The sequence below is a fragment of the Setaria italica genome, chromosome VII (assembly GCF_000263155.2).
Source record: "Setaria italica strain Yugu1 chromosome VII, Setaria_italica_v2.0, whole genome shotgun sequence".
In the NCBI taxonomy this organism is placed as follows: domain Eukaryota; kingdom Viridiplantae; phylum Streptophyta; class Magnoliopsida; order Poales; family Poaceae; genus Setaria; species Setaria italica.
Window position 1 is genome coordinate 32543616 of NC_028456.1, and position 69434 is coordinate 32613049.

The 69434-nt window shown below is 45.2% G+C and overlaps 7 protein-coding genes and 1 non-coding gene across 11 annotated transcripts; 5 read left to right on the plus strand and 3 right to left on the minus strand.

Annotated features, from left to right (window-relative positions):
• The first annotated feature begins 9064 nt into the window (after positions 1-9064).
• LOC101771826 lies at positions 9065-16480 on the plus strand. Of its 2 annotated transcripts, XR_002678676.1 has the most exons (4): positions 9065-9332; positions 14489-14546; positions 15718-16079; positions 16200-16480. It is a non-coding gene; the product is annotated as an uncharacterized LOC101771826 (transcript). The 2 variants fall into 2 exon arrangements; XR_002678675.1 differs by having other exon boundaries at positions 15718-16480.
• A 906-nt stretch (positions 16481-17386) lies between these two features.
• On the plus strand, positions 17387-24906 carry LOC101772235 (alpha-humulene synthase). The gene is given in 8 exon segments (XM_022828110.1): positions 17387-17510; positions 20407-20641; positions 20644-20664; positions 20915-21284; positions 22164-22382; positions 23810-23945; positions 24111-24359; positions 24472-24906. Coding segments are annotated over 8 exon segments (1560 nt in total). The 5' UTR covers positions 17387-17471; the 3' UTR covers positions 24763-24906.
• A 7373-nt stretch (positions 24907-32279) lies between these two features.
• LOC101781158 (probable protein phosphatase 2C 77) lies at positions 32280-36010 on the plus strand. Its single transcript, XM_004977088.3, has 4 exons — positions 32280-32956; positions 34064-34279; positions 35104-35277; positions 35391-36010. Exons 1-4 carry the CDS (start codon positions 32420-32422, stop codon positions 35736-35738), a joined length of 1275 nt encoding a protein of 424 aa, XP_004977145.1. The 5' UTR covers positions 32280-32419; the 3' UTR covers positions 35739-36010.
• Positions 36011-41787: 5777 nt separating this feature from the next.
• Positions 41788-43462, minus strand: LOC101781552 (5-epiaristolochene 1,3-dihydroxylase). Its single transcript, XM_004977089.2, has 2 exons — positions 42552-43462; positions 41788-42436 (listed from the first exon to the last, which is right to left on the minus strand). Exons 1-2 carry the CDS (start codon positions 43440-43442, stop codon positions 41816-41818), a joined length of 1512 nt encoding a protein of 503 aa, XP_004977146.1. The 5' UTR covers positions 43443-43462; the 3' UTR covers positions 41788-41815.
• Positions 43463-44033: 571 nt separating this feature from the next.
• Positions 44034-49192, minus strand: LOC101781960 (exosome complex component RRP42). 2 transcript variants are annotated; one of them, XM_004977090.2, is made up of 8 exons: positions 48930-49192; positions 48644-48780; positions 48478-48534; positions 47983-48075; positions 47362-47440; positions 46618-46742; positions 44993-45136; positions 44034-44538 (listed from the first exon to the last, which is right to left on the minus strand). In XM_004977090.2, the coding sequence occupies exons 2-8, from the start codon at positions 48767-48769 to the stop codon at positions 44308-44310; spliced, it is 855 nt and encodes a 284-aa protein (XP_004977147.1). In that variant the 5' UTR covers positions 48770-48780; positions 48930-49192; the 3' UTR covers positions 44034-44307. The 2 variants fall into 2 exon arrangements, with proteins under 2 accessions (XP_004977147.1, XP_004977148.1); XM_004977091.3 differs by having other exon boundaries at positions 48913-49192.
• A 1912-nt stretch (positions 49193-51104) lies between these two features.
• LOC101782632 lies at positions 51105-52116 on the plus strand. Its single transcript, XM_004977092.2, has one exon. The coding sequence runs from the start codon at positions 51408-51410 to the stop codon at positions 51894-51896; it is 489 nt and encodes a 162-aa protein (XP_004977149.1). The 5' UTR covers positions 51105-51407; the 3' UTR covers positions 51897-52116.
• A 1505-nt stretch (positions 52117-53621) lies between these two features.
• On the minus strand, positions 53622-60045 carry LOC101783044 (CCR4-NOT transcription complex subunit 11). Of its 2 annotated transcripts, none has more exons than XM_004977095.2 (13): positions 59719-60045; positions 58169-58273; positions 57426-57512; positions 57034-57087; positions 56789-56934; positions 56531-56684; positions 56315-56452; positions 55990-56061; positions 55835-55908; positions 55604-55745; positions 55047-55125; positions 54254-54359; positions 53622-54031 (listed from the first exon to the last, which is right to left on the minus strand). In XM_004977095.2, the coding sequence occupies exons 1-12, from the start codon at positions 59902-59904 to the stop codon at positions 54262-54264; spliced, it is 1335 nt and encodes a 444-aa protein (XP_004977152.1). In that variant the 5' UTR covers positions 59905-60045; the 3' UTR covers positions 53622-54031; positions 54254-54261. The 2 variants fall into 2 exon arrangements, with proteins under 2 accessions (XP_004977152.1, XP_004977151.1); XM_004977094.2 differs by having other exon boundaries at positions 53622-54035.
• A 5800-nt stretch (positions 60046-65845) lies between these two features.
• On the plus strand, positions 65846-69129 carry LOC101784389 (protein SUPPRESSOR OF GENE SILENCING 3 homolog). The gene is made up of 5 exons (XM_022828747.1): positions 65846-65951; positions 66611-66905; positions 67710-67954; positions 68186-68343; positions 68578-69129. Exons 1-5 carry the CDS (start codon positions 65904-65906, stop codon positions 68795-68797), a joined length of 966 nt encoding a protein of 321 aa, XP_022684482.1. The 5' UTR covers positions 65846-65903; the 3' UTR covers positions 68798-69129.
• The last annotated feature ends 305 nt before the right edge of the window (positions 69130-69434 follow it).

The following is a 69434-nucleotide window of genomic DNA, read 5'->3' on the forward strand; positions in this document are numbered from 1 at the left end:
TTAGGACCTTAGAGGGAAAATATCATTTTAACTTCTCAATTACTCCTCTAAACTACCCCTGTTCACATCATGCAAGGGCAATAGGGGTAAAGGGGGATTTGGGGACTATTTTTAGGAGAAATAGGATCCATTAGGACCCCTTGATCCTCCTAATGAAAATGATCCTCCTAAAATTTAGGAGTGCACTTTTAGGATTCATATTTGGATGCACAAGTTCTAAAACTATCTTAAAAAGTGGACACCTACAGATGTATCAAACAGGGCCGCATCAACAAGTTTCGGAGTCGCACGCGCGGGGCACAAAATTCGGAGTCGGCGCCGAGTCCGAGCCCCAAAGGTTGTCCGTGTCGTGGATCTTGTCATGTATGCGCAGATATAGGAATACGTACGGTTTGTCCACGAGAAATCCATCGATCCACCCAATTGCAACATGGCCGCATCATCAACTGACGCCGCCGCCGCCGCACCCCAGTGGCCGGACCTCCCGCCGGAGCTGCTCCGTGAAATCTCCGGCCGTCTCGACGCCGGGGCCGACCTGGTTCGTTTCCTCACCGTCTGCAGATCGTGGCGCGACGCGCACGCCGATCGCCCGCCCCGCTTCCCGCCGTGGCAGGACCTCCCGCCGGGGGTGCTCCGCAACATCTCCGGCCGCCTCCACGCCGCGGCCGACTTCGCCCGCTTTCACGCCGTCTGCTGGCCGTGGCACGCCGCGCTCGGCCGCCCGCCCCGCTTCCTGCCGTGGCTCGTGGCGCCGTCCGACCCCGACGCCGCCGGCGACCAGCGGTGCCGCTGCGTCTTCTCCGGGACGAGCTCCCGCGCGCTGGGCATCTGCGTCCGGGACAGGCGGGTCGCGTGCGCCGACGGCACGGCGGCGTGGGTGGTCAGCATCGGCCACGAGACCAGCCTCGTTGACCCTCTCACCTCCGTCCGCCGGCCCTTCTCCCGCGAGGACGCCAACGGCGAGTGGCCGGATCGCACCCACCGCACCGTCTCCGTCGACGGCTCCATCTTCTTGTACGACTTCAAAACATGGCAGCCCGGCTCTTGGCTGCCACCGGGCGTCGTAGACCATCCGTACTCGAGTCTCCGCGGAGCCTTACTTTGCCCCGGCGATCAAGAGTGGACGTTTGTATACGGTGGTCTGAGTACTGACCGCTGCTGCGCCGCCGTCAACTTCTACGGCTACATCGTGTGCGTGGACTTGGCGAACTGCTACGTCATCGACGACGCGCAGTTGGAGCTACCGGACGTGCCCGCAGGCAAGGTACGCCGGTGCAGCTACCTCTTGGAGTCGACCGACGACGAACTTCTGCTGGCCAGCGTCCTTCAAGACGCCGCCGGCACGCCCGATGACCTGACGGTGACGCTGCACGTGCTGTACCCGTTGGCAGAGGAGGACAACGGCGACGAGGGGCCTCTGGTGTTGGAATCACTTAGGAGGGACGATGACTTGAGCCTGCTCGGTGAGGATGTCATGTTCCTGGGTTTCCCGGGCAGCTTCGCCGTAGAAGCCGACACGTTCGGCGGGGAGTTGAGCGGCGGCACAGCCTACTTCGTCATCGACAACAACTCGGCCGGCGGGCAGGGGGCTTTGGGGTCGCCGGCGGCGGCGCCATCATGCAGCGTGTACAGGTACAGCTTCCACGACGGCGTGGCGACGCTGGTGGAGACGCTGCCGGCCGGATGGAACGACGCGAGGTGCATGTGGTTCCTGCCCCAGCCCAACATATCTCGAATCCCTGCGCGGAGGAGTCGGAAGTGTCCGGGAGCTCCGGTGAGGATTTACGTCGGCGATCTGTCCCCGAAGGTGGATAGCTACCGGCTGCGAGAGATGTTCAGCGTGTACGGTAAGGTGGCCAGCGCAAGAGTCGCGTACGACAATCGTGGCAGGTCACGAGGGTTCGGGTTCGTGACCATGGCCACGCACAAGGGATTCCACAAGGCCATGGCTGCTCTCAACGCCGTGGAGAAGCCAGTCCACCGCTTCACGATCTTGCATGGGTTTATCGCGCTCCTAATTCTTTTGTTGATTTTCGCATTATTTTATTTAGCGTTTAGGGGCCTTAGAGCAACTCCAAGAGGCTGCTAAAAATTTCTTCCCCAAAACGAGGTATTGGGAGTTCTCCTAAAAAATTTTCCTTCAAAAACATATCAACCCACAGCAGAACGCTAAAAACTACCCCCAATAATTCAAAACAGGCCACGTCATCATATTAGGCTCCTAATCCGTTTCTTTTTTTTTACACCACCGTGATCAGAACCTGTCGCCAGCCCATTTTTGTTCAGCTTCCTGCCCGCAAGCATCAGCCACCAGCCACTCGAGGCCCTTGGAACCGGTCAGAGTCGGTCTCGCCATGAGGTTATGTACAGATAAAGCTGTTGGAAAAATGGCCAAAGCACAAATGTCAAGCATTTTCACCGCATTGCTACAAGCCAGCCTACAACCATCAATGGTCGCCAGAATAAGCCTGAATACCTGATGCCTTCCTAGCTACTAGCTTGACTCACTGCAATATACATGGACAATCCATCTAAAAAAACTTCAACAATCAGCTTAAAAGTCTCACTGCAAGCTTCCACTGCAACTACAAAATTATAAGCTCAAGACAAACAAAATTTTGGATGGTGCAATGGATTCTGACATGGAATCAAGGGATAAGCTAACAGATAATATATTGAGATCAGATTCACAAAAGCTGTGACTCCACCATGAAAGAACAAAATCTTATTGTCTCTTTGAACTCTGTCCAACTGCCTAATTCAGAGAGCTAACCATACCAGCAGTGCACAACGCTTAAGCAGACTAGTTTCGATCATCTACCTCTAGTGATCAATAACCAAAGGTGCAAATATACACATGTGCAACAGGCACATTCAGATTTCAAGCTTCGGAAACTTGTGGTCATACTCATGATATTCCTTCATGTATAAGACCCCCTTCAAGCATTCAGGATTTGAAGCATAGCATTTTTCTTCCACAGAAAATGTCCCTGCAATTGTAATACAAGAAATATGGTGTTAAAAAGTTGCAAACCATATCAGAAAGAAATCTAGCATGTTTCGTTCACATCTGTACATTTAAGAGTAAGCAAACTTAGATAAAAACTATGTTTCTTAAAAGCAACATCAAACATAGCAAGATTACAGAGGTACCAAGCCATAAAACACCAAGGTACATGCTTTTGCATATTCAGTGGACAAATTCACCACCAAGGGTATACTGTTTCCTTGCAGAAAGGGAATAGTAACAAATGACATGTTTACTTACAGCATTGAACATCCTTTGTGCGATTTCTTTTTCTTCTTTTCTCTTAGTGTAGTTGGAGGCTGGATTATTACCTTGATGGCAGCATCAAACACAGCTTTGACATTCTACATGTTAGTGAAATATTCCAAAGTAAGCAAGATGCAACTGCGAGTTACAAGATTTCATAATACAAAGCATGGTCCATCAAGTAGTGCCGCCGCCGGAGAGGAGCCTGGCCGCCGGATAGGAGCCTGGCCGCCGGGACAGGAGGGGAGCGCCGACGGGAGAGGAGGGGCGCGCGCCGCCGTGGGGAGGCCCGCCGCCGGGAGAGGAGAGGAGGGCCGCGCCGCCGTGGGGAGGCCTGCCGCTGGGAGAGGAGCTGGCCGCCGGGAGAGGGGAGCGCCGCCGGGAGAGGAGGGGCGCGCCGCCGTGGGGAGGCCCGCCGCCGAAGAGGAGCCTGGCCGCCGGGACAGGAGGGGAGCGCCGCCGGGAGAGGAGGGGCGCGCGCCGCCGTGGGGAGGCCCGCCGCCGGGAGAGGAGAGGAGGGCCGCGCCGCCGTGGGGAGGCCTTCCGCTGGGAGAGGAGCTGGCCGCCGGGATAGGAGGGGAGCACCACCGGGAGTGGAGTCTGGACGCCGCCGCCTGGAAATCGCGCCGGGAGAGGAGCGCGCAAAAAAAAAGAGTGCAGGAAGGGGACGCGGGAACGCAACTCGGGCGGATTGGGGGAACACTGCGGTCGCGAAAATATGCGGGGAGATGGAGCGTTTTTTCGCGTCCCCAATTTTTTGGGGGAGTTTTAGTGGACTGTTGGAGTTCATTTTTTCTCTTTTTTTCCCTAAAATAGATATTAGGAGTAAGATTAGCAGTCTCTTGGAGTTGCTCTTAGGGCTGCATGGTTTTCTTTCTTTTGAAACCATCGTTGTGAGGTTTTTGATGTGTTTGTGGCACAAAAGTTAGCCTCATTTACTTTTGTTCTCCATAGATATTCTGTTCGACCTTAGGTTGTATTGGTTCATTGGTGGTGATGACAACGACTTTCCCATCCTCTAAGAGAAAGGGAAAGTTGTATAGATACGTCAGTGGATTCGTGAGTCGTGGCTACGTAACCCGGCTTCATTTTGACATCATATACCGTGCCGGTAAAGATGAATATTAGCTTATTTTTGTAAAAGTACAGGCTAAAAGGGTATAAGTGTTTATGCACGCGCGACATATATGCAATCACTTTTTATAATTGCCTGAAATCTTTAGTGTTTTTAGGCATGATGAGTGTGAAATGTTGCACAACACGAGTTACTCTCTAGTGCAGAGATTAGGGTTGCTGGGGGCAAAGATGGAGTCAATTGGACTTAGAGAGGATAGTTCTTTGGCGAGGAAGATGACCATGATGCATGATCACCGGACTGGATCCGGATACATGGCTCAGATTCGTTTGCATATAAAAGCAAAGAAGTACTAGTAGAGAAGAGATAGACATGTTCACCGTTTAGTTACCTGGTGAATATTCACTAAGCAAGCGAAATTTCCGGTGACTTCGGGATTACTTTTAAAGATCTCGATGAGATACATGACATCATTAGGCTTAAGCACGTCCAGCCTATAGATTACTCGGCGCGAACTATTGGGATATATACTTGCACGAGAAGTCAATCTATCCATCCACCCGATCCCATCATGCCCCCAACGACGGATGACGCCGGCGAATCCCAGTGGTCGGAGCTCCCGCCGGACCTGCTCCGCGACATCTCCGGCCGTCTCCACGCCGCAGCCGACTTCGTCCGCTTCCGCGCCGTCTGCAGGCCGTGGGGCGAGTCGCTCGCCGATCGCCCGCCGAACTTCCTGCCGTGGCTCCTCGCGCCGTCCGACGCCGGCGTCGACCTAGAAGACCAGCGGTGCCGCTGCGTCTTCTCCAGGACGAGCTGCCGCGCGCCGGGCATCTGCATCCGGGACCGGAGGGTCGTGCGCCGACGGTACTGGGGCGTGGTTGGTCGGCGGCAACTACGAGCCCGGCCTCGTCAACCCTTTCACCGCCGCCGGCCTGCCTTATTCCCCACTCAGGTACACGGGACGCCGGATGCCAGATCACACCCACAGCGTCGTCTCCGGCGACGACACCATCCTCGTGTACGAATTTACACCGCACCCGCCTGGCAAAGTTGAGCGTTTTCTCTCAGATTTCGAGGGAGCCATCCTGTGCCCCGACGACGAATGCCCCGATCACGAGCCATGGATGAATGTAAGAAGTAATCTTTTTACTGACCGCTGCTGCGCCGCCGTCTACAACCGCGGCGACGTCGTCTGCTCAGACCTGGCGAACTGTTACGTCCTCTGGAAGACCGTGCACTCGTACGTTAATAATTGCCACTGTCGTACGACTGTGACAACTCGAGCGGCGCTACCGGATGAGCCCGGCAAGGTACGCCGGTGCAGCTACCTCCTGGAGTCTCGCGGTGGTGACGAGCATGAGCTCCTGCTGGCCAGCGTTCTTAAGGAGGCCGCCGGCGGCGGCGATCTGTCCGTGTCGGTGCACGCTCTGGAACGGAGAACGGGCGGCGAGGAGCCGGTGGTGGGGTGGTCGAGGAGGGACAATGACATGGGCATGCTCGGTGACGATGTCCTGTTCTTGGGTTTCCCGGGCAGCTTCGCCGTCGACGCCGCGCGGTTCGGCGGGGAGGTGAGCGGCGGCACCGCCTACTTCGTCATCGGAGACAACTCAGGCGGGCAGACGGAGCCATGCAGCGTGTACAGGTACAGCTTCCATGACGGCGCAGCCACGCTGGTGGAGACGCTGCCGCCCGGATGGCACGACGCGAGGTGCATGTGGTTCCTACCCTATCCCGAGATATCTCCGGTTCGTGCAAGGACTCCGAACGGTCGGCAGGGAACTCCGGCGACCAGCAGCGGCAGCTCCGGGGCACAAGAGTTGAAGATCTACGCCGGCGATCTGGCCCCGAAGGTGGATAACTCCCGGCTGCGAGAGATGTTCAGCAAGCACGGGAAGGTGGCCTGTGCCAGAGTCGCGTACGACAAGAAGGGGCGATCACGAGGGTTCGGGTTCGTGACCATGGCGACGGAGGAGGGATTCGACAACGCCATGGCTGCTCTCAACGCCCTGAAGGAGGCACACCTTGGAAGCACCTAGGCATCATGTAGGCCCTTCGCACCTTTGGTAAGGGTGTGTTTCGATGATAAATAACAACCGTTCACTTGTGACTGATCCATATGTTTTGAAGTGAATCTATATTGGTTATCATATCATAAGTTTATTGGAATATGGTCCCTCAATTTGAATTGGAAAGCGGCTTCTAATACTAAGAAATGCTGTTTGTTCTCTAAAATGTAACGTAATTTCATTACAGATGGTAAGTCTTATCGTTACATCCGTTTGTTTGCAACGGTCTGTAATCCGTTAACGCGTAATCAGATCTCGAGCCAGTACGTGCCCGATACCGCTCCTCAACCACCGTAATAAAAAAAAACGATACAGCATCGGCGCTATCACAGATCGTGACTCCAGCGCGGCGGCACCCTCCAAACGCTGCCGTGTGCTTGTGCCTGCGCCTCCGGTCCTCTGCCTCCTGACGACCGTGCGTGATGAGGAAGGAGACAACAGCGAGTAGCTTCACCAGGAACAGCACGCCACCCAGCCACCACTGAGGCCCAAGCTATTCACCTGCTGCTGCTGCTAGCTGACTGGTTCAGGAAGGCTCCTCAAGCAGCTGTTTTTGCTGGGAGAGAGCAAGGCTCTTGTTTCGATTAGAGAATCAGGATTCTGCTGCCTCTACAGCTGTCCGAGATTACAAGCCAGAGCATGGCGAGCGAGCGTTGGTGAAGAGGCGGCCGGCATGGCTGTCGTGTTGCTAATCGGTTTCAACGAAGATGTGTCTCGCTGCTGCGTAGCTGGCTTACGGTTGTGCTGGAGATGCGATAGCGTTACATTAGTAAACCAAACAAAGACAGTAATCATGCATCCCACCTCTGATTGCAGTGCAATTTGATTCCATTTTCATTTACGTTACCACTTGCCGAACCAAACACTACCTAAGTGTCATAAGCAGATGAAGGACACTTAGTGTAGTATAGGTTTTTTTCTAGTTTGTAGCTCATGAACCGTACTATTAAGAAGGGTTTCAATGATAGTAGCTTGACCATATAAGGGTAGCCATGAAGGTGATGCATACTCAGTATTCTCTAGCACTTGGTAGCTCAAACAACACATGGAAGAACTCTATGGAAAAAAAACATGATCGGAGACCGCTATGAAAAAAACATGATGTACCAAGCTAAGTACCATTACTATAAGGTCTGAATTTTATTGATCAATTTGACATCCTATCAAATGGTCCGTACGTAGGAATTCAGAAGGTCAAACTTCATGCGTTTCGTGTTGTTTTCCACCATTCTCTTGGCCTCTTGTTTTGTTTGCTGCTTTCTTCCCCTATCCCTATCTGTACTTTTGGTTTGAGAAATTCCTGATCGCGCGTTTCTAGAGTAGGTAATAACCCCACTGTGTGAGCATGTGGCCTTAGAACGATTGCAAGACTGCTTTGCTTTAAGAACATGAATACACAACGACTCGATCTAGGCATGTGATAAGCCTCCACCCTTTGACTACTTAACATGGACATATTGCAAAGATGTAGGTCCCTCTCCTCCTTTGACTCTGTAAGACAACAATCCAGTGCAATTCATGCTCATCTTCCTGTTGGCCGGCTACAATAATACCGCCCGATGATCCAATCATCAAACTACTCACACAAACTTTCCAAATCACCTAATCTCTTGATGTGCTTAACAAATTCCAGTACAACTTGGGGATGCTTATAAAGATAGTTTGGAGATCCAAGAGCCAAGTTTCACAATGATGCCATGCATCCATCCATCTACGCCTTGATTTCAGTGCAAAATCTTGTTGCATACTTTTCAAAGTGTGTCTCAATGCCACAATGGTCCCGATTGGCTGTCGCATCGGCCAGCCGTGCAGCACACAACACTTCACACCAAATACAGTAGCAACGAAGGACTGAGCAAGAGTGTATAAAAGGCGCGGTTCGGCCACAGGTCTCTCTACTCTCACGCACCGTCTGATCACCTTCTTCCTTCCCGGCTATGGCGGCTGCGTTCCTCCTGCTGCTCGTCGTCCCCGCAACGCTGTCCGTCTCGACGGAGCCGAAGTCGCATTACCAGGAGGTGCCGTCCGCCGCCGTGGTAAATTTGTCTTTGATCTTGAGCAGTTGAGCACAGCAAATTAACCATACAGGCATGGAGTTGAGGTTGACAGACAACGTCACGGTCAGCAGACGAGCTTTGTGGCTGTGTCGAGCATCTTCTCTGCTCCATGGGATGTGTGAACAAGGTGAGCTGACGCAGGTCGCAGATGCGACCTGTACTGTGCTAGAGCAGATCTGAAGCAGAGCACCGCCCGGCGGCCGAAATCTGAAGCTGACGACGCTGAATTCCTGAACACGAACGAACACATCTGCCAGGCTACCGGCTCTTTCTGGTGCCACAATCAGATGTTGCATTAACAAATAAAGAATTCGGCAGAAGACAAGTGATGTGCCGGACACTGCACGAACAGAGTCTGCGGTCAAACCGCCGGAGGCGAAGCACGTACTGGCCGCATGGCCGGTGGCCCCGATCCGGAGCAGAGCGTGAGAAACCCTCACCTCAGGTCGCGCCGCCTGGTTAAGAATCATCGGCTGTAGTTACCTTGCATCTGCTTCCCGCGCGAGGTAATTATCTGGTTGTCCACACACTCTCCATGCGAATCGAAAAACTCGAAATTGATCTCCCCTCTTTACCTAAAAACGATGATGTCCGGTTCAAAAAAAATAACGATCATGTAAATTGTATTGTCAGTTCTTTCGTTCCCCATCCCTTTGTTTGCGGCTCACGCGCATTTACCCACCCCCACTCGTGCCGTCGGTTCGGGCGCCGCGCGCCCTCCGGCGGAGGAATCCAATGCAGGTGCGCGATGCTAGGCGGCTGCGGCTGCGGTGCGCCCCACCTTATTCCGGCGGTCCGGAGACGAAGGGGCGAGCTGGTACGTCAGGCCGTCGGCATCTTGCATCTCGCACCGTATAGTAAGTACCTGCAGTATTTGTCCCAAAAGTTGCAGTAAGATTGCATCTCATTTGCTCTTCATTTTGTCTTATCGATGGAGAATTTTGTGTGCTTAGCGCGTATAGAAAACCGAGTCACGTCAGGTCGAAATGAAGTAACCTATGATTTCAAGGGTAAACCGGAACCCAACAATCTGATGGTTTGTCAACGGCTCTGGCGTCCTGGGTAGCATGTGCTGATGCTGTTTGCTTTCACACAATCGGACGGGAATGGCACTTTAGAAGTCTACCCGAGATGCCTTTTCATGCTTGTTTTGACTGAACAGTTCCTCCACCCCAGCTTGCAGTTCCTCTATCTTGCTCGATCTCTCGCTGTGCAGCTGCGCTTTGATGTCCCGGACTTAATCCATCCATTCCACTTCCAGCAGTGTTTATCTTTCACTATTCCTCCTCTCCACCTAGCGGTTCGCCTGTTCCTGCTGCTTTTGCTCTCGCCCCGCCACACATAAGGGAAGGCGAAGCTCTGCCCCGGAGGTTCATGGCGGCCTCAGCCACTCTTGTTTTCGCCGGGAAGTCGGTGGCAACTCCGGCCATCTCCTTCTTGATCAACAAGGCCTTCACCTACCTGAACAAGTACCGGAACGCAGAAGGCGTGGCTGAGATGAAGGACAGAATATTGGGCCGACTGGATCAGATACAAGCTGTGTTTGATGTTTTCAACCCTGAACGCATCAAGGGTGAGAGCAGAGCACTTGACGCGTGGCTGTGGAAACTCAGGGATGCCGTCGAGAAGGCTGAGGATGCACTCGATGATGTCGAGTACTACGAGCTCGAGAAGAAGGCCAAAGATCGAAAGGTTAGTAACTGGGGCTCCACTTTTGATAAGATCAAGCATAATGCTATGAAGTATGTTACGGAGACTACCATTGTGGACAAGGCTACCAAAGGTTTGACTCACGGTGGCTCTCTCAAGAGGCTTCGCAAATCTTTAGAAGGGTTAGACAAGGCTGCTGCAGGTGTTGCTGATTTCGTCACACTGGCTGAATGCCTTAGAGGGTCTATTAGTCAGCTGGAAGAGGATTTTCTGAAGGATAGGGAAACAGGTTCCAACCTAACTGCTCCTGAAGTGTTTGGTCAGAACAAGGAGAAGGAGTTACTAATTGGATGGCTGACAAAGCCATCATGTGAAGATGCTGAAATTAAGGTGTGCAGTAATCATGTGTCTATTGTCTCAATAGTTGGTCACGGTGGGATGGGGAAAACTACCCTTGCCCAATTCGTATGCCAAGATGATGCTGTCAGAAAGCATTTTGAAATGGTGATCTGGGCATGTATATCCACAGGCTTTGATGCAATGTCTGCCACAAGTAAGATACTCGAATCTGCTACATGGGCAACACCTAATGCCAAAACTTTAGAAGCGTTGCAGAAAATTCTCGAAGAGAATCTGAAGTCTGTAAAATTCTTGCTTATCTTGGACGATGTATGGGATGACAAGAAAACTGATCAATGGGAAAAGTTGTTTGCTCCACTGAGGGCAGGAAAGAGTGGAAGCAGGATCTTGCTAACAACTCGTATGCAATCAGTGGCAGATTTGGCTGCGTATGCACTGGCAAGTAAAAATGAGTGTCTAGCATTGCAAGGTCTGGAGGAAGATGAAAATATTAAGCTTTTCCATTGCCATGCGTTTCCCAAAGAGAGTTTGCAACATTATGCAGCCTTGCAACCAATTTCTGGCCAAATTGCAAAGAATCTCCGAGGATGTCCTTTGGTGACAAAAGTTGCTGCTTCACATTTGCGAGATAACTTGAGTTTTCAGTACTGGAACAATTTCCTGCATCAAAGGTTGGAACATTTTGGTGGAACTGCTGAGGATATTATGAATGTTCTCAAGTTAAGCTACTGGCACCTTCCAATAGAGATGCAAACTTGCTTCCGATATTGCAGCATATTCCCACAAGATTTTGTATTTGACAAGGAGCAATTGGTGAAGATGTGGGTGAGCTCAGGATTGATATCACAGGTTGCATTTGGTTCAGAAAGTCTAATGAACACTGGGAAACAATACCTAGATCAACTAACCCAGCCCGAAAATCATTCTTTTTTTTTTGAAAGGAACGGCAAAGCTTTGCCGTAAATTTTATTAGAAGAGAAAAAAAGGAAAAAAGAACAAGTCTGTACAACAGGCAGTATCTCATCTACTGCCGTCCAAACACAACAAAACAAAAACTCCCAAGCAAACTAGACAACTAAATTCCCTGAAAACTGAAGAACGAAAGCGAGAAACAGTGCTACAATTCCGGTGCTTCTTTCACCAGCTTTATATCTAGTTTGACGAGGGTGATCGAACCAGCGAGATGCTCGACTACTGATTTGTTGGTCCTTGTGTAGCGAAGCTGAATTGCTGGGCGTCTTCTTTGATTAAGTACGCTACCTCTTCAGTTGATTTGGATTCATGATTAAAGACTCTCCTGTTTCTTTCCTTCCATATGTTCCACCAGAAATAGATGATGAGGCTATCAAAGGTCGGTCTCGATTGCTTATCCAATTTTGCTCTGCATTTCTTCCACCATCCACTTACCGAGGGGGTTGAATCACTTGCTGGTAGGCCTTGCAGGCTATACCAGGTTGTAAGCTTGGACCATACTGTCTTAGTGTATGGGTAATCTTTGCAAATGTGCGTTGGTGTTTCGGCTTCACAGATGACAACTTTGGAAATGAAAAATATATTATGCATGACTTGATGCATGATTTGGCAAAGTATGTTTCTTTGGGTGAATGTGCCCGAGCAGTTGATGTTGCCAGTCTTGAGAATGTGGCAAGCACAGTACGACATATATGTATTGAGCATATTAATAATTTGTCAGCTGAAAAGATCATAAAAATCACCCATTTGGAAAATCTGCGTACAATTATTATCAAAGGTATGAAACCGATTAACGAGGTTACTTTAAATATAGTGGAAGAACTGGTACAGAGCTCAAAATCCCTGCGTCTATTACAAACAAATTTGTGGCAAACATCCCATTTTGTAGGCAAACTTGCAATATTAAAGCACCTACGTTTTGTTGGACTGCAGTGGATTCCACCAGAGAGTATATGTGGGGTTATCAAACTATATCATTTGACAACACTTGAGTGCAGATATATGCGGATAGAACAAGAACAACTTAGAGATGTTGCGAACATTGAGGCTCAAGTAAATCTTATGAAACTAAGTATTTCAAACTTCAGTGGCATTATAGTTTCACTTTGGGCTGAAAAACTGGTGGTCCAAAACCTTGTGAAGCTTGAGCTCCAAGGATTGGGAAGTTGTGAACAACTGTTAGCCATTGAGAAGTTACTAACGCTCGAAGATTTAATGTTAGTAAATATTCCTAGACTGGAAAAAATTGGTCAGGGATTTGATGTATCGGGATATGAGTGTACTGAGTTGTTCTTGCCACCAAATCTTCATAACCTTGTCATAAGAAATTGTCCAAAACTTAAGGAATTGCCTCTTCTACCTCCTAGCTTGAAGTCACTGTATATAAAAGAGGTCGGGTTGACCAAGCTTCCAGGGGTGGGAAAGGTAAATAACAGGAGTTCAGAAACTGCATCATTCCGATGGCTGTCCATCGTTGTCCAATCTTGTCAAAGTTTAACTTCGCTGGAGGGGAGTCTTTTTGAGCAGAAACAACACATGGAAGCTGTGACTTATTTACGCATTACTGACTGTGTACAACTGGAGTCTGCACCATTACCATTTGAAGAAATGAAACAGCTTTCAAGACTCGACATTTCATGTTGTCCAAAGTTAAGGACACTAAGAGGTAGTGAAGATAAACTCCTTACATCATCACTTAGAAGACTAACAATCGGGCATTTTGGTGAGCTGGAAGGGTCGCTGCAAGGAATCCCTCTTCCAGACACGTTGAAGTCATGGGTAAATGTGAGTATTGTTGAATGCGAGAGCCTGTCTTCCCTGGGTGGGCTCGAATCCCTTCCATTGGTCCGCTCGTTAGAAATCACCGGATGCTGTAAACTCACAGAGGCAGGGCTGTCCCTGAATCTGGATGTATCTGGTGGCGGAGAAGAACATCTGGTGGTGCCCAGAAGCTCCCTACGCATCCAAAAACTTCGAATCGATCACCCATCCCTGCTACTTGTTGAGCCCCTCAACAGCCTGTGCCAAACCAACAAAGTTATTCTTGATGGGTCGGAGATGGAGAGTGTGCCTGAGGGATGGCTACTACAGAACCGGTCATCCCTCAAGTCTCTATCGTTATTACAGGCCAAGTCCTTGGAATCGCTCCCATCAAGCATGCAAGACCTCTCCTCTCTCGAGAAATTGTGCCTAACATCAACTGGCAAACTCCGATCACTTCCATATTTACCCTCCTCTCTGAAGAAAATATATCTTTCGAGATGCAACTTGGATCTGGAAAAGAATCTTAGAGAATTTGGAAGCCTTGAACAGACCAAGATTTGCCATGTCCTGCGAGTGGAAATAGGTATCTCCACCCTACCATTCTCATCCTTGCATGTTTTGTATGTTTGCGTCCTACGTCCCATCTGTGAGTTGTTTTTATTCATAACTTCCACCCTTTTAGTCTCATCCTTTCATCTTCTGTAGTTTGCATCTTCTGTCGAATTTGTGTTGTTCTTGTTCACATATTCATTTAGTGTTCTTCTTTGGGGTCTGTTTTTAGGTTCGCATGTCTGTCATTCCGAATTAATACTATCTTTTCCCTGCTCTCTCTCCGGTTTTCCAGCAACCAATTCTTGTTTCCTGCATCACCTATATTCTCAAGTGTCCTGTTACAGTCTCATCCTTGTTGAATGCATAGATTAACTAATCTTGCTCTGTTAAAGTTGCCATGTTCTGTATTTAACAATTCTAATTGTTTGGTAACGTGCCTGATAAAAAATTTTATCTTATTATTAGTTATGTTGTAGTATTCGTAAAGACAGACATTCTCTTTCAAATCTAAGACACCTTTGGCAGTTTTTACATCTTAAACCAGCCCTGGGTAAGGATCATATGGCATGTCGCATTCATGTTTTCTTCCAGCCTCGCCGGCCATTACCTATATGTTGTTTTTTTCCCCTTAAGTTGATATACTTCGTATTCTACTTACATTACTTGAAGAAATTATTTACGGCCTCCATTGGTGATTGACTACTAACCTATGTAGGAGATTCATACTTCATCATGGGCAAGCAGTGCAACAAGGAGACTTTTGAAAAACTACGGTAATCAACACTCTTTGAAGAGCAATAAGCAAATTTTCCCTCTTTTTACTCTGAATAATGCAAATAAACAGACAATGAAAATACAGCTTACTTGATATATTTTCTCTACTTCTTGCTACCACTACCAGTCTGCATAAGGTAGCACCGAGGGATCTATTTTATTAGAGTCCACAAACCGTAGTGTGCACAAAACAAGTGAACTATTGATTTTTCTATTCCCAAAGATTTACTTTCAATAAAAAAATACTAACCATCTGTTAAAAATCTATGAAAATTATGCTCACCTTTAGCTTCCTCATCGAAATACTTTATGAATAACAGCAGAAGAATGCTCATGATGATCATATGCTGTGTGGTCTTGTAATGTATATAGTACTCTCTGTTCCAAGTTATACTTTACTAAAGCTCTTAAGTCAAACTTGTCTAATTTTGACCAAGCTTATAGAAAAATATAATAACATATTAACATCTACAATACCAAATAAATGCACTACGAAGGCATATTTTATGGTGGATTCAATGAAACTAATTTGATCTTGTAAATGCTGATGCTTTTTTTATAAGATAGAGAAGTTTGACTTAGGACAAAGCTAAAGTGAACTATAATTTGGAACAGATGGATTATCACCAAAATATAATGTAAGGTGCTACCTACAATTCTTATTATTGCCCTTGTGAAGGATAATTTATATCCCGCACGTATGTCTTAATGTTAATGCGAGATAAATGATATTACCATCTTTCACATGGCAACATGCAAATGATGGTTAAATGATCATCATACCTTTTAGAAGCATTAGCCTAGTAATGTGCTCATTTTGAGCTGGTGGAAAGACATCTCTTTTTTGCTTCATTACAAACTTGAAGAGTTTGTCTGATGTCAATATATGATACACTCAGTTTCTTTCCCTTTTCTTTCATTCTTTAGATTATGTGATTTGTTTGAACTTTCTGTATATTGTCTATACTTCGGTAGTTCTTCGTAGTTATTAGCTAGTGCCTACTGCACTGATGATGTACGGTCATCTTTAGGGCTTAGTTTCATACTTCATGTAGTATTGTTGAGTATTACCGACTTCATATTTTATTAAAAAAATGATAATTGTTTTTTTTTGTATATTTGATTAGAAACAACTTGTTCTCTGTCAAGATAATATTCTTCTATTATCAGGTATAAGGACAATAACACACTTTCTTCATGGGCAAACCAACAAGAAGATAGTGGCAAGTGTGTTGAGTGAGCATCGAATATGGCTGTCTCCTTCCTTGTCGGCAAGGCCATCAACTACCTTGATCAGTAGGGGAGTGCTGGAGGCACGAAGGACCTCAGGACCAGGCTCCTGCCTGCCGAGCCCTTGATCCAGGAGGTGTTCGTGCCCATCAACCTGGTCACCTGGAGAACATACGAGGTACACAAGGCGCACTCCGGAGTCCACGAAGCTGTGGAGGCTCAGGGATGCCATTGGCGAAGTCGGGGATGCGGTCTGCGAGCTTGAGCACTCCAAGCTCGAGGAGAAGGTCAAGGATCGCAAGGTTAGTGAATGGGGCTCCTCCTTTGCTAAGATGAAGCATCAAGTTGTCAGATCAGTTAGGTATGTTAGCGTTTTGGAGGAGGCTGTGAAAAGATTTTACTCACAATGGCACACTCAACAGGCTGAAGAAAGCTCTGGAGGGTTTAGACAGGGCTGCTATGGATTTCACGGAGAAGCTGAAATTTGTTCATTAGCATGCCATTAGTCATGAGATGTGCGCCTATTGCAGAGGTTTCTCGCGAAGAAAATGAACTCTCCGAAATTTTTTATTGTGGTGACTGATGTCTAAGAGGACAAGAACATCAACCAATGGGAGGAATTGTTTGCCTCTCTGAGGACAGGGAAGAGTGGAAGCAGGATCTTACTGAGTATTGACAAGTGACAACTCGTTTGCAATCAGTGTCAGGCTTCCCCTTTTTCATAACTTTGACACTATGCAAAAAGAAGATTCCCCATCACATCAAACCTGTGGTACATGCATGAAATACTAAATGTAGACGAAATCAAAAACTAATTGCACAGTTTTATTGTACTTTGCGAGACGAATCTTTTAAGCCTAATTAGTCAACGTTTGGACAATAATTCACAAATACAAACGAAATGCTACAGTTGCGCATTTATGGTAAAATGCAAACTTTGCCACTCCCAATTTGGAAACTAAACAAGACCTCAAACTTGGCTGCCAAAGCTTTGGGTGGCCGGAAAGAATGCCTGGCTTTGCAAAGTCTGGAGGAAGATGAAAATTTCACAAGCTTTTCAATCACCATGCCTTTCTAAGTGCTAGTCATCAAGATTACCCAGCATCGCAACCAATTGGAGAAAAAATCGCTAAGACTTTCAGAAGCTGTCCCCTCATTACAAAGGCGGTTGGTGCACATCAGAACAACTAAACTACAATATGAATTTTATTGGATCTTCACTCTGCGTTGAATAAGCTTCTTCGTACTTTTTTATTATTATTGGTGGGTGGGAGTATTGAGCCTCACTAGGGACTTGTTTAGTTACCCCAAAATCCCAACTTTAGCACTATGCAAAAAGAAGATTCCCCATCACATCAAACTTACAATACATGCATGGAGTACTAAATGTAGACGAAATCAAAAACTAATTGTACAATTTTGTTGTACTTTGCAAGATGAATCTTTTGAGCCTAATTAGTCAATATTTGGACAATAATTCATAAATACAAACGAAACACTACAGTATGCTACAGTGCTGGTACAGTATGCTACAGTGCTGGTATAGTGATTTTGGTTGTCCAACCGAACAGGACCTAGAAACTTCGTACCCTACTCCGAGGAACCTAATGGCCTCCATAAATATGCAGCATACCTTTGAGTAGTTGGTCATAGTTCAAAGGCGAGGGTGCTGGAGGAGATCGATTCTAGAAGCAATGGAGGGGCCTCCGATGACAGCAAGTGTAACAACACCGGTGAGCCTTCTTTGCCGGCAACCATTTAGCATGTAGAGAGAACCTGAAATTTCTTTACATTCCTTTAGCAAATTAGCAATCTCGTGCATCCATAACTAAGCTGTTTGTTATCTAATTTTAATAATATCTTTGTTTAGAAATATTATTATCTGCTCTGCATGTCTAGAGGCATAAAAGATAAGTAAATAGCAAATTGAACATATCTTTGTTGTATTGGATAGAAGAACCATTAATCTATCCAAAAGCACTATTTCGATTCATTTCTATCAAACATTATGCATGAATCTAATCGAGTTGATCTCATATCAATACGAATTTCACAAAACCTTGAATGGATAAGTACGTACTCTTAGCTTTTACATGTTTTTCATCTCGGCATGAGTTCAAGCGACGCACCGAGGTTGCTGGAATCGACGTCGAAGCCTCGAAGGGCCTAACATCAAGCTTTAGGGCAGCCGCAGTGTAGCAAAAAGCCGATGCCCCATCAAGAAATAAAAAATTGATTGCTCAGCTGCATATGAGAGGGCAGCTGTACTATGTTTACTCACAACTGCACCATGAGTGGGCCCAGTGGGTCCCATGTTGATGCTTGCACGCTGCGGTCTTCAGAGCTCGATGCTCACTTCTCTGATGCAGGGCTCAAAAATTTCAAGCATCGGCCTCCGATCCACACTGCACTGCGGGTGCTTAGCCTAGTGGCCATCAGGCCATGTAGGCACTGACGTGGCAGACATATTGTCGTTGGAGTCACGCCGACATGATGGTTCATTTTCAAAACTGCTTTTCTAGGAGGCCTATTATAAAAATTATATGCCAAGAGGAACGATTAGAAAAAAGTATGAAATTTGTTCAACCCAGTATAATTATATACTCCCTAATTAGTTCTTATTTATAAGGTGTGATATAACATGGCATGGTCTCCTAAATTAGACTTTGACCATTCACTCATCTTATATTATATTATTTATGGTTATAAACTTATAATTATTGGAGACATTTGATTACAAATCCAACTATATGAAGTTTACAATAAAAAATTAAAAAAATGTTGACTAAATTATTGGTCAAATGCTGTAAAGTTTGAATCTTGATATGCGTGTGCATCTTATAAACAGAAACGGAGGAAGTAATTACTAGTAAGACCCTACGGGCTAATTGTTCAGCGCCATACACATAAATAATGAGATAGAGAGATGTGCAATCACTTTTACTAAGAATGCGTGTATGTTGGCACACTGTACCTCGACATGAACGTCTTTAAGAGACTCACTTTTACGAGAACTAATTTTTATAGTACATGTTATATTGGATGTTTGGATATCAATTAGAACGACTAAACATGAGTTAATTATAAAACTAATTGCATAAGTCGTGGCTAATTTGCGAGACGAATCTATTAAGCCTAATTAATTCATGATTAGCATATATTTACTGTAGCATCACATGGGCCAATCATGGATTAATTAGGCTTAATAGATTCATCTCGCGAATTAGCCTTCATTTATGCAATTGGTTTTGTAATTAACATATATTTAATACTTCTAATTACTATCAAACATTAGATGTGACAGGGACTAATTTTTAATCCTGCATCCAAACGAGGCCTTATGGATTGACGAAATTATCATAAACTCATTTCAATAGTGATCGATGAAACACCTGCCATGCCGAAAGAATAATTAGTCAAAAATAAGAATATCCATGCTGAGGGAGAGACTTGAGCTCTAGGAGAAACATAACAAATTCAACATTGCTCAGTTAAAAAAATGTGTTTACTGTGGCTAGGAGATTACCTGAGGGGGTACTCTTTTTGTTATTTTCCTCCTTTTTTCTGGCTTTTGACATAGCGGTATTATTTCTACCCTTCTCTATTAATATATGAACGGCAAGCTCTTGCCAGTTCACTTTCAAAAAAATATGTTTACTTAATCCTTAACTACCATTTAATTACTTTCCTTAACTGCTATCATTGGATGCAGGGGCGGATTCAGAACGGGGCTGCGCTGTTGAATCACACCCAAAACAGTCTAATCTTGTCTCCTAAGCCTCATTTTGTTAGGTTAAACACCACATATGTTAAAGGGACTCCATGGTCTCGCTCCGGGCTGCAGCTCGGGCCCTAGATCCGCCCCTGATTGGATGAATTGGACAACAACAAAATAAGCTCACCTCGCCCTGGTGCGACCCGACTCCCATTAAGGGCCAGCCTTAGAGCTAGTTTTGTTAGCTTGAAAAAAATTGGGCTGGCCCGAGCCTTGCCCGAAACATTAAAATTAATTACTTCTACATTAAAAAAATCGTGTGAGCCCAACTTGGACCCTTATTTGCAGGTACCATAGAGTTATTTGCCGAATTTTGGCCTTGGTTTTAAGCCCAAAAAAATCGGACTTTCTGTCAGGGCTTTGCAAAATGCTTAGGTCTAGGACGGACAAACATATTTGAGGATTTTCTAGCTCATAGGCTTGGGTCACAAGTGTGCCGAGTCTGTATTCTTTGTAATCTTGTAACAACTCGTGTTCAAAATCTCATGACACTTTCTTCCTTGTTTCGTGTAAAAGGTTTAACCCAGAGACACTATGTTTGGAACACAAAGACTTATAAGCTGCCTACTTAGATTATCAAGATGGGGACTATATATGCCATCACATAGTGTTGAGAGTTCTGGGTCTCACTCAAACTTTAGAAAAAACACAGTAGCAATGGCAGGACTATATTGTGTTTAAGGATATAACTCCATGCTAAATTTGTGAGCCTTAATTATGTTCCTGAACAGAAAAATGTGTTTACCAAAACAATATATAGCTAGGATTGGTTGTTTATTTCATATCATATTATTTCTTGGGAAAATTACATAAATTATAGTCATGGAGTATAAAGTATAGTTGCATAACTGTAGGTGCAAAAAAAATGGCTGGAAAATCGAGTCAGCGCACTAAAGGAGAAGGTAAGGTTGTTGTTTGAGGATTCCAAAGATATAATCGAGCAAATGAACCTAGTCGACACTATCCAACATCTTGGAATCGGGCATCATTTTGAGAAAGAAATTGCCAACACACTATGCAACATCCAACATATGGAATTCAATACCTCTAGCCTACATGAGGTTTCTCTCCGATTTCGCCTGCTTAGAGAGCTGGTCTTTGGGTATCTCCAGGTATGTATATAATGAATACACAATTTCCTAATATATCGCACAATTTTAATTGTTGGAGTATCCAAACCCAACAACGTAAAAGGTAATTTGTAATCACATTTTTGATTGGTTGACTTCAAGTAACCCAAAGATGCTACTTTGACTATAGAAAGGATATCATTGCAGCATAATAAACATATTTTTCCAAATCATTATACATGCGACTCAAAACGTCGAGTGAGTCACTTGATTCATATGTATCTTTTTGCAGATGAATTCAACAGGTTTAAGGATACAAATGGAAGCTTTAATATGGAAATGACTAATGATCCAAGGGGACTTCTTAGTCTATACAATGCAGCATATATGTTTATTCACGACGAAGCTCTCGAAGAGGCAATCTCTTTTGCAAGGCTGCATCTTGAATCAATGAGATATAATCTGAAGTATCCACTATCTGAGCAAGTTAACCGTGCCCTTCACATCCCGCTTCCAAGGACCGTAAGGAGGGTAGAGACACTGCATTATATGTCAGAGTATAAACATGAACGAGAATACAACCCCAACATTCTGGAGCTTGCGAAGATTGACTTTAACAATCTGCAACAACTTCACATAAAAGAAATCGAGGCTATATCTAAGTATGCCACTTCAACCTATGCTTCTAATAAAACAAAGTTACAATTTTGGAAAATGGCTAAACATGATCAACCGTAAAATCATGATTTCCCTTGTTTTTTAGGCCAAGAGCAACTCCTCTTTATTTAGTGATTAGGACTACTACAATCCTCCTCCAAAGCATACATGAAGAAGGAACAAAAGGGGGCTTCACTAGCCCTATAGTTTTCAGTCCTAAGTGCTAACTGTTGCGGCCTCCTTAGTGCAAAGATGAGATGCCATGTTAGTCGAACGCTTTACATGAACTAAACAGAAATAGTATAAATATAAAGTTAGCCTTTTGATATCTGCTAGAATCAACATGATTTCTAACAAAATTGCAAATCATGTTTTTGCTGATCTGGGCTTCTGGAGTACCTAATCATGTTTTTGCTTCACAAAACTACAAAATAATGACATATAGTTATTATTAGACACATGCCCACTAGAATAACATTTAACCTTAGGAGAGCAGTGCATTTGAAGGATTAATTTAACATTCATTCGAAGTTGTAAGGTTATTGCAGTTTTATAGCCACAGCCATAGTAACATGAGCACACAAAGTGACAGTTAGATAATGTTCTACCTTATTCTTTTGTATAACTTATAATTAGATTGAGGTAATTACATTCCCAGCACTTTCCATCTCCTGCTTGACGAAGATTAGGTGTAACATGTGTGACGACAATAAATGATTAAGCACCCTTTATTTATTAGTGTATTCCAGCGAAACCATAGTTTTAGAGTGTTCTGTGGGAACACATGCAAACCTTGTACATTAATTGTTGTTTACAAGGCACCAGCTAGTGCTATCATTTTTGTATATATAGAACCATAACAGAAGAAAAACATTGATTTTCAGATGGTGGAAAAATCTTTATGCGGAAGTAGCACTAAGCTTCGCTCGAAACCGTATAGTTCAATTGTATCTGTGGACATATGCAGTGTACTATGAGCACGAATACAGTTGTGCAAGGATAATCCTTACCAAGTTGTTCGCCGTGATAACTATGATGGATGACATTTATGATACCCGTGCTACTTTGGAAGAGTCTCAAAAGTTGAATGAAGCTATAAAAAGGTGAGATTATTCAGGTTAAATATTACATTCATTAATTAATTTTTATATCTGAAAAACAAATATCTTCTACTCAGATTGCCATGTTAAGAATCTGGTGCGTGAAATAATTTAGTTATTGAATTGGATGAGTATAAACCATTGAGAACCTGCATGGGTTCGTATGTGGTGCCATAAAATGTCACGGTTCCCCAGTGTAGAGCTGTTTAGCTAAAATATTCAATACACATGAAAGCTATTCAAAATGCACATGAAAGGTATACCCTTGCATTATTGCTGCCGTGACCTGATTCTGTTATAACAAATTTATATGTGGAAAATCATACTTTCGCAAAAAAAAAAAGGATGTGATATATCCTACAAATCAACTTCATTAGTATTTTTAAAAAGCATTTCATCTGTGAAATTTCTAGGGGTAGTTGGGTAGAATTGTAAACCTTTGTTAAACAATTAATTCATAAAAACTATTTTTTTTCATTTGATTATGCCGGTAACGAACTATGAGTACACACATGTCGTTGTTAAGTACTATATATCTATAATACTGAAACTATATTTAATGTCAAAATGTATTTACAATGTCATGAGTTGGCATTTATATCGTGGATTACATGTTCATAAAGTACAAAGTTTAGGTGGCATTTCCTCTTCATCAGAACGCAAGCTAAGTTGACTTGTCACTGTGTTTGGGCCATCACCCTAACCTGACCAATTTTGGCAACAATATGCTATGGATCATAATGTAAGAATCCAAAGGAAAACATAGTTTACATATTGATTATACTTTCTCTGGTTTACCTCTAAACATTCCTTCCCTAGAACTCAACGACATGACAACACAGTGAAATATGCATCTATAGTCCTTAATTTTAACCACAAGGAAAATAAAAATATAGAAGTCAAAATGGGACCACGATGAATCAGCCAACTGATAAAACAGGACTGTTGTGAGATGGGTTATCATTCGACAACCAATAAGATGTGTCAGTTAGTGTGGCTGTTACCAGAATTTTATCTTTATAACACACTAATTAACTAGAATAGAGATGATCCAAACATATGGTAGATTACTTATCACCATAATCCGCAACAGCCAGTTATTTCTTACTGATGTAGCTGAACCATGGGGCTTCTAGTCCAAACTCTAAAATACAGGGGTAGATAGACTTACTGGTAATTATTTGGCCATCCCCTATGCCAGCTATGCCAATTATTAGGACGCTTGAGATGCAGCTTATACAGTATTTTCCTTTTTTCGGGAAGATATTAGGAATCATATAGAGCAACAAGTTAAACATGTTCTACATCTGAAAAAATATACATGGGTGTTTTTTTAGTACAATCTAGACTCTAAGGACAAGTGATGAGAGGGAAGCAGTTTCTATTCAGTGGTATCGTCGTCGAAAATAATAATAATGATGTATCTGCAGATGGGATGAGAGTGCTGTTTCTATTCTACCAGAGTATCTCAAGAAGTTCTACCTCAGGATATTAAGAACCTTCAAAGAGATTCAGGATATGCTGGCACCAAATGAGCAGTACAAGGTTTCCTACGCCCAGAAATCGGTACACATGACTATTCTACACGTGAATTGCATTTTATAAATTATGGGACAACCGCTTATATATCAATGACCTCATTTTTAGGGGGGTAAATGAGGCAAAACCCTGCAACCCTCTGTTAATTTTGGGGGAACCTAACTGAAACCACAACCAATTCCTGCTGTGCAGTTTCAGACACTATCCAATTACTACCTTCAAGGAGCGGAGTGGTTCCATTGCAAGAAAACGCCGACATTCAAAGAGAGAGTAGAAGCATCTTTGATGGATTCAGGTGGTTCATTCTCATGTGTTGCACTACTAGTTGGCATGGGTGACATAGCATCGAAGGAGGCTCTTGACTGGGCGCTTGGCTGTACCGGTGCCGTGAGAGCATGTGGATTGATAACGCGTTACATGAATGACATCACTGCACTAAAGGTATTAGTTTAATCTTAAATTTTCCTATAGTTCATTTTTATCCAAGGAGGATATACTCTATATAAGAACATAACACTCATAATGAAGTCATAAGCATATATGTTATCCACAGCATGGTAACAGGGAACAGGATGCTGCAAACTCTGTCGAGTGCTACATTGCTGAGTATAATGTTGCGAGTGAGGTAGCCATTGCGAATATATACCGGATGGTGGAAGATGCATGGAAAACTGCAAACAAAGACCTGCTAGAACTTGGTTCGTTGCGTCCGGCGGTAAGACGAGTTATCGACGCAACAGCCAGCTTGACGCTGATGTATGGTGACAAGAAAGATACCTTCACATTTGGCGACGACCTTGAAAGCCTTATTACACGGCTGTTTTTCAGTCCTATCACAATTTAGAGCCTCGATCATTAAATGTTTGCAAGTGTTATTGTGAGATAGATTTTCAAAAATCCAACTCTTTGTTGACGAATATGTAAGAAGGAATTGTGTTGTAATGTATGCTCATCTGCAATATTATAACCTTAACTTCTTTGCCCTCTACGATGATTATGCATTTATGCTTGTGGTCTGGACTCTGGATCGTCTTGTCGTTTAATCCTCCCATTTCTGTATGTTCAGATTTGTTCCTAATTACGTAGCAATCTGGGACAGAGCAGAACTTTCAGACTTCCGACACGCAGTTGTGCATTGGACCTATCATTCAATTCGCTTTTTGCCGGATCACTGCTTTCAGACGAGCTTTGTGGTTGTGCTGAGCATCTCTGTTCCATGGGATGTTTGTGAACAAGGTGAGCTGATGCAGGTCGTAGATGCGACCTGTACTTGAGCAGCTCTGAAGCGGAGCGCCGCCCGGCGGCCGCGCGGCCAAAATCTGAACCTGACGATGACGAATTCCTGAACCCGAACGAACACACTGAAACACCGTCCACCCCGGACGGTATCTGAAACACCGTCCACCCCCCGGGGCCGCAAAAGAACGCACAGCCTCCGCCTCACGCTGCAGCTCGCCGGAGCGCCGCCGATTTCCGGCCGTCTCTCCCTTCCCTCCTCCTCCTCCTCCTCCCAGCATGCACCACGATCGGCTCCCAGTAGCTCCATTATTGATCGGCTGCAAGTTTGCAACATGCATCTGCAGCCGCGTGCCCGTGCCAGCCGGCGGCGGCTTGAAGCTAGCTAGTACCACCATCTCGTACGACACGAGGCTCTGCTTGCAAGAAGGTCAACCAATGGGAGGAATTGTTTGCTTCTACGAGGACAGGGAAGATTGGAAGCAGGAGCTTACTCACAACTCGTATGCAATCAGTTCCAGTGACAAACTTGGCTGCCAAAGCTTTGGGTGGCTGGAAGGAATGATTGGTTTGGCAAGGTCTGGAAAATGAAGATTTGAAGCTTTTCAATCACCGAAGCACCGGCACTGCGCGGCGTCGAGCTGGCTCCGCAGCACGCTGATCGTCTCGGCTTCCCGGCGGATCGGAGCTTGTCAGCTAGGTGAAAGATTTCAGAGATCGCTCGTGCAGAGCTCCCGGCGGGGGCGACGAACCAGGCCCGGCCGAGACTGAGCGGCGGCGATATCTCTACAAACTAACACGTTTCGGGCCGCTGCCACCGCCTTCAATCTTCGGCAAGCGAGCAGGCGATCTGCTTCCCCTGCGCTCAATCGAGCCCAAGACCTTGCTGGTTGGGATCGGCTGTCGGCGATGCCCAGTGGCGGGGCGCTCGCGACGGCCCAGACCGTCCTCGCTCGCCGCAGACGAACGCGTTCGTCGGCGCGCAGGCTGCCGGCGACCTCGAGCAGCGGTCGTAGGGGCGCCAGCGCCACGCCGCCACCCAACCTCCCGGCCAGATCGGAGACGACCAAGTCAGACTGCGACTAAGCCGCATCCGGGCCGCACATGTCTGATCGAACGGCGCCCCAGGACTCGAGGGGTGGACGGTAAATGAAATACCGTCCACCCCCGATCTGGGTACAAGCGCTTCCTCCGCTTGGTGCCCCAGCTCGCCGGAGTGCCGCCGCGTTCCAGCCGCTACCCGCCTCCGTATCCTTGCCCCCATCGCCCTCTGTTAGCGTCGGGGATCGCGAGGACTCATCTCCTTGCCCGCAGCTACGACCGGAGGCGCACGCCGCTCTCCATGCCCGGGCCACGCCGCCGCGCTTGTGCTCGCGCCGGCTGGGCATGGCAAACATGGCACGCGCTCACCTCGCATTGCTGCGCCTCGGGTACGAAGGTGACTGGTGACCATTGTTGGCTGCTGGCAATCGTCTGCAGCTGCAGGATGCTGATGGAAATGGCTCGTGCCACCAGTTTCTGACAGAAGAAAACTTCCTGCTTTTGTTCCCCAAGCGCACGGCCTCTGGCGGCAAAGCTTGGCGAGGAAGACGCCTGCTGAGCTGCGCTGAATCTGGGCCGCACAATGCCGTCGCATGGAACGCGCGCTCTGGCCGTCCTTTTGCGACCCTCCCCGGCATTGCGGCCGCGCCCACCATGGCCTCCTCCGCCCATGCCGTGGCTGGCCGCAGTGCCGCCGCGTTCCGGCCGGCCGTACCCTGCGCCCGTCTCCGACCAAGCTTCTTCCTTTGGTTCGTGCTCATGCAGCTGCTGGCGAGCGACCAATCTCTGTCGAGTGGGTTCCGAATCTCCAACCAATTCCTCGGCATTTCGCAGCCATGCTGGCTCGGAGTCGGAGACCCTCAACTTGGGGAAGCTCAACATCCAGGGGCGGAGAGAGAAGGTGCTGGCGCGGATCTCCGGCAAATCCATTCCGCCGCTGGCCACGAAAGCCATCGCCAATTTGTCATGATAGATCCAACTAGGAGCAGCCACGCAAACGAGGAATGAATTTGGAAAAATGTCGTCCGAGTTGGGGGGTTATGTAAATATTTGGATCACGACTATTAATCGGCGATCCAAATAAGGAGTTTTATTGTAAATATTTGGATCGTGATTATATTAATCACGATCCAGTTCAGGGATCTTTATGTAAAATAGTGATGGGTAATTTGCAAAACCTTCCGCCTTCTGCGACCGGCAGCTGACGGCCGGCGTTGATGCCTAACCAGACCTCCCGCTTCCCCTTGCTCCCGATGGAGAACACCTTTATCTCAAGGTCTTCACAGCTTCCCTAGTTTCGGTGGAGGGCACCAGCGATGGGAGGCAACGGCACCTAGACGATGCTGCTAAGGCCGCCACCACGTAGCGCCGAAGACGAGCATCGCAACCGATGTACTCATCATTCTGAAACTTGGACATCTCACGGTCACTGCAAAGTCTTGACCTAATCATGAGCCATCCGACCCAACCCATCTGAAAAAACCCGACCCGACCTGGTCAATATGTTGGGTTAACGTGGGCCGATATTTATGACCCGATCTAAACCACGGGTCGATATTTATGACCCGATCTAAACCATGGGTCGGTCACAGGCTAATTTTTTTTACCCAAAACTCGAAAAAAAACAACCTAACTCGAAAATTGCATATAAAAATCTGAACCCGACCCGATCATGTGACGGGTCAGGCGTGGGCCGAAAAATCCGACCGGATGGTTGGCACAGGTCGGGTGTGAGCCAACTTTTTTGACCTGAAACCTGAAAGAACCCGACCTTACCTGACAAATAATCAGGCTTGCTGCAAACTGAGATCTTCTCAGGAGAAGCTCGATGGGGTTATCCCGCAGTATTGCTGTGTTGCTGAAGCTTCATCGTTCTAGTTTGTTTCTAGGTACTGCCGGCTCTACATCCCCAGCTTTGTTTCAGTTAGGTTCAGCAGTGGTGTAATTGGACCATTACTTACCTAATTTGTGATCAGAAGCCGGTGACGGTGGTGAGTCTTTTGATGGCCCCTTATAGGCCCGAAACACTTAAAATACGCCATTGTTACCACTTACCACCTCCCATCACTTTCTTCCTTTATCCATAACTAGCTGACTAATTCTTAGGTTCAGTATTAACAGGGCACTAAGAAATTGATGTGTTTGGGTGTCGACACTTTCGAGATTCCATTGTTCATCTGCAAGAAAGCAGAAATAGAAGGTGCAGGACATGAAAGTCACAGTCAGCCAAGGGCATTGGCATCCAGGAAGCTTGCTGGTATCAAGTTTGCATTCTCTTTAATGGCACTTTTCCCAATTCTTTTCTTGCTGCTTACTAGAGCTAAATATCACTACAGGTCGAAGAACAATACGAAGGGCATGCTAACCGATGTAGCTTAGAGAGGCAAAGATTTTTATTTCAATCCAAATCCAAGATAGTTCTACTGAAACTGCGATTGATCTCTGAGTTGCTGATACTGATTATAGTTTACAGAATTGGAAGAATTTGCATGACTTAGGACTTAAATTATGTTTCAAGTATTCCAATCTCATTTTGTGAAGTTAAAGTTTCCAATCTGTCATATCACACCAATAGTATATATTGTTTTCTATGTTCCAATTTCAGATAAGAAGGTTACAGTTTATAGCCTGTTGTCAGACATACCAATAATATCTGTCATTGCCCATGTTAATTGTTTGCACGAGGAACAACTGAATTTACTATTGATTTTTTTGTACCTTTGATTCCAGTTATAGTGTTGAACATGACAGAGGAGGTAAGAAAGTGCTAGGATAAATTCCTCTGTTTCTCTGTTCACATGCTGCTCAAAAGATTGAAGCTGAAGTGCAATAGCAAGGACTTCATGATATGCACAGAATTATTCTTATCATTCTTCTCTGTGAGACTGACTATTTTAAACAAATAGAATCAGAACTCGAGTACTGTCACACTCTCTAAAGTATTAGAGAATTTGAAATTGTATGACGCTCGCCATCGACTACAATTCAGTGATCGAATGAAACAGCCATGAACTGGAACAGGGATTCACATTAGTGGATTATCTAATGCCAAATTGATACTAAAACATTTAGGTCCAAATATCTTGCATACATGTCAATCTCCATGACTGCATCTTCATGAATAAATTGTATGATCTGATAATCCTTCTTCTGAAGCCGGCACAGGAAAAGTTAACAAAATAACATCTCACTTGAACTCTAGAGGCTCACAAAAAGCATGCAGAATGCATGAAGCGGTCCTAGTGTTTAGTTCCGTGCACCATCACTCCATTGCCTGATTGTGCTATCTAATTTCCTAAAGAAATTACCAAATCATAGACTTGTTAATTGATTGGGTGGCTTTGCAAGTTTTCTATTGCTGTAGCATTGCCGAGTCACTACTCACTAGTTGATGAAGTCACTCTAACAGTGATGGTTTAAAAATTCCACAGTTTTGATTATTTCTTCAGGTAGGAGGATGGCTATAGCAAGACATTATCTTTTTCTTACCTGTTCTTGTTGTGTTGCATTTTGTTTGGGTTTGATGAGGTCATATTATCAGTTCTTTAAAATTTCTTTGTCTGCAGCTGGTAGTAGTAGGCCTTGTCACCAGTGCACTGAACTCTTCAAATCTATTTAGGGATTGACCTAGCTCTTATTGGTGAACTACTAGTATACGTGCATGCATAGTAATCTGGTTTATGTTTTTCTTGTTCGCTTGTCACTTCTTTGATCCAGTATTTCATGATTTTAAATAATACAGTGTGCTTACACTTGTGGAATGAACCTTTCTGAAACATTCTTTCAACCCAGATTATTGTATTGTATATCGTTTGGAAAAAAGCATTAAGGACAACGGCTATTTGTATTGACTTATCTGGAGCCATTTGTAGGTGTACATAGATGTGTTGCTTACACTGGACTTGTTCTGCTCCAGGGTGGTTGGTCATTGTTTTATTTTGATTTTTGTTTATTCCTTGAACTGTTTCTTAATGGCATACTTGGATTAATCGCTCAATAAGACTTGGTGTCGCTGACAGCTACTTCTTTTGGCTGGAATCAATTTTGCCATATCTGAAGAGCTGAAGCATGCTGCAACAGCCATGCACATTGGCCTGGTCCAAAATTTATTAGGCATGCACGAGCACGACACAGTTTCTCTCGTGCTTACGGCAAGTTTAGGTCAAATTACCAGCTTTTAGCAGAAATTCTGATAGATTCTAACAGATTTCTGGTACGTATTGGCTAGTTTTGGTTTATCTTAGATCGTATTTCAGAATGATTCAAAACTAAAGTTGCTTGAAGGTTGACTTAAAATCAGATATTTGCTAAGATATGTACCAAAGAACAGTGGGAAATGAAAATGAAACCATTTATATGTTACATGCAAAAATGCAGGAGTAAAATCAAAATTTGCTTTCAAAGAGTCTCTACACTCGCAATAAGAGCCTTCAACACTGATTGAGACTGAAACATGCATTTTGTAGTCATCTGATAAAAAGAGAGACATAATTGAGTTGCAGGTAGTTCAGGACCTTCAAACAAAGTGGGTATTACTTGCTGTTGCAGGTGGCTTTCCTTTTCACGGTTTCATCACAAAAAGGTTAGTTTAACAGTAACTGATTGAGTTGCATCATATGAAAGGGACACGTTGAACAAGTCCACTACTGCATGGAATCCTGGAACGGCTTGTTTTTATAAAGCGTATTCATTCGGACAAGCCAACAGGAGATTATATGTCATAAGACCAAATTAATAAACAGTATGTACTTCATAATTAACATCCGGAAAAACCGATGATAAACATATTCGGCTTTTATGTGCACTACTGTATATTAAGCAAAATTCACAAAGCTCACTACATTTGTTGAAACTATCACACATTTCAAAGTCTACATTTTTTAAAAAAAAAATACCACGCATTCATACACCAAAGCCTCACTTTGGTTTATATACATTTCAGGAAACAAGCTTTCAAGTATTGCTGTAATACCCAACGGTTCAGGTCCGGCATTCAGTCTGACAAGCAAACCATGTTCCTGCTTTCTCGTATGCAGATAGTTGGCACACGTTGGATAAAAACTGACAAGTAGGACGAAAGTTGAATGGAAGTATATATTATTAGCCTAAAATAAGAGAAAAATATAGCTGGTTAATCAACTTCCAGAAGAGACGGAATAATTAGGACCGCAGTCCAGTGGCAGCAGCCTGTGGCCATTTTCCAGCGCAGCCGGGCAGCATTTCCTGACCCACACGACGCGCGCGCGACGCTCCAGCCCACACGCCAGGTCAGCGCAAGTAAACGGTCGGCCAGGCCACATCGGCACGGCGCCAGCCAGTGGTCGCGCCACGTCAGCTAGCTTCGGGCGGATGCGCCCCACGCGGGACATGCCAGAGCCAGCCAGCGGAATGCCAGGCGAGAGGCGACGACGACCTCTTCTTCTGTCCCGTGGGCGGCCGCTGCCGGCGCGGCGACGCTGGCGTGCAATTGGTAGCAGCTTTCGCCGTACGTGGCTGCCGACCTGCTGATGGAGCTTGCTTGCTTCGAGTGAGTTTTTATTGGGGCGTCGCTGAATTTGAATGTTTCTGCAGGAGGTTTTGACAGCGCCGGAGTTTGCAGCATTTTCACACCTGAACGGCCGGCGTCGTTGATCCTTTGCGTGATTCTGAGTGAGGTTTTACCTCTTCTGGACGGCCGTAATTTGGGTTTAATTACCCACTGTTTTCACACTGCCACTAGAGCTGTTACTTGTTACTGACGGTTCAGGGAATGGCACAGTACCTGTACCCCCCCCCCCCCCACACACACACACACAAACAAAAAGAAAAGAAAGAAAATGGATAAAAACAGATCGAAAGGAAAGAAAGGAAATGTGATACGCATGTTAAATGGAGTATGTACACTGTACTGCTGGTATCCCTCTTGAAACACTTCACCAGGAGGGGCAAACAAAATTTGATTTTATTTTGCATGCGCCGATCCGATCCGTGCACAGGAAGGCATGCTTTGACCGGTCAACCCCGCGACCCCTTCTCCCGCCAGGCCGCCACCTATATAACGGCAGCTCAACCCGTCCAAGCAAAGCCACGTACCACCCGCTTCTTCTTCTTCTTCTCCCCCTTCCCCTCCTCCCCCCCACAGGAATAGCACACCTAATCCGAGCAACCCAACGCCGCCGCCGCCTCCTCCGGTTCCGTGCCGTGCCGAAGCCGCCGACCCCGTTGACCTCCCGGAGGAGCTAGCGATGCTCCACGGCGTCAGGTTCCTGCTCTCCGCCGCCGCCGCCTTCGCCCGCCTCGCGCACGCGATCGTCAGCACCGGCTGGGCGCTCTTCTTCATGCCCCTCTGCTCCCCGACGTCGACCACCACGGCGGTCCCCGCGCCCTGGCAGCACCTGCAGCCGGCGAGGTCTAAGGTGCACCCGGCGGCGCTGGCCGTCGATGACGGCAAGGACCAGCTGGCTCTGCAGGCCGTGTCGTCGCCGCCGCCGGCGGCCGTCGTCGTTGTTCCGGTGCTCAAGCAGCACGGAGACAGGGCTGCGGAGAAGACGGCTAAGGCGGCGCGGGGAAAGCCGCCTAGACTGTCCATACCGCCGCCGGTGGCCTGCGCTCCCGGCGTCGACCCGTTCGGCGCGGCGGCGGACCGGGAGACGGACGTGGCGACGGAGGTGGAGGTGCAGGGCGAGGGGTTCTGCCTGGCGAGCAGGAGAGGCGTCAGGCACGCCATGGAGGATGGGTATGGAGTCATCACTGATCACACCATTGAAGGAGGCTCCCAATTGGTAAGCACATTTCATCATCTCAGATTAAGCTCATGCTTAAATGATGGAAAACTTAGGTGATTCTATAATTGGTATAGTGATTCAGGTTTTAATCCGATTAAGGACAAATGAGGCGGTGTGAATTGTATATTTTATGGATAAGATGTTTATAACTAGTGACTAATTCTTATGATCTTGTAGAAACTACAAGAACAGCATTGATGTCGATAAATTTCTTTATTGGGCAAGGAATTGTAGCTCTATGCAAAATCAAGTACCTTCAATTTATGTGTGCTGCTGAAGCATGCTCCCGCCTTTCTTTGATAACAAAATTTTACTGTTAAGAAATTCTGATCATAATTCAGGTTTATCTGATCTTTGAATAAAACATTTTCAGATCAGAAAATAGAAAAATGTTCGCAAAAATGTTTATACTACTATGAAGAATAGGACTTAGGTTAAACCACACACACATGTTGTTAGTTGACAGATTAAAGTTATAGTATATATCATCCGGTTTAGATTAATTCATGTACCACTTCCATTATTTGAAGAGAAAATAGGCATTGTTTTTTTTTATCTTTTTTCATGGGATACAAATACCTCCGGTATATGTCAGAATTTCATTACCAGGGCTAGCTATGTGAGACATTTTTATCCTCGTTAATAACAAATAATCGAAATTAAAAGGGAAAACGAAGACACTAATAAGCTTTACAATTTACGTATATCACACATAAGGGAGCTGGTGAAAGAGAAAATGTAGAGCAAAATGTATGATCGAGTTGCGTATATGCTTTGCGACCTAGGCGGAAACACGTCGACCCCACATGTAACAATAATTCAGCCTGAATAATCGGAGTTGCTAAGAAACTGTGCTGCAGAAGGGGGACCAGTCCATTGCTTAGCTATGAAACTTCCAATCTAGAACGAGTTTTCTATTTCCTCTTTAAGGAGTTTAGAGCACAGGATTTGTCGGTCAAACGGCAGCATTATGATATGCGCTTTTAAAAAATTTCGTCAACATGCAAGATGCCAATAAGATCAGTATCCTCAATTCCTCATCATCAAGCGCAGTATCATCAGTACATCCAAATTCAACTTTTGTTTCTTTGTTCCTGGGGGCAGGCCTTCTACGGTGTTTACGACGGGCACGGCGGCCGGGCGGCCGTGGACTTCGTCGCCGACAAGCTCGGCAAGAACGTCGTCGCCGCGCTCGCCGCTGCCACCACGTCAGGACTGTCGTCGTCGTCGCCGCCGCCGCCGCCGACGAGCGATGAAGATGAGGTCGTGGCGGCGATCAGAGCGGCCTACCTGACCACGGACAGCGAGTTCTTGAGCCAGGTAAGCAGGCATCGATCGGATCCTTAGCTAGATTAGCTTGCGTTGCAAATAGCATCAACTACTTTCCCTTGACCGGGTCTTTGCACTTCATGCATTCTTGGGCTTGGTTAGGTTTGAACGGTTCAAACCTCTTCTAGTTTTATGCTTGCTGTTATCAGCTGGACGTTGACCGATCGATGGCGATGGATGATAGCTTTAGTATATAAATATATATTTATAAATATAAAAACTAGCCACGTGGCAGCGCTCGGTCGTTTGGTCTTGTTGGCAAATCCAAGCTAGAGTGGTGCGCGCATGTGATGGACGATGATCCTGACAGGGGATGGATCGGAGTGCATGCATGGGTGGATCAGTGCCCGTGCCGTGTGGCCTCTGCTGGGGAGGGGAGCCATGCAGAGAGGCGGCTGTCGCCGGTAGCGTCGTACGTTCACATTGACCAGGTCATGCATGAACCTGACCAGCTCTGCGTGCAGTGCAGCAGCCTCGTGTGTACGGCACGGCTGCACTCGCATGCATGTCTCGAATGGGGAATTTCCGGGTTCATGTGGAGTTTGAATCGTACTCCATCTGGTCAGTAATTAGTGCATGTCGTTTTGGATCGGATATTTTCCATGAATATGTAAGCACTCGCAGTGACATCAAGAGGTAACCCAACGTGTACGGTTTCCACCGTTGCATCGTTATCACAGTATGTAATTTTGGAGCGCGGAGTTTCAGTTTTAACTAATTACAGTATATACACCAGTCATGATCAGTGCAGCTGCTTAATTAGTTACTGAGATTTAATCTGTACTTAGCATGTTCTTACCCATGATTTTACGCAGGGCGTACGCGGTGGCGCATGCGCGGCGACGGCGCTGGTGAAGGACGGCGACCTCTACGTCGCCAACGTGGGCGACTGCCGCGCCGTCCTCGGCAGCCGCGGCGGCGCCGCCACCGCGCTGACGAGCGACCACACCGCCGGCCGCGAGGACGAGAGGCGCCGCATCGAGAGCTCGGTAAGGAGCGACGGTCCAAATTAAACGGAACAAGCAGTGATTAGCAGATCGATGCTTCTTGCAGCAATCGAGCTAGCAACTGATGGGTGAACACGTTTGCTGTGATCATACAGGGCGGGTACGTGAGCTGCGGCAGCAGCGGCGTGTGGCGCGTGCAGGACTGCCTGGCCGTGTCGCGCGCGTTCGGCGACGCGTCCATGAAGCCCTGGGTCACCTCCGAGCCGGAGGTGTCGCGCCGCCGCCTCACCCCGGATTGTCGATTCCTCGTCGTCGCCTCCGACGGCCTCTGGAACAAGGTGTCCTGCCAGGAGGCGGTCGACGCCGTCTCCGCCGCCGCCGCCGCCGCAGCGCCGTCGTCCTCGGTGGGATCGTGCAAGGAGCTCGTCGCCTTGGCCCGGAGCAGGGGCAGCCGGGACGACATCACCGTCATGGTCGTCGATCTGCAGCGGTTCCTGCAATAATATATATAATAGCTTGAGAACGAAGGTGCACAGATCCACGAAAGAAATGTTAGTTTCATCTCTTTCAAGTTACTTTTCACTTTCATGATTTGATTTTACTGTAAATTATTTTATTTTTTACCCCAAGAGATTGTACTACGTAGTAGGATATATACAGGGGCTGCCTTCCGAAGAGATGAATTGGATTGGACTCGTCGGAAAGTGCAGAAGATACTAGCGTGACGTGTAAAATAGCATTGATGAGCTCTTATTGAGATGAACTACTTTCTTTACTTCCTTTGCTAAATTCGTCTTGAGTGGTCAAAAGTCGCGAGAAAAAATCAACTGCGACAAAAATTTTGATACGGAGGTAGTACTATGACAAAATTATTTCCACGGGAGCTCCAAATTAAAACCAGCTTTAATTTGTAGGCGGCATGTTCTATCTGCTGTATAATATCTCCGGTCAAAAAAAAAAGTGAAAGGCGTCAAACCGGAGGAGTACACTAGGTACTGCTGGAAATCGAAATTTTCCATGGCAATAATTTGTGAACGTGGGCTCTTGTGGGGTGCCACTGCCAAACATCTTACAAAATCCATCCCCAATGTATAGGTTTTTCATCTGCAGAACTTCACCTTTATGTAGGCAGTCAACAAAAATCTGTCACGAAAATTGTTTCTCAAGCTCGAGCGAGCTTCTTGCCAGAGTCGCCAGATCTTTGAAACATTTTGATTTTGGGTTGGGCCGTCCGCATTTGCAACGATCGAAATTTGTAGGCGGTAGGCCGAAAACCCACCAGTCAGTTGCACAGCCCAGCTTAACAAGGCAAAACTGAACTTTTTTATTTTTATATATTTTTTTTCGATTTTGCAGAAATATATAGTCGGATGAAAAAATTGCAAAACTAGATTATTGTCGCCGGCTGGGCCTTACCATCGGCCCAGCCGGCAACAAGAGGTACACCCCTCCGCATCACACTTTCAAAAAATCATAACTAATTCATATCACCTCGGATGAAGATAAACTTTATATGAAACTTGTAGATCTCGACGAGATCTGCAACTTTGTAATTAAAACTTTTTCATTTAATATCATATTGGTGCTCAAATAATCGACACAATTTTAGATCTAAAACTTGTGTCAATTATTTCAGCAATTAAATGGCTCCAAATGAAAACAGTTTGAACTAAAAAGTTGTTAATCTCATCAAGGGCTACAATTTTTATATAAAGCTTATTTCTATCTGAGCTTATATGAATTAGTTATCATTTTTTGAAAGTGTGCTGCTCAATTTCAGATCTAAAAATTGAATTTTAGATCTGAAACTTGTGTCGATTATTTGAGTACCAATATGACATTAAATGAAAAACGTTTTAACTACAAAGTTGTAGATCTCGTCGAGGTCTATAAGTTTTATATAAAGTTTATCTCCATCCAAGTTGATATGAATTAGTTATGATTTTTTGAAAGTGTGATGCGGAGGGGTGTACCCCTTGTCTGGACCGGCGGTTTGGCTCTTCCGTCGGCCCAACCGCCGCCTGGGCCGGCCCTTCCGCCACCTGGACCGGCGACAATAGCCTAGTTTTGTAATTTTTTTATCCGATTATATATTTCTGCAAAATCGAAAAAATATATATATAAAAATAAAAAAAATCGGCAAAACTTCTAATTGCAGGCTCCCGGCCCATGGCTCTTACCGTGATGCTGCGGCCCACGCGGCGGCAATGCAAGCTATATAATGGGCAAGCAGATCGCAATTCGCCACCAGGAGACAGACAGACGTCACCCATGGCCATGGGCTCGGAGGAGGGCGGCGATGGCGGCGCGGACCGCATCAGCAGCCTCCCCGACGAGCTCCTCCGCAGCATCCTCCTCCACCTCCCCGGAACCGCAGCCGCAGCGCGCACCAGCGTCCTCTCCCGCCGCTGGCGCCGCGTCTGGGCCCACCTCCCCGAGCTCTCCTTCCGCTACGCTACGAGGGCCACAGCTGGGCCTCCGCGAGGGCGGCGCACGGGCGCGTAGACGCCGCGCTGGCCGCGTACGCCGGGCTGGCCGTTGCGCTCCTTGAGGTCGACCTGACGGTCTGGGCCCCATCGCGAGCCCCCGTGGACGACGGCGGTGGCGACGACGACCGTGCCGCTCCGCCGCCGTCGTCGCTGCTGCAGTTCGCCTCGCCCAAATGATCTCCTACCGACGTGGGTAGCTACCCTCCGTCACTGCGTCCGTCGATCGATGCTTCACGATTCGTGCTGCGAGCCGACGTGGACGGCAACTACTGTAGGGTGCAAGCTTAAAGAGCAGTAAGCCGTTAGCGTTAGGTTTAGGCCCCGAACGTTGGGTTCTTTAATCCCTCGTGAAGTTCCTATCACATCAAATATTTAAATACGAATTAAGAGTATTAAATATAGACTAATTACAAAATCAATTGCACAGACGGAGGCTAATTTGCGAGACAAATCTATTAAACCTAATTAGTCTATGATTTGATAATGTGATGCTACAGTAAACATGTGTTAATGATGGATTAATTAGGCTTAATAGATTCATCTCACGAATTAGCCTCCATCTGTGTAATTAGTTTTATAATTAGCTCATGTTTAGTCCTCCTAATTAGCCTCCGAATATTCGATGTGACATGAACTTTAGTCCGGACTAAAGATCCAACACCCCCTGTACGTCTTCCAGGTGCTCTAGTAATCATCTGTATGATGTGATCCGTGGTCTGGATGATAGGAAGAAGGAACTAGTTAAGTCAATTGGGTTTTCTGGGGTTCTGCAATTCCCTGCACTGAGGCAAATTAACAGGAGATTCGTGCTAAGTAGGGTTGATGCGCTTACACAGACACTAGTCATCGACGATTCACGGAAGTTGAAGTTTGACGAGGCTGATGTTGTTAAGGTTTTTTGTATCCCCTGTACTGGATAGAGTGTTGCAGAAAATGGCAAACCGAGGAATGATGTTGTTGCACTTATAAAAAAATAAGTAACCTGGTATTGATTCGAAAGACAATCGAAGCATAAAGGCTGCTCAGGAAGTTATTGAGCATGAGTATGGATCCAGAATGTCAGAAGATGAAGATAATGCTTTCAAAGCTGCATTTGTAATTTATGTCATGGCTACACTGCTATCTCCAGAGCCAAGTTTGATTATGCGTGTGTTGATTATCGGAATGCTATAATTGATACGGCTAGTATTAAATCATATGATTGGTCAGAATATGTTATTCAGAAGCTGTTAGATGCAGTTGTTAAAGTGAAGTCTGATCTAGAGCACAGCTCTAAGGTGCCTAACATTACTGGTTGCACCCTGTTTTTGCAGGTATGGGTTATTTTCAATAGAATTGTTTGTAGTATGGACCAACATAATTTTATGGCTTTTTTCACTGCTTGACTCATTAGGCTTTTATTCTTATGTTATAGGTATTCTATACTGACAGTATTGACGTTGGTATATGGAACCTTGACCATAGTACTTTTCCACATATCCGTCCTTTCAATTCTGAGAGAATGAAATCTATGATTCTTGCTGACACTCTACCAGGAACTGATGAGAGCGGTAATGCAATGTTTGGCAAAAGCAAGGTTAGTTTTTTTATTCGATATGGAATACTTTATATGACTAGATTCTTTGTTTTTTAAGTTGGCTACTTATGAATTTTCTAGCCGCGTGAACCACGTGGTCTATGCTATCAATGGGCTTTGGTTCATGATGGGGGTGGCCGTAGTTATTCAAGGCCTTGTGTTCTTGCTGGGTGGAAGACTTGGGAAGGCACCTGATTTAAGTGGTCTAGGTATCCCTATATGCACGTCTTTGAATGGTAATTGCAAAGGATATGTGAACTATGATCAAGCATCATCTTCGAATTCGGCTGGAAATAATGCTTGTGCTGAAGATGTATCAGATATAGTTGGCTGTCACCAGAGCCATGTCCAAGTATTTTCTTGGTGTATGCCGAGCGAAAAGGTGTAGGGTTAGCGGTATAGGGATGACAAATACATGTGCATCCTGTGTTGAGGGGCATGAGTCAAGAAAACTATTTGAAAGTAAAGATGCGGTGAAGTTTTACGACAATTTACCTCATGTTATCAATGAAGAAGCCAGTCTTTCTAGTCTGTTGTTGAAGCTTCGTATGCTTGAAGACTCTGGGTCGGAGAGGATGGAAGTACCTAATTGCTAAATATACAGAGGATTTTTTCCTTTTTTTATGTTGATGATTGATACTTCTTGTATTTGTTCAGCAATTTCTGTATAGGACACGTTATTAAGATTTAAGTTGCAATTTATGCAGGCCTTGTTTTGTTCACTATGTGCCAAAGTACATTGAGGTTTTACCTGGTGCTTTGAAGTCACAAATTACTGGATGCTCTAAGATTGAAATGGATTTATTTGATGCTATTCTGAGGCGGTACAAACAGATTGAGGCTAATCTGTTTGGGTTATGTCCCGGCTATCGATTGAGGCATTTTGTGGAGTCTGATGTGCTGGTAATTTACATATATTTTTCCAGCGGAACATTTTTTGGTATTTGTTTGTCATTTTTTAGTTTTTTGGTCAGTTGCATCCTCAAATAGCCAGTGTGTTCTATCATATGTGCATGTTGTATTTGATGGTTTTTTGTTTCCTATTATTTGTGATGTGTAGGAATCTGTACTAGCTGGATCGTTTGATATAATGGATCCATCTGTCAGGGACCAATTTATTGGAAGACATATTGGTTATGAATTTCGTTCTTGTAACATGGTAAGTGTGTATCGAACTAGCACATTTTACTACCTAATTTGTAGGTTTAATTTGTAACTGCCTTGAAGATATGCCTTGAAGATATGCTGCTATGTTACATTTAATTTTGGAGGTGTCCTGGCACGGCCCCTACGACCCTTGAAGATATGCTGCTATGTTACATTTAATTTGGAGGTGTCCTGGCACGGCCCCTACGACCCAGCCCGCCACCATCTCGTAGAAACCGGGCGCCATATCCAGTGGCTGGAGGTCGGCACGAACTCTATGGCGGCGATGCTGATGCGGCGGTTTGATACCGTCCACGAGTTGCAACTGAGAGTCATACTATGGGAGGTACGCGTCGTGGCTGCGAGTGAGGAGGTGCGGGAAGGGACCGTGTCAGCGAGAAGGAGCGGAGGGCTCATACTCACTGGAAGATTTGGGTCCGCATGTGTGGTGCAGCTGTGATCCCGGTGACGGTAAGGCAAAGGTGAAGTTTCTGAAGCGGCTCGGTGGTACCAAGTCACTTTTGATGGAGAAGCAAACCTGGATCCTCGAAGAGTCCAGCGGCGGGAGAGGCAAGGCCCCCGTGCGCTTTAAGGTGGTGTGTCCGAGGAGTGGTGTGTCCGAGGAGAGTCCAAGGAGTGGTGTGTAGCGGTGGATGTGGCAAGGCCTCCATGCTTCTATCATTTTGACATTTAAGGTGCAACAGCGGTACTTCAGCGGTGGCCTCTTCGGTGAGGTGTGGTGGGCTCCTCTTCTGACTTTTTCCAACGCAAGACCGTGGGTGGGAGATCGACGATCGTATGTGTGGTCTGAAGATGACGGTGGCATGGTAGAACAGTCATGGTAGCTACATGGCTTGCAGCGGACTGCGACAGCCAGTTCTGCATGGCAGCGGCTGGTTGGCGTGGGACATTATCAGGAATGATGGCGCTTGCGATGAGTGTCACTTGTCGGCTTTTCTCCTAGGTTGTGGTGGTGCGGCGTGGTGAGTTGGGTGGAGTTGAGTTGAGTTGTGCAGCCGTGTTGATGTCTCAATCCAACCGGTTGTTATTTTGAGTTGGTGTTTCGAGTGGAGTTGTGCGACTGTGTTGATATCCCAATCCAACCGGTTGGTGTTGTTGTTCTATTATTTGTTGTTATGTCCAGTCTGAGTATATTCTTCTTTTTAATATAATCGGTAGCTCTCCTGCCTAGTTCGTTTCATTGTGTCACCGCCACTTCCATCGATCCCTACCCAAGCAACTAGTGCGTTCTCTAGCAATCGGGACCTAATATAATTGACTAGCCCAACAGCATGAATTGAAGGGCTTACCCATCATGGGATTATACAAAAGATATAATCATGCATGGAAAATTGGAAGTAATTATTTATTAGTGGGGCAGATTCAAACACATTGTAGCTCTTAACCAGAGGTCCGTTTTTCTCCTTGCGGTGATACCCATAGCTTCAGTTATGTCTACTTCGTTGGGACGAATGCCGTCTGGGAGGCTCCAATCAAAATAGAATAGAAGGTTTGCAAGAGCCAGCTCGACATTAGCGAGCCCAAATGACATCCCAGGGCAAATACGCCGTCCAGCTCCAAACGGTGTGAACTCAAAGTCATTCCCTTTGAGATCTCTCGTGTCACTCTCGAACCTCTCCGGCATGAACTTTTCAGGTTCCTCCCAGCATTGCGGGTCCCTTGAGATTGCCCATGCATTCACGAGCACCATAGCACCCTTGGGCACATCGTAGCCTAGGACCTTGCATGTTTCTTGACACTCTCTTGGAAGCAGCAGAGGACCAGGAGTATGCAACCGTAAGGTCTCTTTGATGACCCAGTGCAGGTAGGTTAATTGGCTTAATCCCTCCTCTATGACCTTCATGTGGGGCATGAAAGCTCCCCTCACCTCAGCTTGTGCCCTGGACATCACATCAGGGTTCCTCATCAACTCTGCCATGGCCCATTGCAGTGTTGTTGCAGCAGTTTCAGTCCCCGCTGAGAGAAGATCCTACATTCAATTTACAAGTCAAATCATCAAAACTCTCAACTTTGTGTGTGTGTGTATATATATGCTGTTTTGTTTATCTTCAAATTAAAAGGTATGTGCAGCTGCAAGAACTTACAAAGATGACAGCTTTTATAGTGCCCATAGTGAGGAAGTGCGATGAGCCTTGGCTTTGAATCCTCAGGAGGACATCTATCAAATCTTCCTGCCATTTGCCCTCATCATGTGACTTTTTCTCCGTATGCTCAGTTATGATAGCATCCAAAAACTCGAATAATCTCTGTTGGTACACCTCCGCCTTACGCGTCCTCCAGCTTAGAGCTCCGGCGATCCATGACGACGGGAACATATCAGCTAGACTGACGCCACTGGCCAATTGAATGGCTTCGTCGATGTAGCGCAAGAAGGCGTCACGGTCGTTGAGGCGCCTACCCATGATGGCATGCACCGCTGTGTCGGCGACGTACGCCGCCACCATCTCGCTGACGTTCACAAGCTTATTGTTACCTGAGGCCGACGAGACGGCGACGGCGACGACGAGCCGCGCCGCCTCCTCCTCGCGGACGGGCCGGAGCGAGCGGACGCGGGCGGCGCTGAGGAGCTCCAGGGCGCAGATCTTGCGGAGGCGGCGCCAGTGGTCGCCGTAGGGGGTGAGGGCGATGGCCTGGCCCTGCTTGGTGAGGGTCCTGATCGTCGCCGTCTGGGGCCTCGTGGCGAACGCCGCGTCGTGCGTCCTCATGACCTCCCTGGCCGCCTCGGCGGAGGAGACAACGACGACGGGCACCTCGCCGAAGTTGAGGAGCATGAGGTGGCCGTAGCGGCGCGAGAGGCGGCGCAGCGAGCGGTGTGGGAGCGCGCCGAGGACGTGGTGGAGGCTGCCGATGACAGGGAGCTGCCAGGGGCTCGGAGGGAGACGTAGGCCACGGTCGCGGGAGCGTGAGCATTTTGTTAGGGAGTAGAGGAGAGCAAGGAGAAGGCAGCCGAAGTAGTACAGGGACGGGGTATCCATGCTCGATGTTGTGGCTTCCAAGACCCAAGTGCCTTGGTGAGTTGGTGCATCTATTTATACAGATCGATTTTAATTTGCTACAAAAATGTCATGACATTGTATTTTCCCTACAAAATAGTTTTCCTCACATTATCAACAAACGTATGAGATTTGCACTAACGCCATTCGATTCGTGAACAGTTTCCACAGCTCATGATTGCACCGCCGATTTTTGGAATGTATAGCAGACTGAAACGCGTGCTTCTTTTTAAACACATTGCCGGCTCTCGGTTGGTGGATGGTCATATCACTAGCAGAGAGCATGCCTTTTTTTTCATATCAGTAGCAAATAGCATGCCTTCATTGCCGAGTCCAAGCTATATGTTCCAAAACTGACTGGGAAATCGATGGTAAAACAAGGTCATTTGCTTTTTCTATCTAAGCTATGAACGAAGTCCATCCCTGTCGGTTCTAAAAAAAAAAGGAGCATGCCTACAGCATCAACCAGCTCGTCATGTAAACCCTTGTTGCCTGGCCGAGGGGGAGCGACAAACCCGCCCAATCTAGGAGCCACCGGTGCCCTCGCATGAGCGCACTGCAGCAGAAAGGAAAGATCAGCAACACAGTAATAGCATACATTATGCACATATGGCCTGGAATATCCTCCACATCACCAAAACTTTGCAAATCAGTTGCTGTTTCTTCTAAGCACCCAGGCAACATGCTACTGTTTGTAAAGGTATTTTGGATCCAAATCCTAAGGATTCACTGGCATATACTTGAACCAAATCCTAAACATTCCAACAACAATCATTCTCTTCTAAGCAGCCCCTAAGATTGAGCACATTTGTATTGGAACCTCCTCCCCGCTCTTCATTTTGTTTCTTCACTCATCAGCTTCAGCAGCAGCTATCTGCGAGTCCACGAGAGCTATGAACTGCTGGCTCGCATGCCTGGCAACTGATATCATATCGAAGATGACGCTTGGGTCCAGCCCTGCACCGCCCCTCTTGGTTAGCCCGCATATTTGGCCATTCCTATTGACTGATACCGACACTGCAGAACTCATCTGGGATTCTTCCTCTGAGGTAGCGTCAACAATGTAGTGCCGACCCACCTGCAATAAGAAACAAAGGGCATTGATTCATATGTAAACAATAAGTACTGCAGGGTGGGGTGGGGTGGGGGGAGGGAAAGCAAAAGCCAATTGTTGCTACTGGTGCTGAAGTGCTTGCAGGGCAGTGATAATTGTTGGTGGGGCTCAATGTGCTGGATAGTGTCATATTTCTCATGTGGCAATGCAGAGGCATTCAACTGGTACAGGAATTCGTATGACTATCCAAGTACAAAATGAGAGCAGATCACTGAACTGAGCTACCCGATAGTTCAAATAACAGTCAACAGTTCAAAAGCTGAATGCACATGCAACTTTCAAAGCCATCTTTCCTAAGCAGAAACTTTAATGCAAAGTTAGACCATTTCCAAATAACTTAATACAATCATCTTGCAACAATCAATAAAACATGTCTACTCAACACCAAAGAATAAGAGTGACAGAAAAAACACATTACCTTGGTTAATGTAATGATAACAGGCACACTGGATGTGTCGAATTGAAGAAATTCCTCATCACTTACATCAACCTCTGGTTCCTCGTCCGATGCAGCACTAAGAGAAACATTAACTTTTGGTAAACCTGTATCACTCAAAGCAACCTGCAGGTACATAAAACGTTAGCACCCAAGAAATGTACAAATTGTACCTGTCTTTATTGGGTCAAACTGTCAGCTAATGCACTGGCTATCAGGCAGTATAACAAGGAAATATGACAGCAATGTAAGAATACCAGAAACTGATATGCACAGAAACAACTCAAATTTGGTCAAAAGGTGCCAGAATCAAGTTGATTCGTCCAAGCTTTGCAAATTAACTCAAATTTATGGTTTTTTTTGTTCGAATTGTGCTTCACGTTTTACATTCAGAAAAGCACTTTATTTCAAATAGTGTCATCTGGGAATATGCTAAAGAATTTCATGTCACTTGACTGGACTCCAAAACATAGAAGTGGCTTCATTCCATAACAATTCTATCCGTAATACTTTAGTGCTAATAATTTAAACATTCTACACAAACACAAAAGATCGGGTATCGTTAAGCTAGCATAGATTTACAAATAAGAAGAATCTTCCCACTAAAAAAAGTATAACGAAAAAAGATGGAGGAAAGGAAGTTGAATATAAGGTTTCATAATACACCCATCAGCTCTCCTGGAAAATCTAACTTTCACCCTTAACTAAAACCAGACATTTAGTTCCTAACTTTTAGAGCCAGAAGGATCACGCATTCGAGAAGAGCCAGAAGAGATCATGCGTTCAAGAAGAGCCAGAAGAGATCAGGGAACCTATGTAAGAATCAAGAGGTAACAAAAATGGGAACTAGTGAACTATGACATGTTTTATTACACAATTGCCTAAGCCTAGCCTTGTCAGCAACAAATCTAGTTGGGAGACCATTTGTCATGGTTGAGGCAGAAAGTTGTACTTTTGGACAGCTGAGGGCGTAAGACGGTGGTGCAGGCAGAAATACAAGAAAATGAGATGGTGCATGCAGGATACAGGTTGATTCCATGTGAAGGAAACTATCAGCTTAAGCAGCAGCATGACATTCAGTATGCTCTCTGACTAGCGGTTCAAAGTTTGTCCTTCATATCATGCACATTCCTTATTTGCTGGTCAATAAGCCTGTCAGTAATCTTATTTAACTATCGGGTGGTCATGTTTTCCTACTCATATTCAAGAACTAAATCAACAGATGAGAATTTGCTATAGCTTGCTCCCCAACAGCAATTTAACATCGACTCATCTTGCCTTCATTTGCTATGACCTATGAGACACTCTGTTAAGTTTTCTCAGTTGTGGGGTGAAATTTTTCGAAGCTATGCATAAAATTTCTTATCATATTACAGTAACTGATGTGTAATATGGAAGGACCTTTATTTAATGGCACAAAGAGAATCTAAAGAAAATAATGTCATTAGTTCCGTTACTCCATGTCTGATGCAATGATAATTGCCTATGAGGAAACTGATAACACTTTTCCACCAGCACATTTTCTGGTCTCCGCTGAAACAATTGCGAAAAGATGACAATTAAAACTGCAAGCAATGAAGCAACAACCAAAACAAATCAGCATTCACCTTTATTGCAGTAGCTAGCGCATCCAGTAAATTACCATCAGAACTGACCACAAGTCCATCAATGTACAGATCCCAACAGACCTTTCCCTCCACAACAATTAGGGATGATAGATCAATTGCAGCACCTGAATTTGATGCATTGTTGTCAGTTTAATGGCAACAAAATATTGTTGTCATGAGTTTGAATTAAAAGAAAACTGTATATAACCAGACAGATAACAAAATGAGAATCAACTTCTCATTAAAGGAAATTCAATAGCAGGTCAGCAACTACAGCGGATTTAAATCACCATTATATTATATGAGTTAGGATACCAGAAACAATAGCATGCTTTTATTTTTGTCTACATCCTCCATAACACTTATTACAACATGAAGCACAACACCTGTAATTAAATAGGCATGACAATGGCAATTGATGGTGATGATGTATAATTCTGTTCTAGCCCGTGTATCTAGGTAAACTTTCTTTAAACCAGTACTATACATCCAAATTACTAAGTACAATTCAGAATTCACTGGCTAGCAAAAGCTTAACCCAATGAATGTAGATATAATTAACTGTTATTCCAATTGTAACGACAAGAATAATGATGTCATTCATGTTCAAATAGTAGTTATGACTGATGATATAGAGTAGAAACAATGATGATATTTGGAGCATCAAACTAAAAGAGATCAGCACAGTGAGACCATGTCAAAAGCTATGTCAAACACAGGGAGCGCAATAAAGTTATATATTACCTGCACCACTTTTACCACCTAGCAAGCATCTTTGCAGGGCAACAGAGAGCTCAGCAGACAATTCTTCGGAACCTCTACCCTAGAAAAATCCAAATATTGCAAATAAGATAAGCATACAAAAGTAAGGCTGTAGAGACTACAAACAGAATGAAGTCTGAAAAAGGAACAGAAGTTATATTGAGTGCAGGGTTTCGATAATGGAAATGGAATATGCATTCCTTTCTAGTAGTGTTTTTTTTTACCAGGGAACTGCTAGACATGCACAATCAAATGACTGTTTTGTGTTTTGCAATTAATTGGTATCATCACATCCTGAAAAGGGACTTATCTACAAAAGCTTTATATATTATCATTGTCAGAAAGACAATTTGAGATATGCTACTTCAAACTAGTTCTAGTGGTTAATTTCCTAGTCAACAAGTTTGTAAGTTTTGTCGTATTCAAAGTCACAGCATCAGCATTCACTCATAAAACTTCAGCAGGAAAGCTATATGCATGTCTATTGAAAAAGGTCTAAAATTTCAAAATAGATTCCATAATCAAATTGCCATCTGAAATTTCAAAAAATGTGTCAGACTAATGGTTATTTTCATTTTGATCCAATGACAACAAAACACCAACCTCAAATGTAGGCTCAGCAGTAGGACTACAGTCAACAAAAATGGAAACCTTTCCTTTGTCAGGGTGAAGAATGCTTGGTTTCCCCAATTCAGCCTGCAGATTCCAATTCATCAAATAAGCAGACATTGCTGAAGCGGTTTAACACGCTACGGCTAACAAGTTTGTTTTCTTATTTCGGGGCAAGTTTACTGATTATACCAACAGATAGACACCAACATCACGTACTCAAGCTTAACATTTATCATCATTTGCAGCGGCTCAATAAAACTAGCAATGTGATATCAGGGTTCAAACTTCACACTGCAACAGCATAGGTATTTGATGCCAAATTAATCGATGATTGATAACCTCAATGCCTTGGGAAAATAAGAGTTGATTGGTAGGAATTTTAAAGCAAAGAACAGCATAAGGTTCCTTACAGAGGATTGAACTTATCATGCAAAAACATTTGCCTAGCCTCTCTTTTTTTTGGCAGGAAAGTGTGAGAACTCGTACCTTGACACTAGCGATGATTTCAGTGGCACCCAATCTAACACGCGCTGAACCATTCGCCTATAACAACCACCAATCCAAAGTAACATGAATCCACATAGCATTCCAAAAGAAAGAAAAACGAAGGGCATGTGAACACGGCTAAACAAGCAGAAGCCCCGAAACGTACCTGTGGGATGACTCCGGTCTCGACGGAGAGGGCCCGGAACTGCAGCCGCCTACGGCCGTCGGTGCGAATGTCCTGCGCGATGCCGCCGCGGATGAAGTGCTTCTCCCCTTCCGAGAGCCCAACCATCGTCCTGGACACTGCGGGACATAAACCAACACAGCCGGTCTCAGAGGCACTTCGTCGAACACCCTAACCGCTACTACCAAAACAAAACAAAATGTAGCAGAGAAGGAAGAGCTAATATGCTGCGAGTGAGTAGGCGAGCTGACCGCAGCGTAGATGATACCTCGCTACACGAGCTGTTAGGCTTCTGGCCGACGAGCTGTTCGGCTTCTGGGCTACCGAAATCGACCGACCGTGGGGACTGTTGGAGGCGGTGGCCTAATAGGCGAGCGGCGAGCACGGCGGAGGCAGAAAGCCGAGGAGACGCGGGCAGTGAGGATGGCGCGGAATGTGTGGGCGGACGGAGGCGGAGTCGAAGGGGGCGAAGAGAGGAGCGGCGCGGCCGGCGGGACTGGGAGGCGGCGGGGCAGTCAGGAACCTGGAAGAGGGGCCAAGGGAGTTGTTTGTTCAGTCAGGTTGGAGGCTTGGGCCGATACGACATCAGGCTTGGCGGGCCGTAGTGCCATGCCTGACGGAGCAATTTGGCCCATGAAGTAGCTACTCATCTTCGATTTTGTAAGTAGGCTTGTTTTTGCTGTAACCTTCTTTTCACTGATCAAAGTTGTACATTCGAGACTGCAGAAAGTTAACAACCTCAAAGCATTTTTATCCAAAGGCTGTATCTCGTGTTAAGTAAGCCTTCACCCTAACTCCCAACTTTGGCACTATACAAAAAGAAGATTCACCATCACATCAAACTTACGGTACATGCATGGAGTACTAAATGTAGATGAAATTAAAAACTAATTGCACAGTTTTGTTGTACTTTGCGAGACGAATCTTTTGAGCCTAATTAGTCAATGTTTGGACAATAATTCATAAATACAAACGAAACGCTACAGTGTGCTACAGTATTGTAACAATAATTTGACACCTCCAAACTTTGGCAACTAAACAAGGTCTAAACAAGGCCTAAGGTACTCCAGTGTAGCCCGGTATCTGATGCCCCTAGCTAGGTACCCCGGCCCTTTTTAGGCAGATGCTACTGCCTACTCCAGGTCTCCAGCACTTGCGTTGCAAAGCTTTGCATTCCTCAGGCTTGGTGCTGCACAACCTATGACAAGATAAAAAGAGCAGAAGAGGATATGCCACCCTCACCCGGGGGATCTGTGATGATTAGATTACACAGGCAACCCAAACCTGTTCCATGTTAGTTGCTTCACAGAAGGAATATGATACGATATGATCAGCATCGCTGTCATGGTCATGCTGCGCCACACGGAGGGGTACTTGGGAGCGCGCCGCACGCGGCCGTGCTGCGAGACTGCGATGCATAATCCACTGTCCATCTGGGCCTGTCAGGCAATTATTGCCCAATCAGGGCTCAGCCAGAGAGAGAGGATAAAAAAAGAGAGAGAGGGAGAGAATCTTCTTCTGCCGGTACTTGGAATATCTCCTGCCTCCGTGCCACATCCATTGTTCCCTCGCGCGTCGACGTCCCCGGCCTTTTGAATTTTGATTAGCCGGCGTAATAATTTTGATATACATTTTGACACCATCAGCAGTTCGTTGCTTATCAGAATTACTCTCATTTTTTAATTAAAAAAGGAGTAGTTTAGTGCTGATGGATGCCGTTCATGGACGATGTTTTTATTTGATGTGGCTCTCTTTCTAACTAAACAAGTTTAGACGTCCTTGTCCCAAATGTTCCAACTTGCAAATGGATAGGTTCCATCCTACCTTGCATTCCTTTTCTTTTCTTGAACTGTACCCATCCTTATGCATCAGCATCGCATAGGCATGCCTCTGGCCCACTCAAACCTTCATCGATGACATAAAAAAAACAACTGTAACAAACTTGCATACTACTATTGTAAGTTTGGCAAGAACAATCCATGCTCGTCCATGTGCTTTGCCATTAAACTCACGCACAAGTGCATCGTAAACAAATACATCGTGCTAATTGCGTTGACATTGATGTTAGAAAAAAACAACCGTCACTGGCGGTGCTCGATGGATTTTAATATAGCGCGCACTCTATTCATTTCATAAAAATGAGCCACACGATACCACTGTTCATGCATGCCGCCCATCGCCCGCCATTGCCTATTAGCATAGTCCAATCGGAGAAAACAAGTAAGGGGCCTGTTCGCTTCAGCTTATAAGCCGGCTGAAAAGCTGAAACGGCTGATTTGTTGTGAGAGAAAAACACTGTTTGGTCACTGATAAGCCGACTGCTGAAGCGAACAGGTCGAGATTAATTTTCAAAAAAATAAAACAAATAAGATGGCGTGCATTAACTTGTAAACCCAAAAAAAGGAGATAGAGACTCGCAGTCCCAAATTGCTAACATAGACACAGCCTCTCCGTGACAAGTACAGCCAGCCTCTTCAATGAAGGATTGGTCAATTCTATCATTCTCACCAAATTTACTAAGCATTCTTGAGCAGAAGAAGCATTTCTATGCTTAGTCAAATGTTGCCCAGCTTAAACACCAATTCATCACGACCCAAACCAACAAGTTGAGATCACAAGAATATGCAGACCGATCCATCCAATAGGAAGCTACAAAGCCACAGGCCTTGCCCAAGGACAAGTACGCAGAGCCGCCAGCTAGGAATTCATAAAGGAGGAGCCGTTCAACCCAAGAGCCTCCTCCTCCATGGCCGCCACCACCTACCCCCTCCTGCTGCTGCTGCTCCTCGCGGCCACGGCCGTCGCGGCCAAGGCGGCGGCGGCCGCCGCTGCCGGCACCGGCGGCAACGGGACGACGCCGACGGCGTACGAGATGCTGGAGCGGTACAACTTCCCGCGGGGCATCCTGCCGGCGGGCGTGCAGGGGTACGCGCTCCACCCGGACGGCACCTTCGAGGTGTACTTCCCGCGGCCGTGCGAGTTCCTGCTGGCGAGGCGGTGGCTGGTCCGCTACGAGGCGCGTGTCTCCGGCTCGGTGGCCGCCGGCTCGCTTACGGCGCTGCAGGGGATCAGCGTCAAGGTGGTGTTCCTCTGGCTCGGCGTCGGCGAGGTCGACCGCGCCGGCGATAACCTCAGCTTCTACATCGGACCCGTCGCCACCTCGTTCCCGCTCCGCGACTTCGCCGAGAGCCCGCGCTGCCGCGGCTACGACGTCGCCGGCGCGGCCTCCTCGTGATGCGTGACGCGCCGGCGATTATTCTTAGCGATTGGTATTTGTATCTGCCTTGATGATTCAGCTGGCTATATAGCTCTCGATTGAGTACGAGCCCGGCTATTAGCTCTTCCTCCCTCTCTGTTTTTCTTCTTCTGGTTATTATTGTATACGGGGAACTGGAGTAAGTTATTTGGTAATCTCCTTGTTCTTGATGCAGCTTCACCATGCGTCTTCTGATCAATTCTCTGTGCGCGTCTTCATTCTCTTGTGAACTTGTGATCTGAGTAAGGGGGTGTTTGAATACCTCGTGCTAAAGTTTAGCACCTGTCACATCGGATGTTTGGATGCTAATTAAGAGTATTAAATATAGGTTAATTACAAAACTAATTTCACAGATGGAGTCTAATTCGCGAGACGAATCTATTAAACCTAATTAGTCCATGATTTGACAATGTGGTGCTACAGTAACCATTTGCTAATGATATATTAATTAGGCTTAATAGATTCGCCTCGTGAATTAGCATAGGGTTCTGCAATTAGTTTTATAATTAGCTCACGTTTAGTCCTCCTAATTAGCATCCAAACATCTGTTGTGACACTGCTAAAGTTTAGCACCCAGTATCCAAACACCCCCTAATTTGCACTCTGCGGAGCTGGGTGCCTGTGTTTAGCATTATATTGCTGTGTGCCAGTTTCTGGATCCCGACTGTTACCACACCAGAAGACGTCGTCCCCACCTATCTACTGCAGCTGCCATGCAGCGACCCATCACCCACGCCGGAGCATGGCCGCAGCCTATAGGCTGCATCAAAGCACAAAGATGGAGCACAATGGCGACGGTCAAGCGGGAGGTCGCCTACGTACGTCAACCGGCGGCGGCCTCTCACCGGAGCCACTCTTAGCTGAACAGTCTCCTAAACACAGCCGGACAAAACCACGGTCAACGCTCAATAACGGCCATGAAATCGAGAGGCTAAATGGTGAATTCGTCCTAACTGTTGTGAAAGTAGAATGCGTGCTGAACATATACTTTTCTGATATTGGTTTACTTGTCAAGTTGTCATGGATAAGCTCTGGTTAAACAAAAAGAACAAAGGTAATGGTCAGTCAGACTCATGGGTTCCTAGAGGACAGCAGTTTTTTTTTTTTTGATATCATAGAGGACAGCAGTTGATATCATATCATAGGCTCAAAGAGCATATATGGTCTGTTTAGAGAATACGTACATATGTAGTTTTGATACACCTCGTTTTAGCGATTAGATAGGATATAGGATCCAGCACCAATACACGCGTTAGGTAGCTTTCTCATCACATGATCACGTCCCTGCAGTAGTTGTGGCAACTACACCTGCTGCAAAGTACTGTATCTCCGTTCAGTTCAACTGCATGGGTCGGCATCTAAAATCAGATCATTTGTCATCTCACCAGTACTACCAAACGAACTTATCCAATATGGGACCAAATATGAATCCATCCACTTCTTATTTCACTGATATTGCAACTTCGAAAATAAGAGTGAAAGTACGACACCTAGTTCCATTTTTGAAACATAATGCATAGAATTTCTTGATACTGTCTATAGACCCGCCTGCCTTGTTGCTTTTCCAAAGCTGCTATTCCAGCTGCTTCTGGAGAAAATACTACAACCGTATGTAGCATCCCAGTACACAGCTTCAAACTGACACAAGTTACACTTACCCAACAACACAACCAAGTTTGATGTGGAAGGCTGACATGCCTCATGTAATATACACACAACGGAAAATCAATTCTGGGTAACGTATCCAACTATCTTGCACCACTCATAGACTACAAGAGAACAGATTGCAACATTGTTTCAGTTACGATGCAAATACAGAAGATTTGAAGAAAGCATGCATGCATTATTCATCGCCGTACAAATGAGCCTACAAAGTACAAACTGATCTAAATTTGCACCAACAATTAATACCACATGTTATCTGACTAGCTGGCTGACTCTGCTCTTGGCATTCTCTTTCACCACTCTTTCAAGGGTATGCACGGTAATTAGTAAGGGTGCCACGGATTCCACGAGAAATGATGTGCATATCGTAACAAGTGATCTTGAACACCCAGAGTGGCCATAGAACTATCCAGAACAAGAAAAGTACATTCGATGTCGATACAACCGGTCTATCTGACAATTGGAATTTCAAACAATCAGCACAATTCTATCACATCATGCTATCACAGTCCATAAAGTTCCAAAAAGGTTTCATGGAAAATTTCAGTACAGAACATGATTGCATCCAACAACCTTGAGGCATTGAATGAACCATGGCAATGAAGATGTACAGAATTAGGAAAAAGGATGCAATATTGTACAGACTACAGAGGAGGTAAGTAATAACATACAATTCCTTTCACTCCAAAGATTTGAGTAGTCGGAATAAACCAGCTGCTTCCCTTATCCGTGAAAATTCAATACAGAACGCCTGTACCTCAATGAAAAGATCTTGAACTGCACTCAAAGAAACATGCACAAAATTATCTCTCACCCACTTGAAACAAGGGAAAAAACTAAGCTATTAACTGATGAGGTACAAACTGCAGCAGACCAGCTATCAAAAAACATATTGCATTCCAGTAATGGTAATTTTAGGATTATTGGACTAAATGGAACTATATTAGTACATTGATGGCTATCGTCAAACAGCACCTCCAGATCTATAAGACCCATATTGTTCAGAATTTTCAGACCATACAATATAAGCATGGCAGTACATCCAAAAAAAGGTAGAAACAAAAAACAAAACAAGCAATTCATTCAAGAGAAAGGCTTTAAAAAGTGCTGCAGTTGCATATGCATAGGTTTCCAAATCAAATTAGACAGCTTAGGATGTCCTAACCGTGTAGGCCAATAAGTGGTTTAAGAATATTTGCATTTTCAAAATGCTGAGGTGAATGAAAGGCAAGATAATCAACAAGAAAAGTGCGCAAACAAAGAATAGCATACCAGTGGTATAGCACGAAAAGTAAAGGTGTACAGTGAAATATTGCAGTCGAGATACAAAGCAGGGAACAAAAATCGTAAGCTTCAGGTAGCTAACATTTTGGATCAAGAGTGCAGAAATCGCAGTATTTCAGCCACAGTGCACAGATCAAAAAATGATTTTGTCAAGCATACAAGTGAACAATATATACTCACCATTTATAATCTTGTTTCGGATGAGACTCTGCAGGAAAACACATACTAGTCTCACCAGTCTGTTTTGCATGTACTTATCCTGCTCATAAAAAGAATCATTATGATAAAACATTTCTCAAGCATTACCATGAAAAGTCCCAGATTAACCAATACGCAAAACACAGTTTAAATAAGTGAAGCAAAACATTTTAATCAACCACCAGGAATTTGTTTTGCAATAATGTAAAACATGTAACAGAACTGTAAATCTCTCACACTCTTACATATAGTGATTAGATAACTAATCATAAAAGCACTGATATTTGTTCACAGAATAGTAGCAGTAAATCACTTATTTCTACAAACATTGTAATCAACAGGCACATAGTAGAGGTCTCACATTCCCATGGGAATACAGTCAAGGTTAAGTTCCCCCACTGGAATGTATAACTATTCACAAAGTATTAAAATTCAATTTCTTTAACCATCAACTTCAATTAGGGTGTGATGTTAGACAAATTGTGGGTCAATGTCTTTTGTCATCAACTTCAATTAAATGAATCAAAAGAAGAACAAACCTTAATGCTTTGACATGATTGGATACAATTTGTGATGTACTCGTGGACAAACTCTGTTGGAAGTTCAACAGCAGTGGTAAGCCTGTTCACAACTTCCATAGAATGCAGGCTCATGTCCATATGCACAAGACCTTCAAAGTAACTACGAGAAAACAGAGATTATTAATCAAATAAAGGACAAGAAGAAGGCGATCATGATAATTAAACATATGATAAAGAAAAGATAAATACCCTGCAATGTCAGGAGAGTTAATTAGCTTCGAAAGGACCTCAACAGCAATGAGCGGATTATGTTCCACAAGATCCTGAAACCATACATAAATTTTGACTTCTAAGACCAAATGACAAGAAGCATAGAGAACTCCATTTTTAAAGAGCATTCATACCGGAAGCTTCTGTGGAGTCATCCCGCAGTAATAAACCAGTTTAGGATCCTTTGCCAGTTCTACTATGACTTGCTGCAATAAGCTGCGAACAAATTAGGCATGTACCATTGGAAATATATTATGCACCACTGAATGCGTATGAGAAAAAAAGGGTGATGAAGTCTAGGTGCAATAAATCTATCCATCACTGAGGCTAATGAAATTACAGATTTTATAAGGAACAAAGAGAAGAGAAACCCTCATCATAGGAACTAGATATAGTGCTTATCAATTTACTAGAACACCCATTGTTATCTAAAAGAAATATTAGAATGTAGCAGTGAACCTCCTGTTGGGCAGGTGCAAGTGGACCTTTTAAGGCTCTTGCAATCAAGTCTCGGATAGCAGCCCCTCGACTCGTATCAGCACACATGCTATAATCCCATAATAGCTCGTGGTTATTGTCAGGGTTCAGCCATTGTAGCTGCATGTTCAGCACAACTAGGTTATATTTAGAAACAAAACTGATATGACAATGCAACTTTTGACTCAAGTATTTTACCTCCCCGTCTAGTACAGGAAGTCTTGGGGGTGTTGGCCGAATCCACTGAGGACCCAATCTTCCCCCCGATTTTTCATGGAGTAAACCAGCAAGAGCAGAATCTCTATCATCAGAAGCAGATTTCTGTTTGCTTCCAGGTAATGATATCGCAGACCTTATAAGATTACAAATCAATAGAGAATGTAGAAGAGTAGGCAAATCAACTCCAAGCACCACAAGATAAATCTAGGTAAGGAGGGTGTAGATAAGCGTACATACTCTGATGAATTTGCACAACTTTGAGGCACATCTGGATCTGGTATAGCACTTCTAACAGCAGCAGCCCTGAAACTACTAATCTGATGTTGAGACTGTACACCGTTACTGCAATATTGCTTCTCAAGTTGTTCCCGTGGCAACAAGGCCTATACAAACAGATGAGTATGTGAACACTTGTATGAATGTTACATTCGATCAGTTCCTTAATCAAAACTTAAAAACCTTCTACCAAAGTAAGAGCCCACCTGAGATGCTGAAACAGACCCATTTATGTAATCTACAGCTGACTGATTCAGGACCTGAGAAACAAAGACCACTGCCGAAATTAGCTACAACTATGCAGTTACCTTTCTCAAAATTGATAAATGAAAATAAAATGACCAAGCTGTTGATTGCATCTCAGACAATTTCACAGTAGGGGTGCCTAATTCTTGAGCTTTATGTACGAGCCAGTTGCACCCAAAAGCCTAAGTTGATGGGAAAGGCGCACTTATACTTTAACACTAATGACCCTTAATCGGTAGATGTATGTCAGCAAAGGAAAGGAGAAATACAATGCCTATGGTATTGTCATCTTACGTCCTACCAAATTTTGCACTACTCGTGTTTATAAAGAAGTCAAAGAAAGAGAACAGACCTCATTATTATTGTTTCCACTGGATGAAGTCAATAATAGTTGGACAAATGCCCGTTCTGATTTCTCTGATGTTTCATCGCAGGCTGCCTGTGGATAATCAACACAAGAAACTAAGGCTTCAAGCATGAAAAATATTTAATCCATTGTCCAAACGACGCTGGAATCATGTTGTACAATTCAAGGACAATAGAATCATGTTAAAGTATAAGTGAATATTCCCACCGAACATTTCCGAATCTAATGATGCTCAACAACAGATTCCAGTGATAGAATCTGGGGGCTTAATATAAAATAATACACCTTTATGTGGACCCTAGCTTGTCAAGTATGCAGCAAAAATTGCAAGGATCCAGCTTATACGTGGCAAGCTTTGGCCAAATGGGAGCTGAAGGTTTCGTAGAAGAAAGGAGTTCTTCTGTCAGAATAATGTAAATGGCTAAACCTTTGATCCATGTAACCATCTCCTGAAGGAGAATGGCCTCACATGCGAACTTCATTACTGGATCAGAAACTGTAGCAAACACTGGCAGTTCAGAGAAGTGTTTGGTTACTAGTGCCCAAGATGTGCAAATTGGGTATAAGTAAAATATCAATAGTCCATGTCCAGCCAATCATAAAATATATGAAGAATATTGCAATTGCACATATGTTTAAGTACTCTGAACAGAAGAAGAAGAAAAATGGAAATTCTTCCACCATAATCCAAATCACGAATAATTGAAAAGGTAAGGTTTACAGCTTACATTTAACAATATAGGAACATATGGATTTGCTGTCTGGGGGGAATAGCTCTGATGAAGAATTGCAAATGCAATTAAACGGCCAGTAGGATGGAGCATCTTCTTGTCCTAGTCAAAGGGCAACACATACATATCAGGTTTGCACCACTGTTCCTGTGAAAGCACTTATATATCTAGAACCTCAAAGTCAACAGACCCCCCCCCCCCAACACACACACACAAATTTGAGACAACTCCTTAAACAAGAAATTTGGCATGTTCTGTGAATAAAAAAAATGGTTGCTTTCAAAAATATTGAGCCTTGAAAGATGAGAATGATCAAATAATAAGCCTGAAGTTTTGCAAAAGGGCCTAAAAGAACTGAACACGACCCATGATCCACCTTCATAGGAGATGAAGATGATTAATTTTAATGTTCCTTCAAGGGTGAAGGGTCTTTTCACATCGTGAAATTGAAGAAAAAAGGAAGCCAAAGCTTGAATTTCATCTAGCTCCTGGTTTCTTGGAAATAAAGATTAGAGTTCCTGCCAGACGGTGGTAGAACAAACTAAAATATTAGCCATACTTGCACCACCGATTTGGTAGCATTTACTCCTCACAAGCTATGAACACTTACACAGACTCTAGTTTCAGGTCACATGAACCATTAGCATCATGTTCAATAGGGTGGTCCATTTTATCAATAAGAAAACTAGAGTGGACCTATGAAGCAAGCACTGTTGATCTTCCTCTCGCTCACGCAATGGATCTAACTAAAAGCTAGTGATCCTCATCGCCAACACGGAACTATGGAAAAAAAAGAGAGTTTATACCAAGTTATGAAAGATCTTTTGATCTGATGGCATCCTACAAGTGAAAGATTGTGCAAACAGAAGAGATGGAGAAAAAAAAACATTACTGGTGTTTGTTTGAGTTCACCATGAACCACAACACTAAACCTCAATGACTCAAGATCATCAACGAGACTAAAGCAGCTACAGCAATGAATTCAAATTGAGCATCCAGTCAGTATGAAAGCCTGACCAAGGACAAATGCAAAAAAACCTAATCGAGCTAACAACATGAAGCCACACAGAAACTCGAAGGCTCTAACTAGCAGAGCCACACAGAGAAATAGCCCTAAATCTACAAGTCCAGCGATCCATTCCAGGTCAAACTCAAATAATTCAAAATTCAGTAGGCATCCCGACGAAAACCAAAGATGGCGAGCCAGTGGCCTTGAAAACTGACAAATGTCAAGCTCGATCAAACAACCAGCCAGTCCATTCGAAGCCTGAACCCCATTCAGCACGCGCAATCGCAAGAATGCAGCAGCATAACTAATCTCGATTCGCGCCTGAACGCCCGAACTAAAATAGCCTCACGGCGAGCGCAAAACCCACCGAATCTGACTACCCAACGCAAACCCTAACCCAGCCAACTCAAGCTGGTCCCCGATCCGTTTCCCGCCGCTAAAGCCCCCCGCCCAATCTGACGAAACGAAGCAAGCGAGCGAGCTAGGGGAGGGGCGAAGGAGAGGGGTTGAGGGGCAGGGGGGCGGGGCAGTGGCTTGCCTCGAGGAGGAAGCAGAGCGCGCCGCCGACGCGGAGGCGGCGCTCGCGGGGGAACCGCGTGAGGAAGTCGGCGACGACGTCGGCGAGCGGGCGCGCCGCGGCGGCGAGGAGGGAGAGGAGGTCGGCCCGCTCGTCGGGCCGCAGCGTGGGGACGGGAGCGCACGCCGGCATGGTGGGCGCCGACATGGTGGTCGTCGTCGGGGTCGCGGTGGCCGTCGCCGTGAGGGACGGCGGCGAGGAATTTTCTTTTTCGGCTTCGGTTTTTTTTTTCGGCCCTTCGGGACAGATTCGAGGGGTCAGTGGGAGGAGTAGGCGCGGCTCGGGATGTGGATCGGACGGGTGCGGCTGTGGGTTAGCTTTTTCTTTTCTTTTCGCCCAGATGGTTCTGGACCGGCCCGGTTAGGAGGCTCGACCGCGCCAGGGCCGGGCCTGGGCTGCGGCCCGACGACCTCGCGAGGTTTTCAGTTGTTTGTGTAAAGGCAACATGTCCTTTGCAATCAGTTATCGGCCTGTTCAGCTATGCAATCAAATGTCTAGCAATTAATATCCAGGTCCCTCTACCGGATTGTCACCATCTTCTACCCCGTAAGAGGCGTTCCATTTATAAGACGAGGCTACCTAGAAGACATATCAATCATGGCTTCCGTTCATATGTTTGTCGTATCTTTAGTGTGTACGAATATATGACTTCAAAAGTTCAGATAAGCTATTGTTTCTTTCATTTTTTCTAAAAAACATATAACTATGAATTTTTAGTATGCTATGAAAAATACCTTTCTAAGAGTTGTCCGTTGATATATGGCTCCAATGGAAACGGTATAAATGCCTCATTGAGCTCTTTAGCACGGAGGGAAAAAAAACTTTAATGCCGCTTGTATCTTGGCTTGATTTCATCGTCACACTATTTATAATAATTACCATGACCCCAAATTCATCGACATATTGATATATGTAAGGCTATCAAAATGACAAGTACGTAGGTATTGGTGGTTTATATTTCATTCGACTGTGAGAAGTAAGGCGTAAGCTCAATCAATATCACAAGGGTTCCCACAAATAAGAGCATCTCCAAGAGTGCCCGATATTTTTAGTCCCAATAATTCGGGACCTGCCAAAAAAATTTTGGGCACAGAAAACAGTCATTGCTCCGACGGTGGTCCTCTTTTCAGTTCCTAAAAATTTTGAATTATGCCACATCATCATCCCAAGCAGGATCTCCTTCCTCTGTATCCGATCAAAGCCTCGCCGGTACGGCATGGAGGGCGCCACCAGGCCAGCCATTGCCGTCGTCCCTGCTTGCGTTCGCAGATAGGTTGCTTGCTGCGCCTTGCAGCCAAGCTGCCATGCCTGTACGATCCTGTTGTTCTCGATCTCAAGTATCTTGAGCAACTCAAAAACTTACAGTCGCATACTCGCATTATAAACCACACAGAAAGTAGCTTGCTTGAACAGAGTGTTTTATCGTACGAGCAACAGGTAGCTATCTTGGTCAGTAGCACTTGAAGGTTAAAGGCCAGAGCATACCATACCTGTCACCTGCACAAACGGCAGGCGGCAAGCAGAGAGACGGAGGCAGCACACTGGGGCAGTTGACCCGCGGCGGCGCCACGGAGCAGTGAGACGGAGGCGGTACCCTGTGGTAGATTATCGGCGGCGGCGGCCTGGATCAGAGAGACGGAGGTGGTGCCCTGTACCCGATGACTGGCGGCGGCGGTCTGTACCAGATGACGGGCGGCAGTGCCTTGGAGCAGAGAGACGGAAGCGGCGCCTGGAGCAGATAATCGGCGGCGGCGCCGTGGAGCACGGCACGGCGTGCATGGGGAAATGTGGCGCGCAAGCGGGACGATTTCAGCACCACATGCGCTCGATTGGGAGTGCCTGCTGCCGGCGGAAAAATACGCCCAGAAGCCGCTCGGATTGGGCAGTGCGGAAAAATTGGCCACGGCCACTGTTGGAGCAGAGTTTTTATGTTGGTTTTCAAAAAAATAGCTTTAGCAGCTTATATTGGGCACTCTTGGAGATGCTCTAAGCATGCATGTCTAAATAAGCGAGCTGATCATGCCACAGGTTATCTAAATGGTTGTTTGCAATTTGAGTAGCCGAAAGCTGGATTGCACGTTTGCAACTGAAAAAAGTGGCAGGATGTCATGGCTAACTGGTTGCTCAATTCTTGGTATAAGGTTTACAACTTAATGGAATTAAGAAGCTTGTTTAATTCTTTCATTGCATAAAGGAACCCACGATACATAGGTGGTTGCAAGTTGCATTAAGGGGAGGTGGTACTATGAACTATATTTTCTTTCTTTCTTTCTTCTCCCTTCTCTCTAGCTAATATTTGCATGGCCAATGCAAAATACAAGCATATAAAAAATTGGAAAAGTAAAATGCCATAAGATATTGATCTAGGATCAGTTGAAGTGCCCAACCTTGGCATAGCTTAGGCTTTCTTTTTTTTTTGCTGTAAGTTAATTGTTTGTTCCAACCTATACACTACTCGCCAAAGAAAGAAAGAAATAAAATGATCAACTCAAGATGCTCTCAAGGCCTATGCTGGATTTGGATTGAAATAAAAATCTCTCCCTCTCTTATTATATTGTTCGTCCTGTGATGATATCTAGCTGTAGTAAGTAAAGAATTGGGAGAAGTGCCATTAAAGGGAATGCATACTTGATACCAGCAAGTCCCTAGGGCTTCCTGGATGCCGATGAGCTGACTGTGATTTTCATGTCCTGCCCCAGCTATTTCTGCTTCTTGCAGAGATGAACAATGGCAGCTCGAAAGCAAAATTTCGACACCAAAACACATCAAATTCTTAGTGTCTTCAGCCGGCAGTGCATAGAAACAAACTAGAAGGATCAAGCTTCAGCAGCATATCTATTCTGCAGAATTACCCCATCGAGCTTCTCTTGACAAGATCTCAGTTTGCAGCTCCTCTCTTAGGTGTTTGACCATTACCTCGAGAATCTTTAGAGTAAAAAATTTCCAAACTCCGTCCGACAATTCGAAGCTTCAGTGCAGGTATGGTGACTCCATGACGCCAAACGCTGTAGCTGCTTTGCAGTTACTGAGCTCAGAGAAAATACTCTCAGTTCGTAGTCACCTACTTCTACTCCGCAAGACCATATGACGCCAAGGAGTCGATCTGAGGCAGGAACAACCGTGAAGTGCGGCGAAGCCAGGACCCCAAGCTTCCGAATGACGCATTCTTCGGTCGCCGACGCTCGTCTCCGGCGCGACGCGGCGGCGGCCTCTGCAGCGTCCGTCTAGCCGTTCCAGCGTAGCCTCCCCGTCGCTGGTGCCCTCCACCGAAGCCGGGTAAGCCGTGAACCATACGGAGCAAGGGGAAGCAGGAGGCCCTGCTGGTTCGCCATCAACGCCGCCCGGCGGGCGGCGGCGGCTTCTCGTTCTCCTCCGCGAGATTCTCTATGATCCGCGCCGTCCTCCACTTCTCCGCCCCCTGGATGGCTGGATGTTGCGCTTCCCTCCGAGCCCTATGTTAAATACTCGTTGGTAACGATTCAGACTTTGTAATTTCGTTACTTCACATGGTAATGAATTCGGGCGTGGCCCTGAGTGGAAAAAATCATCAGAATCTGAACTCTGAATATTGTCGGCAAATTACTGAAACGAAACAATATGACAAAGTGCAACTGAACACTGTTAACATGAAAAGCGTGATACGGTGGGCCCGCTCCGCAGCCCGGGAGCGGGGAGCCCCGTGCAACTGAACACTGGGACCCACTTTTACACTGCGGCGGCAAAGTGGGAGGTGGAGCGGGCGGCGGGCGAAACGAGCAGTCGCGGCGCATCTTCCCACTCACCGTCACGCTCCCCATCTAAAACCCCACTGCGCTGGGCGGAGAGGAGGCGCGTGATCGATGTCTGGCTCCGGCGATCACCGCGGCCGCGGGCCTCCCGGCTCCGGTGAGCACCTCCCGCCTCTCCTCCCGTCCCTTCCCTCCCCGTGGTCTGTGGGTGGACGAATCGTGCAATGCCGGATCGTTTAGGCCCTGCTCTGCTAATCCAAGGGGATTAACCAAACAAGGGGGTGGGTAGGGTTCAGAGCGGCCGTTCGGGGATTTTGGTTTCGAGAAACGATTTGTCTCGCGCATGCGTGCTCGCGATGAGGGAGGTTTTGCCTGCTCGGGTGGGTTGCTCGATTCCGGGTCCTTTGTTCTGATCTTCTGGAGCGATTGACGTTTTTGGACGAGGGGGGAATGCTGCTGCTTTGAATCGGTTGGTTCGTTTGGGCGTCCGATTTGGTTCATCTGCTGGGCACATCGATCATTTTGGGTTGCTCTCGCTTTCTCTTTTGTCGTTGGTTTTAGTGGGGATTTTGGTGTCTCTTGATTACTCCCTGCGAGGCTGCGAAGCAGAATTCGTTAGGCGTCTTCCTTTCGCATTGTTAGCGACCTTTTTAATAGCATAAAATGGACCCTCATTCCTGGGATTTCCTGTTATCCTAAAAAAAAACTGAGGGATTAAAATAGTTCTTGTTGATATGTGGGGTTTTATTGGAAGGAATGTCTGGTGATTTTTACTGTCTTAGTTCTATGATATTTGGAGGGCCTTGCTGGCCTTTTGTGATCGACACGTACTCTCTTAGGTCTTGGCTTCTATTTTCTACAGTTGGTCTTGTGACATTTTACGATTTGTATTATTCTGCTTCTGTTCACCTGCTCATGAGTTTGGATTACGCCTTGCATAGGGATCCGAGTTGCGTTTTGAATTTGGTAGAGTTTTTCATGGTTATTAGTCAAGCCTGATATTCATTCATCCATCTACTCTTAAGGTCAGTTGCATAGTTGATGCTAGCTACTTGTTTGTTACTCTGTTCATTTTAACAAATCTGGAGCAAAAGACATGATGAAAATGTTACAGTTGTGTGATGACAGCATCTTAGAGCAACTCCAACCCAACTCCTACTTTAGATCTTAATCCTACTGTAGCATTGTTTGTATGCATCTTGCGACTTTTTTATCCATATTTTTTCCATAGTCCAATACTCAGTGCCATAATTTGTTACACTATACAAGCTGTAAACATGTCATGTTAAATGCTCATGCACCACCACTTGGCACCAATTACTGTCTTAATATCTTAATGTGTATTGGCCCTTTAATGAAATACATGTATCTCTTGACAATTAGATCTGCATGCTACCTTTTGGTCAATGTACTAGCTACTGATAAAACTCTTGACAGTTGCGAAATCACTATTCAGTATGTTGAATGGCTAAAATATTTTTTCTCCAAGTACTTCACAACCTAATTCCCGCAGCTCTCCTACATCATTTCAGACTATGATTAATTAATTGGCATCATTCAATTCCATAGTGGAATGTGCAGTTCTTACCATTATTCATAGATGATTGTTGTGTTGTATCTGTCACTGCATAATCCTACCCTGCATACAGATGCTGGCTGGGAAACGATAGGGAAGAAGTCGAAGAAACCAGGGCAAGCAGCTGGGAAACAGTGGGCACCGTGGGGTTCCACAAATGCTGCACCTAACACAGCAAGGCCAGCATGGGGTGGCAATGGTTCCTCGCACCCTTCTGGAACCAGCCAGCCTCAATCTTCAGACCGTGGTGCTGCTAACAGAGGCAATCCTAGGCCGCCGCCACAAATAAGGGTAATGGAAAGAGAACTGCAAGCACCGCGCCCTGTCGTGACTCCACCTCTGGCAAATGGTTGGCAGTGGCAATCCAGGTCTCGCCCATCTGCTTCTGAAGGTCAGCAGGATGATGCTCCTCCACCTGGTGGTGACCCTGACCCTGAGGAGGAGAACGTTGATGGTAATGGTACATCAGATGATGATGATGATTTGAGTGATGATATCAGTGATGAGTATGATTCTGATGCAAGTGAGAAAAGTTTTGAGATTCGAAAAATGAACAAGTGGTTCAAAGTTTCTTTGAAGACTTGGATACATTGAGTGTGGAACAAATAAATGAACAGACTAGGCCATGGCAATGTCCGGCATGCAAAAATGGACCTGGGCAATTGATTGGTACAATGGGCTGCAACCTTTGATGACTCATGCTAGAACAAAGGGTTCTACAAAGGTTAGGCTTCACAGAGAGTTGGCTGCGTTGCTGGAAGAGGAGCTATCTCACAGGGGTACTTCGATGGTACCAGCTGGCGAACAGTTCGGAAAATGGAAAGGACATAGTGTGGCCACCAATGGTTATTGTTATGAACACATTATTGGAACAAGAGGAAGATGATAAGGTGACTGATTTTTTGTCTTTCGCTATGTCAATACATCGTTTTCTTTCTGTGGATTGCTATTAATTTTAAATACAGATTTTACAGTTGGGCTCCCTCTACCCCTCATAAGCATATCTTTATACTTATGCATCTTGTTAGACATTTTTTTTTGACTGTATAGAGTTGCAATATGCTTCCTAAATGGATCAGTTACTATGAAGTATGAACAATGTGCTATCTTTCTTGTTGTATTGTGCACTGACAATTGACCACATTGATCCTCTTTATTATTTTATACTCCCTTCGTCCCCAAATGAATGTCATTCTAGTTTTGTCCGAAGCCAAACTATCTCAAGTGTAACCAAGTTTGTAGAGAAGAGTATCAACATTTGTGACACCAAACATATTTTGAGCTTAGTGTTTTAAAATATTTACAGTTATTAAATTAGGCTGGAGGCTAAACTGCAATATTTATTCACTTTTATGACTGTTTTTCCACTTTTTTTTGCACTCGATGCTTGTTACTGCTACTTTGAATTTACTACATATAGTTGGAGTTGTGGATCATAAATGCGCATTTCTTAGCTTTTATATGAAAAGACCTTTGATATAGCTCTTCAAGGGCTGTACAGTTGATTGTATTGTATTCTGATTCTGTTTATTTTTTTGATCTGCTGTAGTTGAAGGGCATGGGAAACCAAGAGCTCCTCAATTATTTTGGTGAATATGCAGCAACTAAAGCACGCCATGCCTATGGTCCAGGTGGGCACCGTGGGATGAGTGTGTTAATATTTGAAAGCTCGGCTGTGGGCTGTATGGAGGCGGAACGGCTGCATAGGCACTTTGTTACTCAAGGTACAGGGAGGGAGGGATGGCAATTCCGCAAGGTTCGGTTCTTACCTGGTGGGAAGAGACAACTTTATGGTTTCTTAGCAAACAAAGAGGATATGGAGACATTTAACAAGAATTCCCAAGGTACTGTTTCTTATAGATGTAGTGCTTTTTGGTTCTTTTTATATTCTTAGTTTTTTTTCAGTAAAACAACTAAACTTCGTGAACTTTTCCCTGAATTCTTCATGTCTTGAATAATGACCGGCAGTGGTTGGCATCTGGTAATCATTTTTTTCACCCACTGGTGGACAGCAATAGCAGCAAAATATTGCTAAACTTTGTAACAATCCAACCAATTAACTGATTCCACAGTGCAGCACAACAACTGAAAAACAGCGCTTAGTTTGAGGAAGACAGATACTCGCCCGCAGTTTCTTTTCCTTTATATAGGCCAATAAATATTGAGCATTCATTTTGGTTTCATGCAGCTGTCTTTTTTGAGGGCTTGCTTAGAATGGGAGGATTGCGCTATGTAGTTTAGTTTTTTTCTTCTTCTTTTGTGCTAGTAAATCATAAGGATGCCCAGTTCCTTGTATCCAAGCAGGCCATTAGATTGCTTCCTTATGTGGTGATAACTTACGATTCGTCAAAGCAGTTCTTCTTTGTGTGCCACTATTGTCTAGCTTCAGTGCAATTGGATCACCTACGCTTATGACTGAACTATTATCTATTATGAATAACAAAGTATTCTTTTGTATGTCTTATAGTAGAACAGTACAATATTGCCCTTTTGGAAATTTCTCCAAGTTCTGTTTGTAGTGTGGTTATTTTAAAATGCATACTTGAAGCCATGCCCATTGTGTTGTATCTGTTCAACAATTACTTTCAGCATTTTACTAACTTAACAGAATCATGGCTAACCATATTTCATCTTCACTATAATTTAAGGAAAAGGCCGTTTGAAGTACGAGATGAGGTCTTACAATGAGATGGTGGTGATACCAATGAAACAGATGAGCGAAGACAACCAACAACTGAATTATCTGAAGAACAAGATGGTTAAGACAGAGCAACGCTCTAAAGCAGTTGAAGAAACCTTGGGTGTTGTTACCCAGAGGCTTCGTGAGACTATGGAAGAGATGATATTTGTCAGGGATAAAGCCAAAGAGAAGCACTCGGAGTATAAGCAAGAGGTAATAATAAGGTTACCCAAGGGATATAGTATTTTCTACCAAAGCATATCTGCGCATCAAACATTTTTTTTTCACATATGTCTTTGTTTGCCAATAATTCGAGTAAAACATGATTAGGAATTTGCTGGGGAGAGTCACTCTCTTTTGCACTCCAAAACTTTTGCCATAAGATTCATGCTACTATCTATCCCATGTTACCCCTTGTTTTGACCTTGTTTCCATGCTTTGCAGATGAAGTACCAGGAGGAATTTTTCCATAATCAAATTGAGATTATCTACAAGGCCAGAGAAGATGAAGAAAAGGAGTTTGAGAAGTTGCTGCAGGAGGAGCGCTCAAAGGCTAGACGGTTTGATGTTGACTCTGGAACTACCGAAGTTCGCAAACTTAGGTGCGTGATTAATTCATGGTCGGATGTTGTCAACTTGTCATGCCATATACCCGCAATTGGAGTTATGAATAAAAGAAATGGCGATACATTTTTTTGGGTCTTGGGGGCATGGGAATGCTTCATCTCAATTCATCACTTGTCAATCTTCTGTTTCCTCCTGTCATCTCATCTTAATTTGTGAGCGTATGTCAATTGCCGATTTCCATTCTCAATAATCCACGCTGTCTTGTGCAGGAAGGAACATGTGCAGAAGTTCATCGATGGCCAGGTGAAGGGCGTGGCGGAGTTTGAGGCCGAGCGGGACGAGCTGATCAAAACCCACGAGGAGAAGAAGATGAAGCTCAAGAAAGAGTACATGGAGAAGGAGGTGGAGCTAGAGAAGGAGCTGGACGCCGCCCTGACGGGCCTGATCGACAAGCACAAGCCGGACACCTTCCAGGCCTCAAACGCGTGAAGGGCTTCAGGCTTTACCTTAGGTCCCCAGCTTGGAACAACCTTGTAGATGCTCCTCCTGTTGTCCTCCTTATGCCTAAAAGAATGCCTAGACATTCTGTAGACTGTAGATGATGCTAAAAAGCATGGCCCGGGTGGCGGTCGCGTGCGTGATCCGGAGGCCTGAACTTGCACCGTGCTTCATGGTCGCCGTATACTGTAGTATCTCTATCGGAGCGAGTACCGGGCTTTGCTTGTGATGGTAATTAACCAAAAGGCTTCATGGTCGCCGTATACTTTAGTATCTCTATCGGAGAGAGTACTGGGCTTTGCCTGTGATGGTAATTAACCAAAAGTTTAGTCTCAGTAATGCCCAGCTGAAATAGTGCCAAACTGTTTTTTTTCTAGAAAGAAAATTAAAGATCGCCATATTCCTGGACATCCATCCTGTCGGTGGCAAAATGGTTCACAAAATTCTGCTGTCATGAAGTTTGAGTTGAGCCAAATTCCAGACACTGCAAGCATTATAAGCGATGGAACAAGTATCTGTTTCCAATTTGATACAGCAATATACAGGAGTACCTAGCCTTTGGTGTTACTAGCTTTCTTCTACTTTCTAGTGCGTCATCCTTCTCTTGAGTTATTTTTCCATGTTGATG

Coding starts and splice junctions, on each gene's coding strand:
- LOC101781158 (XM_004977088.3), top strand. CDS start 32,420: ATGCTCCACGGCGTCAGGTTCCTGCTCTCCGCCGCCGCCGCCTTCGCC. Junction 34,280..35,103: donor ACAGCGAGTTCTTGAGCCAG/GTAAGCAGGCAT, acceptor GATTTTACGCAG/GGCGTACGCGGTGGCGCATG. Junction 35,278..35,390: donor GGCGCCGCATCGAGAGCTCG/GTAAGGAGCGAC, acceptor GTGATCATACAG/GGCGGGTACGTGAGCTGCGG.
- LOC101781552 (XM_004977089.2), bottom strand. CDS start 43,442: ATGGATACCCCGTCCCTGTACTACTTCGGCTGCCTTCTCCTTGCTCTC. Junction 42,437..42,551: donor CTATAAAAGCTGTCATCTTT/GTAAGTTCTTGC, acceptor AATTGAATGTAG/GATCTTCTCTCAGCGGGGAC.
- LOC101781960 (XM_004977090.2), bottom strand. CDS start 48,769: ATGGTTGGGCTCTCGGAAGGGGAGAAGCACTTCATCCGCGGCGGCATC. Junction 48,076..48,477: donor AAATCATCGCTAGTGTCAAG/GTACGAGTTCTC, acceptor TGGAATCTGCAG/GCTGAATTGGGGAAACCAAG. Junction 47,441..47,982: donor CTGCTGAGCCTACATTTGAG/GTTGGTGTTTTG, acceptor GGATTTTTCTAG/GGTAGAGGTTCCGAAGAATT.
- LOC101782632 (XM_004977092.2), top strand. CDS start 51,408: ATGGCCGCCACCACCTACCCCCTCCTGCTGCTGCTGCTCCTCGCGGCC.
- LOC101783044 (XM_004977095.2), bottom strand. CDS start 59,904: ATGTCGGCGCCCACCATGCCGGCGTGCGCTCCCGTCCCCACGCTGCGG. Junction 57,513..58,168: donor ATGTTCCTATATTGTTAAAT/GTAAGCTGTAAA, acceptor GATTATCCACAG/GCAGCCTGCGATGAAACATC. Junction 57,088..57,425: donor GTGGAAACAATAATAATGAG/GTCTGTTCTCTT, acceptor TTTGTTTCTCAG/GTCCTGAATCAGTCAGCTGT.
- LOC101784389 (XM_022828747.1), top strand. CDS start 65,904: ATGGTTATTGTTATGAACACATTATTGGAACAAGAGGAAGATGATAAG. Junction 65,952..66,610: donor AACAAGAGGAAGATGATAAG/GTGACTGATTTT, acceptor GATCTGCTGTAG/TTGAAGGGCATGGGAAACCA. Junction 67,955..68,185: donor ACTCGGAGTATAAGCAAGAG/GTAATAATAAGG, acceptor CATGCTTTGCAG/ATGAAGTACCAGGAGGAATT.